Source organism: Taurulus bubalis, assembly GCF_910589615.1.
Source record: "Taurulus bubalis genome assembly, chromosome: 7".
In the NCBI taxonomy this organism is placed as follows: Eukaryota; Metazoa; Chordata; class Actinopteri; order Perciformes; family Cottidae; genus Taurulus; species Taurulus bubalis.
In genome coordinates, this window is record NC_136595.1 from 23,827,913 (window position 1) to 23,900,001 (window position 72,089).

Here is a 72,089-nt window from a genome sequence, read left to right on the forward strand (position 1 = left end):
CTACTATTTCTGTGAGTAGAAACATCGCAATGCTGCAGTTTCAAAAGTCACCACACAGCCGTTGTGTTGGAACAGTTTCTCCCTGCAGTCGCTCACTCAACGTTCATACATTCGGATAGTCAAACCGGAGAGGAGAGGAGCTGGAGGAGAAATAACCGATCCCCTCCCCCGTGTCCCTGCAGTCGAGCCCCTCATTGAGTCACTCCCCCACAAGAGTTTAATTAAGATCACAAGTTTGAGGATAGCCTGGATCTGATTTTAATGTGGTCTGTGTCAGGTAGGCTCACGATAGAGTCTTTCTTGGGTAGTCCCGAGTCCCCCAGACCTGTTCCTGCACCCCCTACTGCCAGCCCTGCACCAGCCCCAAAACCCTGCACAGAACCAGGCGGGGCCGCAGCAGGGAAGGCCCCCACAGACATCTGATGGGGCAGTACCACCCTATGGGGTAAAGCGCTCCGGGAGCCTGTGTGAACTGATGGGGTCTGAGGGGGTCCAATGGAAGAGGAGGAGACTCGTGTAGACTGGGGGGGACTAGGGGCGCCTGGTTGCGCCCCTTCGTGAGGCAGTGAGGGCTGAGAGGCTGACAGTGCCCGGGCGTCTTGGTTTAAACTGCCCATTTGCAAGGAGTGAGTACTCTTATGTGCGCTGGGCCAGTGTGCGGGGCTGGCCATGTGCTGCTGGCCGAGAGAAAGCTGGGAGCCTGAGGTGAAACCAGCCAGGGCACCGGATCCGTACTGGAATGACCGTCCTCCGAGTGCCAGCGGACTCTGGAAAGGAGGGCTGGAAAAGACGGGAGCGAAGGCACCAGATGCAAGGAGCTGAGACTGCAGCGGAGAGGCTGAGACGGGGCTGCCGGTCACACTCTCCAACACCTGGAACCTCCTCACCATCCTGGGGGACTGCAGGTTCCCCGCCACCATCGAGTTCCCTTGCAAGGGGGTACAAAAGTTCATGGCTACGGCCTGCTGCAGAGTGCCAATTGCCGAATTCTGGGGATGGGCGGAGGAGGCTGGAGAATGAAAGATCCCCCCGAGAGGAGGCGTCATGGACATGGCGCGCGGTCGCGGCACATCGACCTGCTGAACCATCTCCCGGTCGTATTTGACGATCTCCCGGATCATCTCGTTCTCGTGGTTGTTGAAAACCCCCGAGTTCAGATCATGCTGAACCTTGTGCGTCAGGATTGAGTTCTTCTTGCCTGCAATGAAAAGGAGACAAAAGGAAAACAGCCAAAGTTTTACAAGCAAAGTTTGCTCTCCTAGAATAAGCCTACCTTCTTTTATTACGAGACACAGAAATAACAGACACTGTTTACCGTCATCCTTTATTCTATTCCTGGCTACGGTGGATAGTGTAGCCTATATATGGAACTATCTGACATTTTCTCCAGACACAAAATCCGTCACTGACAAACACACACACACATTTATAGAGAGAAATACAGAGCCTTATATGTTGCACTGATTTCCAGATGTGAGGATATGGGGAAAGTGTTTCTGCAAGCCAGAGTTTTTGCAGAGTTACCTCAGTACTGACAGTGCGAGAGAGTCTGTTGCCGAAGCATTTGTTTATTTATGCCTCTATGTCTATGGATGTACTGGTGGAGGAAGTTTTCTCCCAAGTCTGCCCATCCTGAAAGAGGGATCCCTCCTCAGTTGCTCACCCTGAGGTGCCTTACATGTTTTTTCCCGTCAAAGGGTTCATCTGGTGAGTTTTTCCAAATCCGATGCGAGGGTCCAAGGACAGAGGAGGATGTTAGTTGTACAGACTGTGAGGCAAATTTGTCATGTTGGGCAACACAAATGAAATGGGATTGGATTGAAAATTAGCCAGGATGCCGCTAAATATCGACCGATGACTGAATTGCAGAATTCCACTTAGTCTGGAAAAAGCATGTTCCCGCTGTATAGCCGGGCGGAGTGATGGCAGATAGAGACGTCACAGCAGGGAAGTGTGAGCGAGAAACATCCCGTCTACTCTCACATGGTTCATCACAGGCTGTGGCGCAGAAAGAAAACCGAGTGTGCGTCACAAAGCGGCGAGGTTGAAACCCCCGGGTGTTCTCAACGCTGTCAGGTAAGGAAGATGTGTGCTAGAGACTGCTGCGTCTGAAACCTGCTGAGAGTTAAATTGACAAGTTCTCCCTCGCTGAAGTAATGACCAGCGAGGGTGATGGGGGGAAGTAAACAGAGACACATCTCCTCTTGATGAAAAGAGAGAAGGAGCCTATTTGGGAAATGAGTCCGTCTCACCAGTGAATCAATTTCTTTGACGCGATGAGGAGTTAAATAACGGCAAGTTGAGGCAAACACGCCCTCAATATGTCAGCCGCGTCCTTAAATCAGTTGAATCAGATTTGCCCCTCAGTGTTTGATGCATATCAATCTCTCCACATCGGAACCCCGGCTGAGGTTCAGATGACGACGTAGGAGAAGAAAAGAGTTTTTCCTTGACGGATGTTTTTTTGGGTTTGGCAACAACCACTTTCGTTAAATTCTTTTCACTGGATTTTTCGGATGGGATTGGCACTAAATGGAAATATGGAATATCCCGCAGCAGCCAGGATGATGCTGAAGGCTAGTCTCAACAAACGCTGCTGGGATCAAAGACTAGATTTCAGCCGCTTGCTGGCCATCGTGGCGGATGACCCGCCGTCTGCTGTACCATGAGGACAAAGTAGAAGGACATGGACATGTAGAAGTGTGTGTGTGCCTGTGGGCAACTTGAGAAGTGCATATAGCTCTTCAGCGTGACTGTCAAGAGAGCTGGGTGGTTAGTCAGCACAACAGCCTGAGTGATAGCCACGTGGCCAAGAGGTCACAGAGGAGGGCGATGAACTCGTCCCCCTCGCACACGGTCCGACGCCCGGCCAGAAGGAGAAGGACCGGAGGAGGCGGATCCAGACTGTGGCGAGTCCAGCGCCCTCCTGACATGCTGCACGGGCTCCATCTGCGGACCGAGCACACACAGATGAGGCTCGCTGACGACGTGATGTCCCCACTCAGGGTTTAGAGCGAGGAAGCAGAAGAAAAGCCCGGCTATAGGGCGGAGAGAGATCTTCCTCAAGGAGCACCTTCAGGTCTACGGCGGGGGTTTTGGTACACTTCGTCCTGAGCAAGCGAGAAACAGGTACAGGGGTGGCACCAACCCAGTCTTGGGTCCATCTTGGGGCGGTCTTGGATGGCAAAAAGATGCTATAAGCGGCATCCAAGCACAATAACTCGCTGATGGCACTTGACAAGCTGACAAGGGAACAGGGCAAGCAACCACCTGATGGAGAGGGAGGCACACAGGTGGTCTGAGCGTCTGGGTTTCAAGGCCTTTCTAGTCTTCCGACCAGTCAAAGCGCTTTAACACTAAGTTTTTTCTTATTGCCACTTTTGAAATCTATGTTGTAAATTAAGGAATAACATTTGGATCATCTAGACATCTTAATGGAAAGACTGTTGTCATTCAATGTTCAATATATTTACTCGCATTACATTAATGCTAGATTCCAGTGTTAAAATTACAATTACAATTTTGAGGGAGCAGTACACCAGCACGGGCATACAGGAATGGGCCCACCTGAGTGCAGACATGTACTATGAATATATTTCTATTCATACAGAAGATATTTTGCCTGGGACAACTACGAAACAGTAAAAGAAAATGCACCGTTGTAATGTTTTGAAGCAAGACATGGGAACTTAGCTTGGCCCTCGGGGAGCTGCAGAGTTTATTCATGGATTGTGTCTTTTTATTGGTTTGAATTTGGTGAACTTCAATCAAAGCGTATACGGTTCTACGGCCAATAGCGTCGCTCTTATAGAGCAGCTGTGTAGCTTTGTCCAATCTTATGTTCATCTTACTAAACATATCTTTCCCTGCCAATGTCCACCATTTACCCGAGTTAGTTGGGGCTCATTCCAGAGCAGCTATTCATTATACAGTAACACCACCACCCCCTGGAATCTGGGTCTGCTGTTAAGTCACGCTGTGTTTACAATGTGATGCATTAAGGGTATGAACACAATGGAAAAGGGAGACTGGCTCCTTTAATAAAACACAAGTCATTATAGTCTGTCAGGCTGAACTGATCCTAAATAAACACTCCTGGTCACAGATGCTCAACAAAAGAAATCTTATATGTGATGGAACCAAAAGATGTCATTGATGTTTTTGAAGCATTGGATTGTACTCTCTTTTAAAATGAGGATTTTACGGAGATGCATCCAACAGTCTCTCTTTACACTTGATCGCAACACAGCTTTTGTCATTATCTGCAAGTCTGTATTTCACATTTAATATTCTTAATATGGGTTCTGATAGTGTGAAGGATCCAGATGTCTGTTTTCAACACTGTTGACCAACAAAGGAACACATTATCATATTCCCAGGGAGAATATTTGGTCGGTGGTTTGGTCCTGAAGCAGACATGTTCGCCTCCCCAAATATGTGAGCCTGCTGACTGAATGCTGCTCATGTGTGGAATCTGGCTGCTATGGCAACAGCTGGCAGGTGGCAGATGCAGGGCTTTTTGTAAAACATGTGAAGTGGGTTCATGTGACAGGCGACGCAACATCGGCAGCACCGCTGACCTCGGGGGGGCATCATGGGAGGGGAAAGTTGTTTGCACGGTGAAGAAGAACAACATGTTTGTTATTCTTTAACAAAGGGATCCCAAGGCTTGGCTAAGACTAAACAAGGTCTGTGCATGTTTGTGTGCAAATTAAACCGAATTAGTAAATGAATCTAGAGAGAGAGAGGTACAAAACCACTCCCACTGCTCAGTGATTTTTACCACGATATTAATAAGTGTCACACTAATTTAATAACTGTTTTCAAAATGGCAAATATATCCAGTGGAAGCGACGGATTTACACTCAAGAAACTAGATAATGAAATGATTCACAGCCGTGAATAATCTTCACCACGTCGTCCTCATTCAGAGGATCACAGCTGTCAGATAGCGCAGAGTTTTGACAGAGACGTTGAGTTGAATGAATGAAAACGTTTTCCTTACGCTTCAATCCATTTTATGAATGACTCATTTGCTTATGAAGACGAGACCCCGTATACCTGCGGCTTTTATCAGTGAGTCGTAACCCCAATTATCTGTGACTAAATCCCCCATGTATTAGGTCTGGATGTAAAGATGATTTGGACAATTATTATGATTTATTAGCGTAAAATAAAAACATACAGTTAATATGCTCTCCTTAAAGCCACCAGACTCCAGTCAGACATCAGTCATTTCACCTCGCTGATCGACGAAACATGACAGAAACTAAATAAAAGTATTTCACTGAACGCTAAATCTGTTTTCAAGTGTGTTTGTTACGCCAAACGTGAAACAGAAGGGTTACTTGTCTCCTAGCAATGGGAAATAATGAGTCTATTGCTTTTTTTGGGGCTGTTTTTCCCATAAAAAAAATTATAAAAAATGTGTATATGCTCTAATTTTGGTGGTAAAAGGATATTTGAGTTTGAAAAGCCCTGTTCACTTCTGCCCAAATGAACCAAACAAAATATTTGGGATAGCAACAAACAACACGATCATGCTTTATGGTAATTAACTGTCAAACAATATAGCCTAAAGTTGCCTCTCCCGGTGCAGCATAACAGACCAGATGGCGGTCTTACCTATCCTGTCCAATCTGTCAATGGCCACCGTCTCAAAGGCCCTCCTCATCATGGGATACTCCTCCAGCACCTCGTTGAAATTGTCCACGGAGAGCGAGTACAGGCGGCAGTACGTGTCCGCTCGCACGCTGGCCGTCCGTCTGCCACGGGTCAGCAGGCAGATCTCTGGTGAGGGGAAAGAGACAGCGGAGGAGAGACGGTCAGATCACACACACACACACACACACACACACACACACATTCATGGGTGTCAGACGGGGTGACCGAGAAAAGAACAGTACCATATCTTGAATGTCTTTTTTATATTTAATAATGAGAGCTACATAAAACCGGAGGCAAATTCCATGTACCGTAAAAGTCGGCTTACAAGCCGCTACTACCTTCGATCAGCTCCCCGCTGTAGCCAGCTAGCGCTCCAGCTAGCGCTCCAGCTAGCGCTCCTGCTAGCGCTCAGCTAGCTCCCCGACAACCAGGTAGCGGAACAAGTCCCGGCTCGACACCCAATGCGAGCAGAGGGGACGTGGGCAGTAGCAGCAGCAGCAGCAGCGGAAGCTAGCACTGCTGCTAGCGCTGCTGCTAGCTTGCTACAGCGGGGACACCCACCGGAGGTAGGAGCGGCTTGTAACCCGACTTTTACGGTATGCGTAAACACACATGGCCAAATAAAGATGATTCTGATATAAAAGGAGAGATGTGTTGAGCACTCTGAAATACTTTGTGATGTGTGTGTTATCCACGCAGAGGTTGTGTGCAGCCAGTATGACCCACTGACGGGAGTTCTTCCTGCAGCCCTGTCAGAGCACAGTCGGCTGTGTGAAGGAAAGCCTGCTCTATATTTGGAGATGTGCAGCTAAGCTTCATTACATTCAGTTGTTCCCCTTCCCCGAGTATCTTTATCTCTTCTAGCTTTCCTCTTCTTCTATGGGCCGGGGCCCGACTGTTGTCTTGACAACCGTATGCCCTTTCCCCCCCTCCTGCCTGAAAGGTCGACCTCCTCTGACTCTCTGTGGGAAAAGAGAGGAAAAATAACGAAATGCGAGGAGACTCCATTGAGGACATGCACTGAGGCACTCTGCCGTGCTCCTAATCATCTCCAGCTGCAAATGGTATACTATATCCTGATAAAGCAGATAAGTGCATCTTCCAATATGTTTTGCCTTTTGAAGCTACAGTTGGTAACTTTTTATAAAAAAAATGTTTGTCATATTTTCTCAAACTGTCACTATATCGTACATGAGGCAGATAATCAGTGAAAGCTCTTTCCTAATGGCATTTGCAAGATTCTCCTCACCCGAAGGAAAACAACCAATCAGCCCTGAGGCGTCTCAAACCTCACGAGCTCCACGGGGAGTGATTGACAGCTGCGTTGGAGACTCCTTGGCTCTGATTGGTTGTTTTCCTTTGGGCGCGGTAGAATCTTGCAAACGCCATGTGGAGCACTTAAAGGAAGCAGAGAGTTGTTCACAGATTATCTGTCTCATGTACCTCCATCAGGATATAGTAAAATATGACAAAAAGTTATTTCTTATTATCGTTACCAAATGTAGCTTTAGGGCAAAGAAACAGTAAGGATCTAGGTCACAACTGCCAGATACTATTCGTGTGTCCTCCTTCGCATTTAAACACTCCACTGTCTCTTTAAAATAGATACCGTACATTCACACACACACACACACACACACACACACACACACACACACACACACACACACACACACACACATTCCTTCTCTGACCATGAGTCAGGACACATCTGCTTTTTATTCAGAGATTATTTAAGTGTGACCTTGAGTGTGACCATGTTTTCTGCCTATCTGATTAAGGATTTATAGTTGCTCTGTAGATGAATGATTAATAGCCTCCGCTTATAGACGCTCTGCTGCATGATCCTCGTGGCCCACTGCTGCAATGGAGGTAAAGCTGTGGGCTGATGTACTGTCTGAACTCCTTTTTAGACAGAACAGTGTGTAGTAATGTCATTATTGTCTATTGATACATGGGCTGAGTTGTCTTTCTTCCATAGGTTTCGTCCAGTCATGTTTGAGAAGTGAAGTTTTCAGCTTTATAGACGCTCTAGTTTAGTGAGAATTGTGGAAAAGCTCTCCTCAGAATCCACAGGAAGCCCCAGACGTCCTTTTTATAAATTGTCACTTGGGATCTTTCTGCTTATACAGTACATAACACCAGCATTTACATGCTCGCATCATTAGTGGGATGTGCCGGGAGAGAATAATATCCGAGTGAAACCTCCGGGGCTGCATCAAAAAGCTGTTCAAACCACTGGGTAATCATTTGTAGCCTGCAGATAGGGCAACTGTCAACCTCAAATATGATGAAAAATACAGAATATTAGCAGTATTCCATGCACTATTTTGGATCATGACTGCCTTAACTTTTTTCCGTTTTATTGCCTCATATGTTCACAGGGAAACTCCTTCCCCTGTTTCTGGGACCCATATAAACACATTTTTTTCCCTTATTCAAATCATCTAGATTCTGAAAATGTTCTCAAATCTAATGAACTAATAACTAAAGCTGTGGCAGTTCACACAACCACACAAACAAGTTCAGACTAATAATCACAGCAGTGACTGTGCAACTGTTAAAAAACTCAGTTTCCAATATTTTCAACAAATCCAATCTAGCTTCAAGCAGTTATTTACTGAATAAATGATGATGCTGCGGCTGGACAAGTGATGTGTGCATTGTTCACCCAGATAGACATTTTGAAAGAGAAAGGAGCCAAAGGCTAAGCTGCAGACTCAGCTGCATTTACCACCATAGAGCCAGTCTACACAGCTCTGTCTCTTTCTAAATGTAACAACACAATAATGGAGGTTTGCCAATGAGAAATGTGCACAAGCCGAGGAAAGTAAACGTACAAACAGACGTTGCAGAATGGAAATAAAATAACTAAGTTGGAGCAACGTCACATATTCGCCTGACGCTCCCGTCTACTTACTAATTGAGGGATTTGACCACAAACGCACACTGCGGTGGTGAAACCAAACTGTCCCTCCAATCCAAGCCCACTGCTATTTCCTCCTCCGTGGCAGAGACGACTCTGAAGAATCTATGCTTGACATTACAAATGCCCCCTGCCCTCTCCCCCGTCATCTGCACTATGTGCTGTGCTAATTAGCTGTTACTAATTGGATGTGTGATGTGTGCGTGTCCATGTGCCATGTGGGTAGCCTGCACATCAACATTACTGCCAGTGAACTCTGGCCTGCTGCAGAGGACACCAGGTGTTCAGAGATGTAGTCAAAACCATGAACCCACGAGACTTTAAAAAGGAAAGTGTGTGGGTGGGTTTTTGTGCACGCCTGTGTGGCGCTGCATGTTTCTACACAGCAGAGGAACAGCAGACTGGGGAAGTGGCTGAGAGGAGAGACTGAGCAAAAAGTCCAGGTAACATGTCATGGAGCAGAGTAGAACAAAATAATAGAACAGAGTAGAATAGAACAAAATCATAGAATAGAATAGAACAGAGTAGAATAAAACAAAAGAGCAGAACAGAGTAGAATAAAACAAAATCATAGAACAGAGTAGAATACAACAAAAGAGCAGAACAGAGTAGAATAGAACAAAATCATAGAATAGAACAGAGTAGAATAAAACAAAAGAGCAGAACAGAGTAGAATAAAACAAAATCATAGAATAGAATAGAACAGAGTAGAATAAAACAAAATCATAGAATAGAATAGAACAGAGTAGAATAAAACAAAATCATAGAATAGAATAGAACAGAGTAGAATAAAACAAAATCATAGAATAGAACAGAGTAGAATAAAACAAAAGAGCAGAACAGAGTAGAATAGAACAAAATCATAGAATAGAACAGAACAGAGTAGAATAGAACAAAAAAGTAGAACGGAGTAGAATAGAACAAAAGAGCAGAACAGAACAGAGTAGAATAGAACCAAATAATAGAACAGAACAGAATAGAACAAAATAATAGAACAGAACAGAGTAGAATAGAACCAAATAATAGAACAGAGTAGAATAGAACAATATAATAGAACGGAGTAGAGTAGAACAAAAGAATAGAACAGTAGAATAGAGCAAAAGAACAGAGTAGAATAGAACAATTGAACAGAGTATATAACAAAAGAGTAGAATAGAACAAAAGAGTAGAACAGTAGAATAGAACAAAACAATAGAACAGAGTAGAATAGAACAATTGAACAGAGTATCTAACAAAATAGTAGAATAGAACAAAAAAGTAGAATAGAACAAAAGAATATAACAAGAGTAGAATAGAACCGAGTAGAATAAAACAAAAGAATAGAACAAGAGTAGAATAGAACCGAGTAGAATAGAACAAAAGAATATAACAAGAGTAGAATAGAACCGAGTAGAATAGAACAAAAGAATAGAACAAGAGTAGAATAGAACCGAGTAGAATAGAACAGTAACTGATGTTCCCGAGCTGACGGAGACGGGGACGTACCTCCAAAGTAGGATCCGTCCATCAGCTTCATGCCGATGCTTCCTTTGGTCAGGACGCTGACCACGCCGTGCTGGATGAAGTACATCTTCTTGCCGATGGTTCCCTCTCTGATAATGTAGTCTGCAGGCTGGAAGACTTCAAATCTCAGTTTGGTCAGCATCGCCGTCACAAAGTTGGGATCAGCGTTGGCAAACAGCGGCATGGTGGCCACCAGCTTACGGCAGTTGAAGTTGACGATTTCCTAGATTTGAACAGGAAGCAGCAAGTGGGTCATGTGTCACGATAAGAGTCTCGATCTGTAGTCCACGCAGCAGTCACTAGTTACGCAACGTGACTTACAGGAACAATCAGTTGGGTAAAATATGTGATAGGATTTAACGTTATTTTTGTTCTGCATTAACATTTAAGGAAGAGCAACTTGTCAAACTAGAAATAGAAATGTAACGATTGATTTAGAAAGAACATTTGCCATTTTGTATGTTTGGATAAACGGAATTGACCTGAAATGGCCATTGTAGGTATTATTCAGAGAAAAACTTAAATGTTTGGTATTATAAAATGGTTAGATAATCAGATAATAAAAAATATTTTCAACAAATCCAATCTAGCTTCAAGCAGTTATTTACTGAATAAATGATGATGCTGCGGCTGGACAAGTGATGTGTGCATTGTTCACCCAGATAGACATTTTGAAAGAGAAAGGAGCCAAAGGCAAAGCTGCAGACTCAGCTGCATTTACCACCATAGAGCCAGTCTACACAGCTCTGTCTTGGATAAACGGAATTGACCTGAAATGGCCATTGAAAGTATTATTCAATACCAAACTTAAATGTTTGGTATTATAAAAGGGTTAGATAATCAAATAATGAAAACACTTTCCTGAGCAAACTTCTATTTTTCTCTTCGCTTTCTGTTGCCTGAATCGTACCTTGAGCTGCCCTTGAAGCCAGAGGACTTTGCAGTAAACAGTGTTCCCTGGCTGCAGGAAAAACAACTCTCAGGTGTGTGGGAACATAGAGTCCATGTGAAATGTACTTTAAACCCATTTGTTCCTCCCTTTTTAAAAAAAACTTTTATTCCATGAAAACTGTGTGTGCACTTCAGGTACCATAACGTAAGCTAGCTAGCTAGCAAGGCGCTGAATGAGAAAAAAACTAAAACAACCGAAGGCTTCATCTCCGCACTCTTGTCTTGTCAACACTGATGCACCGTGTTTTGTGTTGTGCAGATGTGCTTCATTTCAAGTTCTCAGAAAAAAAGAGGCTTGACATGCTGTGATTCTAACACAGTGGTAAAAGGAAAACGTAGAAACGATAGGCGTCGTGCGGAGAGGCGAGAAGGGGGGGGGGTCGACTATTTTATTTGATGACCATCTCAGAGTTGGCCTTGTAAGATTTGGTTTTCTAAATGTGGTTAGAAAACGGTCACTATAAACACAAGCACAGTTATAGTTAGTTTTCACGACAGTTATATCATTTCATTTATAGCTTAGAAAACATGTTTACGTGTGCAGTTACTCTATAAGAACAGCTGATAAGTAAGTCAATACAAACGAGGCCGGAAATCACGGCTTTTTTGTTCAGACAAGGGCGTGTGTGTGTGTGTGTGTGTGTGTGTGTTCATACCTCTCGCAGAGGCTCATTGAGCTCCTCCAGGATGCTCTCTTCGTCGAACATCTTGCCCTGGTATCGGTGCTCGTAGTAGTCGTGGATCTTCTGCCGGAAGTCTGCCGGTAGTTTGTGGAACGACATGTACTGCTCCACTTGTTTGTACTGGAGGAAGGAGAGAGGCGGAGATGAGGAGATGAGGAGACACGAGAAGCATGAATTGATTAAATCAGAATTCAGCAACTCTTTCGTTAATCGTGACGGGAAGAGGTTTGAGAAGTTTATCTGACCAGCGGCTGAGGGGAAGCCATTGTTTTCTCATTTATACTACACAATACTTTCCTCTCAGTTGTAGCGTCTGTGTGAACAGCTATTGAGATGTACAGCTCTCCAAACATGAAGATCCCGTGACCCATTTATACCTCATAGCTATGGGAGGAAGATGGGGATGAAGCTGTTAAGGAAACATGACAGCTTTGTTAAGCCCGTGAGGATTCATCACGCTCGACTGTGTTTAGAGAAGAAAGACGCTGCTACTGTACGTTTTAACCACAGCAAGTCTCTTTCTCGCTAAATGCTTCATTTCGAAGGGACAGATAATAATACAATCAAGCTTTCCAAAGGTGAAATATATGCATTACTGTTCTGTCTTTTCACAAGTAAAATTATGAAACAACTCTTCCATGACCTGTGAAGTTAAGAGAAGAAAAAAAAAAGGTAAATAATTAACTGGAACGAGTGGGTCATCTGTGTACTCGGGTTACTATTCTGAGAAAGGAAGATGTTTGTTGTTTATGTTAGAATTGATAAATATGTAACTATGTGGCGAGAAAAAAAACAGCGCTGGGCTGCCGCAGATTGTGTTTGCTCACCCGAGTGATTCACACCATCACATATTCGCCAGCGTTATGTTTATCGGCATCGAATGCAGACCGAACGTCCATTTCTCTCGACCCTTTACGACGCTCAGTAACGCATTTCATGCCTGGGTTCCCTTTGAAAATAGCAGGCTCTGGATCTGCTGTATAGCTTCTGCTGGGAGGTGGAAGTGCACGATGGCACTGTGTGCATTGAGAAATGAATCTCCTGCTTTTCCCATTCACTGGACACAAATGGAATGGCTTTTGCGGTTTGTTTTATTCATATCAGGAAGATGGCACACATTGTTGGTTTCACACATCATCACCTTCCTGTAAACACAACACACACCCTGAAGCTACACACACACGCACACACAAAAGCATCCTGAGGGTGAACATTGCCACAAGATGACGCTTGAAACGAGTACAGAGCGGTTTACTTCCTGTTATATGAGCAGCTAATGCGCCCCAGAAAGATACACACACAAATATATATAATTACAGCCTCAAGGTTATAAGCCTTCCGCAACCCAGACAAGTTGCAATTGTGTCCACAATGTCATCACTTCATCATGTTCTCATATTGGATATTTATGTGAAATTCTCATAATTAGCACATGAATTCCCTCACGACGTTCCTGAGATATCGCATTCACATGAAGTCACAGAGACCTTGACCTTTGACCACCAAAATTTAATCAGTTCCTCCTTTAGTCCAATTTGACGTTTAAGCAAATTCCTTACAGGATTGAAATATTGCATTCACAAAATGGGGACATTAGGTCACAGTGACTTCTGATCTTGTACCAGCAGAATCTAGTCAGTGCCTCCTTTGCCTCAATTTGAAGAAATTCCCTCCATGTGTCGGCGAGATATCGTATTGACATGAACGGACAACCCAAAAACATGATGCCAACATTCACTGGATGACAAAAAAAACATACAAACAGGAGAATTATGAATGCATCCGCTGTTTATGGACCCAAATATGTTTTAAACAGTGATCAATACTGTGTTGTTGGAGTTACAATGTTATATAAGATTTCTCTCTCTCTGTCTCTCTCCCTTTGTGTTAAGTAGTTTGAGTCATCCCTCTGAGGGATAAACTATCAATTGGATGAATATGAGGTTTCAAGCAGCGGGTCAAGGAAGAACCTCCACACCAGAATAAACAACATGACGCAGCTCAAAATCTTCATTACAGCTCAAATATGTTGCTTAGATAAGTATTTCTCAGCAGCACTTACTGCCAGTGAAAAATAAATTGATTGCACCCTGTCAAGCAAAGCCGTCGTTGTTTACAGCTCACCTGTGGATTTGCGGCTTCTACATTAATCAGCAGTCATAATTTGTTTTTCTTCCACCTTTTTGAAGTTATTGTTGTCGTGGCTGTCAATTTTCATTGTTTTAACCTCAGCTGAAAAATAAGAGGAAAGAAAAAAAGACGGAATATCACAAAAAAAAACTTTGCTTTCAATTATGAGAAAAACTCCGAAAAGGCTAAAAAAGACTGCTGAAAATATGGAGATTTTCAAAAACACGCTCCGTTGACATTGTACATGGGTGAGAAATGAAAAGAAAAGAAAGGAATGAATCAGTGGAGGAACAAACAGACGCCTCCAGACGGAACACAATCTGACGAGTAATGACATGAATTATATGCTTTAGTGGGCAAAATGGATGAAAAGGGAAGTGTTTACATCCCATTTACAGAGACTTGGACACACCCTTAGAAATAAGGGTTCCAAAAGGGTTCTACCTGAAGGGGTGAGCGTCTACCCAGAACCATTTGCTTCTGGAGAACCTTCCTTTTTCAAGAGTTCTTTGTAAGACCAAGGGTTCAATTAAGAACACTTTTTATCCAAAGAACACTTTTTGGAGGTTATTCAAGGAAAGTTGACAGCGCGGGTGTTACGAGATCCTCTCAGCCCAAACACCCAGTAACTGTGATTGTGAACCAGGATTGTTGTGGGTTGCACCACATCATGAGAACCACAGGGTGGGTTCTAGATCAAACCCTTGGAATATAAAAGGGTTCTCGGTAGAACCCCTGGGTGGGTTCTAAATGAAACCATTGGAATATAAAAGAGTTCTCGGTAGAAACCCTGGGTGGGTTCTTGATTAAGCCCTTGGAATATAAAAGAGCTCTTGGCAGAACCCTTGGGTGGGTTCTAGAGGAAACCATTGGAATATAAAAGGCTTCTCAGTAGAACTCCTGGGTAGGTTAGATGAAACATTTGGAATATAAAGGCTTCTAAGTAGAACCCCTGGGTGGGTTCTAAATGAAACCATTGGAATATAAAAGAGTTCTCGGTAGAACCTCTGGGTGGGTTCTTGATTAAGCCCTTGGAATATGAAAGAGTTCTTGGTAGAACCCTTGGGTGGGTTCTAGAGGAAACCATTGGAATATAAAAGAGTTCTTGGTAGAACCCTTGGGTTGGTTCTAGAGGAAACCATTGGAATATAAAAGAGTTCTTGGTAGAACCTTTGGGTGGGTTCTAGATGAAACCATTGGAATATAAAAGGGTTCTCAGTAGAACCCCTGGGTGGGTTATTTATGAAACCATTGGAATACAAACAAGTTCCTTTTTGAAACCTCTTAGTGGGCTCTAGATGAAACCGTTTGAATATAAAATGGAACTTTCTGGATGGGTTTGTGTAAGCAGCTTCAGAAGGGTTCACGATGGAACCCTTACAACATTAAAAAGGATCTCTTTAGAACCTCTTATAGTGTTCTCTGTAGAACCTCCCATAGAGTGTTCTGGTAGAACCTTTCAGATGGGTTTAGGTATGAACCTTCATGTTGAGTTCTAGGTAGAACCATTTGAAAGGTATTAAAGGTTCTAACTGGAACCAAAAATGGTTCTCCGACTGAGACTAGCTGAGTAACCCTATATGGTTCTTGTTGGCACATTATTTCTAAGTGTCCACAATCAGGAGGCCTGTGTTGCTCAACACTGAACAAAGACACTAAATTCAGTTTTTCTTTTAATTCGTCACTCATGTGTATCTCAGTGCTGGTTGGACAAAATAAACCTTCAAAAAGACGTAAGTATTAACCGAGGTGAGTAAACAGCCCAGTAGAGATCTTCCGCTGTCCGTGTGTACATAAGAGATCCACTACTTTAATCCTCCAGAGTGCTAATGTGATCCGGCCTGTGTGTGTTGACCAGACAATCACACTTTATGAGGAGGCCCAGCGGGGGCGCTGACGATGACCTTGGTCGTAACGGTCAATGACACAAGCACGGGATGGGATGTGAAATGACATCGTTTTAAGCTGCACGGTGACATATGGGTTAGAGGAGAAAATGAAGGCTTGACCCTGGTCGCACGGCAAATCATAATATCCTTTATACAGAACGTACTGGTTGTCACGGTAAAACATCATTAAATGTGTTTGTCCATACAGGATATAGGATAGGATCCATAGGATTTTCTCTCCATAATACAAAGTAGAGTCATTTATTTACAGAAGAGAAAACTTGGGGTTATGTAAGAATGTCAACGCCGGTGGAAGAGAGCGACATTTTTTATTACTCAGAACCATTTGAAAAGCCCGTCAATGGAAACTGTTTGGAAAAGACCAGGCGCTTTCAAAAGGAATTCTAGGAAGGTGATTGGATGAACCAACAAACGCACGACTAAAATTGGATTTGGATTTTCGCATGATCTTGTGATATCCTGAAAATCCATCTGCTGTGTTAGAAAAGTCTCTTTCAGGCACTTTCCCCCAATGACTGACCCAGTGTGATGTATATACTACACAAATAAATACTACAACCACACGCATACAGCACAGCATGGCCAACACACTACTAAATGAAAATCCAGGTGGATCACTTACTTAAATAAACCACATTATACAAATTACATCAGCAAAAACAATTAACTGCATCCTTTTCCTTCTTATGTAAACCAATTTTAATCTCAATCTCGTTCGGTCTTGATTAATTGCCTCGCGCCGTGTGTTCATTAATTAAGAGCCTCAGCATCACTAAATGACAACCTGAGGTTGTAAACATCAGCCATCTTTGCAGATTTCTAACACATCTGGAATGTAAACACGTAATCCCGACAAACAATCTGAATTTTCTCATCAAATTGTTAAGGAGGACATAAAAGGGGATACCCCAAAAATCTTTCCTATCTAACCCAATGAAACAAAATCCTCCCAATTCGCCGTGTGCCAGTAACAATAAAGATGCAGTCGAGTTTCCAGCTCATTCAATCCAACATGGGAAACTCCTATTAAGGGTTTCCTGCCTCTGGATTCAGTGTGGCAGTCGAAACTGAAATGACTTCTCTCTCCCTCTCTTTTTCTCTCTCGCTCCCCCACTTCTTTATTAAAAGTATCTGACTTTCTAATTCTCCCAGCATTAGATTATTAGAGTAAATCTGCTCATTTGTTTTTTGTATAACACTTTTACTAAAATGTTATGTTTAAATATGCAAAAGAGGTAAAAATAAAATGATAATTTGGGGGAATTTAGGAGAAATCTATACAGCTAATAGACAAAGTCGTAAAACAGATGCCTAAATGTGTGTTTTGGATCTTTGCTGTTGATCAGTGGATGAAAAACTATGTTTTTTTTAGACTGGGGTGTCTCATCCGACACAATTTTGAGTAACCCTTTCAGTTAAGCTCTATATTATCGAACAATTTCTCTTGAGTTGGAAATATCAAGAAAATATATTTTGGAAATCCACCACATGGTCATGTTCCAAAGGGGGACAATGAGGGATATGAACAAATCCCTGTGTTTGTCGCCAGACAATTAATATTTACCCTCCAAGATGGCAAGTTTTCAGAACCTCAACTATTTTCCGCATTCCACTCATTTTCAACCCAATGTCACAGATATTATCCTCCTATATTACATTAATAATGCAGTGTCCATTGTATATATATTTTTTAATCAAACTTTGTGGCCGGGGATACAAATAAGACTGGACTTAGAGCCGTCTGCAGTCGGCTACTAGTACAAAACTAACAAATGCATTACACTTCTGAAATCCAATCTGTTCCTCCCGGTCTGCCGACTTAGCTGGGGGGGCAACGCGGAGGCTTTTTATGGGACATAAAGCCCCTCGTTGGTGGGTTGCGAGCGTGATGCATGGCTGTCACTGTAAGCTGCCACAAGAGGGAAGGGAGGAATTGAATTGGCCCTCCCGTTAATGGGCCATGTCACTGAGCGTCAAGGCTCGGGATGTGACACGTCCTAAATCTGTGTGCGTGTGTGTGTGTGTGTGTGTGTGTGTGTGTGCGTATGTGTGTGTGTGTGTGTGTGTGTGTGTGTGTGTACATAAAACCCTGGTTGACTTCAGTAGTATCCTTTAGCTCACAGCCTGAAGAGCGGAGACAGAGACAAATGCACACACACTTTTAGGCTCACACAACTATGCATGCATATACTCACTACATTACGAATGTGTGTTGACAGCGACATGGAGGTTTATGCCACAAAATAGTTTAGTTTTTTCATACTGTATATTAAATATTGCAGAAATGATTTACATCACAAGGTGGCAACCTCTGGTTCTGAAAAGTGAAGGCAATGCTGAAGCACCTTAGAATTGCATTCTTCCTAATGGCCATTAGGGGGCGACTCTTCTGGTTGCTAAAAGAACTCTATGAGATTAATTACCTCAGTAAACATTGTTAACATGAGTTTATGGTCTCAATCTGTAGTTTCAAGTATTTTACAATACAGCATGATGTTCATTTAGTAAATGGTTACATTTTGGATAAAATAGACCAATTTTCACCTGGATTCTTTTTATTTATACAAACAATGACCAAATTATAAAGTAAATATATTTTCATAATTCTTAAAATCTTAAAATTGCAGGTGAGGTTGAGCATGAAATTACACACTTGACCCTGGAGATAGTGCCTTACAAAAAAAAATTACCCTTTCAAGGTCCACTTACACGCTATTTCTGGAGCTTTCAACCGTGTCCAACTCCCTGACAACTATGAGATGTTGTTGAAAGCTCCAGAAAAAGCACACATTAAATAAAATCTGATATTTTTTAAGTGTAAGAGACGCAGGCAGTAAAGTTCAGGCCTCGGTGGCCGGGTTACAAAGTGAGCAAGTTCAAGTCACCGTCTAAATGTGTCAAGACCCAGTGGATCAGTGCTCATCACCGGGGGCTTCGGGGGTCACACCTCTCTCCACTCACCAATATTCGGGCACGCTTGCTCATGATGGGGAAGAAATGATAGGGGAGGAGGAGCGGGAGTAGAGTTACATAATGGCTAATGCCCTCCGTCCATGTGCAGTGTCCGCTGGCAGATGGTGTATTGCCCAACAGTCAAGGGCGAATGGACATATGAAGCAGGGGAGTGCTGGAGACGGGAGGAGAAACACGGGATGAGGACACCAGGCACCTCAACGGGAAGGAGGGGGACAAGGGAACGCTAAGCTGCTGCCACTGCCTCATGTCTTCTCTCGTGAGGGGGGACAGATCTACGACTTCACACGTCAGCCACTGTGGCCAGGGGTACTTTTGCAGTTTATGAAAACATTTAAATTAAAATACAAACATGCATATTTGCATTTAGGTGGAAAAAAACAACCTTGCACACAATAATCCTTCAAAGACTAGCAGCTACAATACATTGACTGCTACGTGTCTCTCATCAGCCTGAGTCAGGTGTAACAACTTCATATGAAGAGTGCATGAAAACTAGTTTGCAAGATAGCAGAGATGGTTACCTAGAAGTCTTGTTAAAATAATGCTATATGGTGTAAAATGTTAGCTGAGAGAGAAAACATTGACTGCTGCGTGTCTCTCATCAGCCTGAATCAGGTGTAACAACTTCATATGAAGAGTGTTCATGCACTAGTTCGCAAGCTAGCAGAGATGGTTAGCTAAAAGTTTGGTTAAAATAAAGATATATGGTGTAAACAATTAGCTGAGAGAGAACATTTAACTAAAGGTAATAGGCAAACTGTTCATATGACTAATGGACCAACAGGTGAAATACCAAAAAGCAATGCAACAAAGGTTTAAATAGCGGAAATAATGGATGAGAACTCACTAGCTAAAAGTAATGAATAAACAGGCTAATTAAGTAATGAATGCATAACTGAAATGATTAGCTAAAAGCATATTGGAAAAATAGCTGAAATGATTCGCTAAAAGTAATGAATAAATAGTTGAATTGACTAAAAACACTGGATAAATGGTTGAAAAGTGCAGCTTCATTCAGAGTTGTAATAAACAGTGGACAATTCAACTGTATGATAAACAAGTTGACAGTCAGAATCACTGCTTTACAGCCTCTTCCAAACACCCAGCTAACCAAACAACATGTGTCCATACTGATAAAGCAGAACAAAATACCAGCATGCTTTTGTCTAACTCTTGATCCCGCGGTAAACGGTTCAAATCCACATCTCTCTTTGGTCAGCGAGCTCCGTTCATGCAGACGGGAGACGAAGCTTAGTGCCGGAGCTATTACGACATTTCTGTCCCATCTCTGTTTACTCTGCCATGTCAATAAAAGGCCATGCAGTTGCTCGCATTTACTTTATCTTAGACAAAGAATCAGAGTTTCTACCCATAGCTCCGTCTCCAGTCTGTTATCTGCAGTGCAGCATGGGGAAGTTCATTGGTTAATGATGAACTAACAAGTCATGGGGGACTGGAGAGGGGCCGCATGTTGGATGTCTGGTCCAGCCTGGCAGGGAGCTGCCACTCTGTTCATTAGTTCAATGCAGTGCATCATGGAGGAAGAGGAACATGAGCCTGATGGCAGGAACTGATTGCTGCAGACGTCACGCCACTGACAGAGTACAGCGACATGCAACTAACACAAAGCAGAGACTCCTGCTAAGACTCTGCGGCTCATTTCTCTCAATTCTTCTTTTTTGAGTCTGCGAGCTCGCTGCAGGGGGACGTCCTTTAGGCTTATGGCATTAATGTCAAATAGACCAACTGGAAACCAATTACTATTTTCTTGTACAGCAACCTTTTTTTCAGGTTCATCCAACTAAGTTATGTATCAAATGTGGTGATTTAGCGATAGGATACGGCGCCACCACTCAGACTTGCTTCCAATTTTGCTCAGCAAATAATCCCCCTTTGACCCAATACGTTTTCCAAAAGGACTGCAAATAAGGTAAATTATGAAGTTTTGATCCCCGGAGGTTTTATATTTGTAAAACTTTCTTTGAGCCAAGAAAAGGCGGGGCCATTGTGTAGAAAAACTATTGGGCATATTCAGTTTTTGGGGATGTGCCCACTAATTAACAGCCAGACACAACCAATGATATAACCTTATTTGCTAAGATAATAAGGAGATGAGATAATAATAATTACAGCAAAACCATAAAGGCAAATACTAATAAACAAACTAATGAAGAATGAAACACAATGAAGATATAAAAATAGAAAACATGATCAAAAGAAACTTTAGAAAATGAAATAAGAATAAATAATGCATTGGGAAATAACACAAGGTTAAAAGAGTTTGCAAGATCAAAAGACAATTACATAACCGACGTCTCTGAGAGTGTATTTTGAGAAGTGGATCTGAAAAGATGGCACTGAAGTAGGGAGGCTGGGTTCTTCGGGCACGGCCGTCTACAGATGTGAGGCCGCTGACTGAAAAGGCACAATCACTGTCGGAGGGTCTCAGGATAACATCCCATACAACATGTGAGAATAAAGTAGGATCTAAATTACAAAAAAACCTGTTTTTAAAAACAAAGATAATTGTGATCTCAAGGTTCAGGATCAGTGGACAGTTTTGGTACTCCATCAAGCTGTCAGAGCTTCGTTACCATGGAGCCCACACTGTCACTAACTGCACTCCCTAATGTCATGTTTTTAACGTAGAAATGTAACGTCTCAATCCAAACTCACAGAGGTATCACAATTATACATTTTAAACATGACTAGCTCCAAATCCGAATACGATGCTACTCTACAATGCTACGCTACGATGCTACGCTACGATGTTACCCTACGATGTTATGCTACGATGCTACGCTACAATGTTACGCTACGATGCTACTCTACAATGTTACGCTACGATGCTACTCTACAGTGCTACGCTACGATGTTATGCTACGGTGCTACACTACGATGTTACGCTACGATGCTATGCTGCGATGTTACACTACGATGTTACGCTACGATGCTGCTCTACGATGTTACGCTACGATGTTACGCTACGATGCTACGCTACGATGCTACTCTACGATGCTACGCTACGATGTTATGCTGCAATGTTATGCTGCAATGTTATGCTACAATGTTATGCTACGATGTTATGATACGATGTTACGCTACAGTGCTACTCTACGATGTTACGCTACGATGTTACGCTACGATGTTACGCTACGATGTTACGCTACGATGTTATGCTACGATGCTGCTCTACGATGCTGCGCTACGATGTTACGCTACGATGTTACGCTACGATGTTACGCTACGATGTTATGTTAATTACGCTTCATCATTGGTCAACATCACTAACACAACATCGACCTGTTGTGTGTTTATGCAGTGCATTATGTGCATTATGCTCAGTGGTTTTGGATGGAGTATCCCAGATCCATTGATAATGTTTCCCCGCTGCATTTACCATGCTCATATTTCTGACACATACATACAGTAGCTTCATTACTTTTTAAATACCACCACAGCTCAGAGTGTTGGTCTGCTATAAACTCAACATCACGGCTGCTCACTGCTATCATGACCTCGAAAGTAACGCGAGATGATTATCTATTCAACATGATGCACGACCAAGCTTCAAGAAGTAAAATAAACAGCTACGTGTTGAGGCCCAAACGGCGTATGACTCAATAAGAGGCGTAAACCCGATCGCCCCTTTGTTCTAAACACTGACCAGAGGCTTCACCTGAACAACAAAGCGTGACCATTCACCCTGAAGTGTGCGTTCGTGTCTGCATGCATGTGTACGTGTGACAGATAGCGTAAGACTGACACCGTGGCTATTTCAAGTGCTGGCCTGCAGACACCGAGCTCTTTGATCGGCCGCCGCTGAGAGACGAGACCTCCGACGGGCCGAGACCCGGCGAGCTGCAGCCGAGGATATCCAAGGCTGTTCCCATCAAAGTGTGTTGGAATCAAATGAGGAAGCCCTCTGCGTTCATATCCAATGTGTGTTTACATCGTTGTAGAGGACAAGCACTCTAGATTACATATCTCCACGCTGGACTATTCACTCAGATGTGTTTTAGTTTAAAGGGTTGTATCAATCAAATGACAAAGATCTAAACATGGTATCGGGCCATGCAGCTAGATTAAGATTTTAAAGATTCCGTTTTCTGAGATATGCGTTTTCTTAGATATCTGTGATACAGTGGTGGAGCTACAATTTAAAAATCATCAGCAGCATCATCTCTTTCTAGAGAAAGTGTTTGAGTAACTCTGGATAATCCACCGAACACACAGTTTTCACTGGGATTATTTCAATATGCACAGGACAAGGTATTTAACAATGTTTAGAGCACAGTCTGTGGATTACTCGCCGTAACAAGGACATTGTTTCTGAACAGAGGTGTGGCTGGATTTATCTAAAGAGTAGTTGGGGAAATACGCTTATTTGTTCTCTTTCTGAGAGTCAGATGAGATCTCAGGTCTGATAAAGGACCAGTGACATATTGTCTTCCAGCTACTCCGGAAGAAAGTCCAGCACAATGTATCATTTGTTAATTCATAAGCTATATAACGTATTTGTTTAATCTTTGCACAGAGCCAGGTTACAGTATCTGTTTCTGCCTGCTTCTAGCTTTTATGCTAAACTAAGCTACTTGCCTCCTGGCTCTAGCATCAACAGAAATGAGAGGGAGATCTTCTCATTTAACACAAAGCAATAAAGAAAGGAAGCAAATGAGCATGATTCCCAGATTTCCTACGAGGAAATACAATTTGGGCTAGATTTTGGCAATAGCTGAGGACAAAAGACCCAGAGTCCCTTTAGAAAACTTCTCATTTTACTGCAGCAGGGTCTGACAGTCCTCAGTCCTGGTTCTGGTTCTTCCCTCCGACAGAATAATCTGATTTTATATATTTTAACGATATGGAAATAGCCAATCTTCTCCCTGGTGGTCCCTTTAACTTACGTAGGTCATATAGACCGATCAGTATTCAATAGAGACTTTGAGAATTTCCATATTGCAGGTTGTTCCTGAGACGGAAAAACCTGGATAAAACCACAACTATCTGCATGTCTAGATGCTATCTGGGATAAGTAGTTGCTTTTCCTTTGGTTGAACTGACTTTAAACCTGCCTCAATCCATCAACATGAGCTGTGAAGCAGCAACCATCCAGTGAAACAACCCAGCACACCAAAAAATAAGCAGATCCTTTACCTTCTCCTGGTATTGCCTTCTGGATGAGTCCAGAGACTGGATGAGTGCGGTTGCGTGGCCGATGAACATGGCGTAGCAGGTGGCTCCCACGATCATACTGAGCATGGTCAGCCAGATGTCCGACATGCTCTCTGGCGCTTGTCTTCCGTAGCCGATGCACAGCATGTGACTCATGGCCTTAAAGAGGGCGAAGGAGTAGAGCTCGGTCCATGAGTCGTTCTGTCGGGAGAGATGGAGGAGAAAACAAGTGAGGACAACTAAATACAAGGACGCTTTAGGAGGATAAAGTGGAACAAAGCTGGGTTATTGTGTCCTCCTCGATTAGCTACTTCTTTTTATGTTGGTACTTTTTCATGCTGCAATGATTCCGACCTCATGACCTGAGCAATCTCCACTAGACAGAACTCCAGTGCGACAGAAGTGGTGATAGAGAGAGTCATTCCTGTGTATGGCTCATTTTCGGGAAATTGTTTCAGGTTTGGTGAAGATCATCATCATCATCATCATCATCATCATCAGTGAGCAGCCTCGCCTTGTCTCGGCCAAAGCAGAAGAAGAGGAGAAAAAAACAAAAATAAGCAAGTGTAATGAGGAGCCTGTGAATCTGCCTACTCCAGTCTGCCGCTGATTGGTGCTCACACACTCAGTCAACCCTAATTCTCCCGTGTTAGATTCATTATGAAGCCCTCAACCGGCGTCGCTGAACCTCACATCCTCCCCTCAAACAGCTGTGGTCCACACACACACACACACACACACACACACACACACACACACCGAGGTTCACCGCTGTACGTGTGCTTCTTCTTCTTTTGTTCCTCTCTGAGACGAGTGGAGTCTTCAGTCACTGATTGACTGCTTGGATTTGTATCTGTTTTTTTTTTTTTTTTTTCAGGAACATTTGCATTTTATTTCAAATTTGGTTCGGTTTCTTTTGGGAGGTGAAACAGGACGTACTGGCCAGAGGCTGCCGTCAAATACAAATGTGTGTGGAGAGAGGTGAGAGGAGGAACAGCAAAGAAAGAAAATTTGATTGTGCCGCTCAATGTTTCATATCACTAACACAGAGTGGACAGAGCACCACAGAATAACAACTTCACCATCTCTATCTATCCAGGGATCTATCCTGAATGTACTGTACAATACACTGTATAACGGGAAATAAAACGTTAAGAATAGACTGCTGCTGAGTAGACATGAAATGAAGAGATGGCGATTAGCTTGTCTGTCAGTGATCTATTCTTATCTACTGTCACGTGCTGCTGTGGCAACATTACTGTAAATACACTGAACTGGAGTCCTGCGAGTGGATTTTTAATCTTCCTGGTACAGATCACAGACTGTATATTAGAAGTAGTTTTACTGGGCTGCGGTTTTGAAGTCTTGAGTTCGGCATTTGTCTTTTTGAACCAGAAGGGACACCAGAGGGTGGGGCTAAGTCAAACCTAACACTGGAAAAGACATTTCTAGGCCACCAAAACGTTAAAATGTACTTTCATGAACTGAAAACACACTGTGAAAGGGTTAAAGCTATTAAAATTATTAAAAAAAACATGTACAACTCCAAGACCAAATAACACGACCAATCAATCACAAGGTAGCCCCGCCCTAAAGCATGTTCCACTTTATGGTCTCTCTGCAGACGCTTTTCTGCTTGCTCTCGCCTCTGTTTGCATTTTTCTGCTAATACCTTCTGATATTCTTGTTTTTCTTCTGTGAAAATATTTGAGCAGCAGCTCCTGTTCACTTGAAAATCACTGGGACTTTATTTCCCTATAGATTTGGCTGGCTATTGCCCTAATTCCGCTGGTTTAAAGATACATTGCTATAGGCTACTTAGCAGCTAAGCTAAAGCTAAGGAGCAGCAAGATGCCATCCATCTTTTTATTTTTTATTTATCTTTTTGACAGTTTTAATGTTTTCTTAACTGTTTTAAATCCTGTTTTCTCTGCATTATGTTTTTATGCTTTTAATGGTTTTATGTGAAGCACTTTGAATCGCCTTGTTGTTGAAATGTGCTCTACAAATAAACTTGCCTTGCCTAAGTGGGACTATAATTTACTAAATGAACATCATTCTGGAAACTAGCGACTGAGACCATAAACTCATGTCTAGAATATTTACTGAGATGATAAATATTGTGAGAAGTAGAGTCATTTTCTCAAAGACTTCTTTTTGCAACCAGAGGAGTCGCCCCCAGCTGGCCATTAGAATGAATGCACGTTTAAAGGCCGTCCACATTGGCTTCACTTGTCAGACCTGGATGTTGCACCTGGTACAGATACAAGGTGTAACAGTTCAACTCAAGGTGCATGCTCCCAGTCCGTCTGTGTGGTCTTCGTGGAGTATTCACTGGTTTCCTGGCAGCTAGCTGTTAGCATCTGCTTCCAGTCTTCATGCTAAGCATACTGTATACAAGACTGGTGTCAATCCTCTTGTTTTCCGTCCCTATCGACGAGCAAAACCAAACGCAAAACGAGTGTATATTTATTAACGCAGGAACACGGAGACGACACAACCTGACCAGCTGGAACAGGTCAGTACGTGTTTGAGTTGGAAATAATATCTGATTAAAACAGACAGTGTACAGCTGTCTCTTCCTATTGAAAATGACATCCCTCATGGTAACACAATGAACTCATTCTACAGTGATACCACCCTGTGAGAGGGGGGCAGAGGAAGCAAATGAAATCAGCTCTGGTGTGCATTTTATTCGCCATCGATCTTTATTGAGCAGTGTGGATGAGGGATAATTTTACATAATACATTTAGGCAGAAACACATCTATGATGATCTATGATACATGACGGGGTAAGTCGGGAAGAGTGAGTGTATGTGCTAACACGTCCTGAATCTGTGTGCGTGTGTGTGTGTGTGTGTGTGTGTGTGTGTGTGTGTGTGTGAGAGCTTCTCTTCGACATGGGTGCAGTCCCTCCCCGACGGTTTGAAAACAGACACTGCTTTAAAAGGACTGACATTTAGATCACACTGACATTTAGGATTTTAATATGTAAACTGCCACAAAAGACCTTGTTAGCAATGCTAGTATTCATTATTCAGAACCAGCGCGTTGGTGTTTGTATTCATTATTTAAAACCAAATGAGTGTACGGGAAGCTGCAAGATGGTTTAGTGTCTGAAGGAAGTATACTTAATGAGGAACGCTGACGTTAAAAGAAAAGAGTATTTCTCTTGACTGGAGTACTCGTGCATGAAGTTAAGTTGGATTGTGTGTTAATGTGGAGTTAATGGACTAATGAGTACATTTTCATGGCTTTGTAAGGTGGCTGTGTTGAATTCACACAAGTTTGAATTCATAAATTGAACTGGAACATTTCCGGTTGATGGGCGTCTCTCTCAGCTGACTTCTTTAATTGAATTCATCAGATGTGAGATGGATTCTGGAATGTAATTGATTTGCGAGAGAAATTGGACTCAGTGGGTCATAGATAGCGTTGCTGCTCAATAAGCTGTTGTTGTTGGGTTTGAGTTCATGAGCTTTAATAGTTTAATATCTTTGACGTGCTTGAGGAACAACTTCCAACCAATAAATAGATGAGATCAAATGAGCATGGCTATATTTCATGCCTGTGCAATCAAATTATTCATCATTTTACCGTTATATAAAAAGGTTACGTCAGCTAAAGAGAAGGGAGTCTGTATTATTTGGGAGAACATGAGGGGCTAGTTTTTAGCTTTCCAGATTGTTTTGAGCTCTTATTAAATATTAAGCTTCTTTTAATGTTGTTAACTTCTCCCCCGGATAAATCACAAGCAAGTCTCAAGTCTTTGCTTCTTTTGCAAGTCTTTTTTTTCTCCAAAAGTCATCACATTTGTGACTCAAGTCCATGTCATGTGACCCCACACCTCTGTTCCCCCTCTGCAAACCCAAAATACAAAGATTCAATGAGATGTGTTACTCTGTATATTGTCATCTTACTTGTTATATTGGCCTTACTACATAAAAAGTGAAAAATGTTCAGCTGTTTTTATAGCTGACTACATTTTGCCAGCTTGACATCTGTTCGTTCCTTCTTTTTTTTTTTTTAAAGAGTTCCTAGCTTCATCCTCCTCCCTGAGGTATTCAACCTTGGCAGAGCTGCAATACAGAGCACCGCAGCTTTCATTCTTTTGCTTACAGCAAATCAGAAAATTCAGCCATGCAAGCGGAACCTTTTTGAGGATAAGGTGTGCCGGGGGAGACAAGTTGCAGGAGCACCACTGGAACTAATCTAAGTTCACGAGGAGGGACGCGTTTGCAGGTTCGGTCTTTATAGGTCCTCTGAAGCAGGGGCCCCTTACAGGGATGAGCATCATCCAAGGAGCCCCTCTTCATCATTACACCGATGAAGCATCTGCTTACTAGCATTTATACGAGATGCCATTGGAACTATTTGTTTTCTAAAGCTTGAACACCTTAAGGAACTCTTTCATAGTGATAAACATCATATCAATACCGCTTGTATATATTTTTTGCAGTGTTTTTTTCTTCCAAGTGATTGATCTTGAAAGTGTTCAGAAAATCAACAGTAGCAAGACTGGTGTCGCGCCAATAAATCTGGATGTAAAATCACTCATCCTACTTAAAGATAATGAATTCATTACTTTGAGTTAGTCGTATCAGACGTTATATTGGCCCAAAGCCAACGTGGATAAGAGTAATGAACACAATATGCTTCTTTTATGGGCTCAAGTGGCCCCCATCTGTGGATAAGCACTTTTTAATGATACAGCCCAATTTTATGATTCATAGCAATTTATTCCGCGGAGTGCCCCACTTTGAGAACCCCTTCTCTAAAGGACCCACCTTCGCTTTTGGCCGTGCCCTTCACGGGATCCAGCCTCTGGATTGAGACACAGCTGTAGATTTCAGACTGCTGTTGGTGTGCAACCATGTGCATCCAGAGAATGTGTCTCGTTGATGATGCAAGCTGTGGCCATATGACTCCGGCCCAAACGATCTGTGCTGCTATGATCACGACGAACCGTAAATAAGAGGAAAAAAAAATAAATCTATACTGCTTTTAGACTTGACAACGTTGGAAAAAGCCAGACTGACGGGCCGACATTGCTTTTTTTGAGCCACTCTAGCCTGTCGGTCGTTCCACCCTTTGGTCCAGATGGAAATCTAAACAACTATTGATGGTTTTCCAATAAATATTTAAAGACACATTTTTTTTTGAAACCTGCAAAAATCAGCCTAATCGACTAAGAAGGTGAACGTGGTAAACATTGTACATGCATCCGCATGTTAGCATTGTCATTGTGAGCATGCTTTCCCTACGCCCAGCCCATATATTATACATATAAAGATGGACGACATGTCCCCACTTCCTCCTGCAATGGAAAAGTGAAGCCAAAATATTGCAATTACCGGAGCTCCCATCTTGCTTTTTGCAACCAGAGTGTGTGCAGTATTTGTATTGACTGAAGAACTTTAGTTTGGATCAATTCCCATCAGCTATAGGTAGAGGTGACAGGGTTTACTACCTATAGTGCAGCCAACCACCAGGATATTACATCTTCACGATATAGACAACTATAGACAACAAATTGATGATTTTTTATCCTGTATTTCAATAAAAAACCTAAACTCACATCACTGCTTAGCTGAATATGACGTAGAGATAGGGCCGGTTTCACTGAGACAACTTGCCCCACAAACAGCTCCAATGACTGAGCAGCAACCTTCTGTTGTTGTTGTTACACACGGCTTTAACGTAACCAGTCGCTTATTCAAGAAAGTCAACCGTCTCCAAACTTTACCTGATTTCACTTCAAATGCATGCTAACAGAACACACATACATGACTCAACCTGTTCCATGTCTCAAACAACCTGCGACTACCTTTACAAAAAGGATCCATCCAATTTCCACATGCCACTCACTTGTATTGCCTCTCTCTTCTCAATCGCTCCCAGTACAGCAACGCTCACCTTAAATGTTCGTCTCTGATAAATGTATTTAAAAAAATTAATGTTGTTGTGTTGTGAGATCTGTTAAACTTTATCGTGCATGAACCAAATCAGTACTAAAGAAGCTGTTGGATCATAAACAAGCAGTCGCTCAACTCGCACACACCGACACCTCCACACAGTAACTGTCCATTATTCTGATGCCAGCTGACAGGCCTGTGCCAGTTAGATCACTTCAGTAATTGAAGGAATGGGGGATGTCCTTATTAACTGTCACAGCAGGAGGATTCCTTGACATGTATCTCTGCATGTGTGCGGGTACACGGTGCACATGCAGAGGTAGTAACTCTCTTGCAATTCAAGCAACCCTTCCTCTACAGTAAAATATCCCTCAGCAGCCGAAAATATTACATACAGACACAGAGCCCAGACTAGGAGAGAAAGAGAGAGGCTTTATTCTAATGCCACTGATCCATGAGCCAATCGGGATGAGGCAGATGGGACAAACCCACCTGCCATCAACCTAACACAGAGCCACTTTAAAAAACAGGCCATGATGACCTGGTATCGTGTGATCACTGCGTCGCATGGAGCCTGCTCGTTGGGCTGCTAAACAACGCCATTGTCTGGTGGCTGCACATCTTTTACAAGTCACAGATTTTGTTTTTGATGTTTTGAGGCGGAGTTGAATGCATTGCAGGAAGGAAAACAGTTGGAAGGAGGCTGTTTTATCATGTCACGTACACACAAAGACGGGGAGACGTATTTATGTGAAAGCAGGTGTGCTAGTGCACATGAGAGAGCTCTGAGCAAGTGAATGACGCATGTGTTGTTCCTCTCTGACTGTATTACAGCCTAAGTGCCTGGATGGGTCCAGTAAATGTGCAGCGCGGGCAGAAGGGAAGCGCAAGGATGAGTATCATTTAACGCTGCGTCTCTCATTCAAAGGCCCTCTGAGGAGGAGCCTCTGATGACCTTGATTACTCTGAGACGGAGAGCAGCACGGCGGGCGGGCCGCGCCCACACGGACGCTCGCTGGCATTGTGGCAAATCGCTCGGAAAAATGGCACACGGACTTAAGCGGCGCGCATCTCTCTGAGGCGTCGACGGGGAAGCTGCGTGAACGCGCGGCGATCTGGAAGAGAGGGAGGAAAGTAGAGAGGCCTGACAGCTTCCAGAATAATCTTCTCTTCATTCCCTTTGGGGATAATTAACATAATACACAACAATGTTGTGATGCGATATAGAAGCTCGGCTGTTCTCTGAGATTGGAAAAGAAATCGACACAAAATGCATATTTGAGTTGGAATTACATTTTTAGTCAGAAGTGACACACAGTTGGACTCCGTGTGTGTGTGTGTGTGTGTGTGTGTGTGTGTGTGTGTGTGTGTGTGTTTGGTGGGTTAGAGTGAGAAAAAAGGATGGCCGGAGATGAAACAAGAGATGGAGCGATAGAGAAGCAAGTGATGTCCCCTTGGGTCAATGGGTGTGAGATCCATCTGTTCCTGGAGATCACACACACACACACACACACACACACACACACACACACACACACACACACACAAGTACATAAGGTTTTCGAGGGCTGAAAGTCACAAACCTCTGTGCCAAAACTAGAAGGTTGAACATAAGAAGCATTTCGTAGAGAGCCTTCGACAGACTGCTCCAGAAACAGCCGTGCACGACATACGCACGAGGAAGGAATTATTCAGTACGACTTTACTTACCCTCGACACTACAGTTATGTGATGTTCAATCCAAGAAATAGAATAAAGTACCTCGCAAGCTGGTCAACGTCAAAGTCAGTCAACCAGGCCTGAGTTTGGTTCCGTCACAGTGGAGGGCTAGTGTATAGTTTAAGGCAGACGATGTTAGAGTCAATCCACTGACTGTGGACATATTGGACGTAGTGAAGCCTAAAATTCAGCATTTTGCCGTCGCCATCTTGTTTTTTGGCAAGTGGAGCAAAGTAAAACCTTTTTTAGTCAAATAAAATGGTTACAATACACTTTTCATGGACTGGAAACATTGTTAAAGGGTTCAGGTTTTAAGAAGAAACCACTGACTAGACAAAGCCGTGGTAGCAACCTGTCAATCAAAAGGTAGCCACACCCTAAAGCATACCCTGCTTTATGGTCGATTTGACTCTAAATGGGATCATAATGTACTAAATGAACATCATGCTGCTTTGAAGCAGACTTTAAACAAGCGATTGAGACCATAAACTCATGTTTACAATGTTTACTGGGGTAATAAATCAAAAGAGAAGTAGAGTCATTCTCTCAGTCGCCCCCTGCTGGCCATTAGACAGAATGCAAGTTTGAGGCACTTCAGGTTTAGCTCTACTTTTTTCAGAAACGGTTGCTGCCAGTGTCAAACGAGAAATAGTGTAATTCCCCTTAAGTATTTCTCCTCAGCCTTCACCAATCACTTAACTCTTTCCCGCTCCAGTCAAACTGTCCTCTCGAACTCCCACTTATCCTGGAAGTGCAATTCTCTAAAGTTACTCCCAAAGCATTTCTTCAGTACATAGTACACCCTATATATATATATATATATATATATATAATGTAAGTTCGTCACAGCCCTTCATTAAATCCATCATCTGACCTACATGCAATCAAAGCCTGAATATTCTTCATCCGGAATATTATAAATATCTTAATTTGTTGGTCTCTCCCGGTTTCACTACTAACGGATCTACCACATGGATCCCAGGCAATGTGTTAAGTAGTATATAAGTTAAAAGAAGAAGGAACAAAAGGTGTGAAAAAGGCATGTATTGAGCAAAGGGCAACCAGGCAGATGTGTTTCTAACAGCTCACATCCCCTGACTTCTCCAGGCCTCTGGCTCTGTCAGTCAGCAACTCTCAGCCAGTTATCTCTAACAGGGAGGGACGCGTCAGAAAGGATGGAAGGGATTAAGCCCCAAATGATGAATACCCAGGTATATATATAACAGGTGAAGTATGATGTAACGGTACAGCCATAACAAAAACATCTTCGCTTTAATAGTGTTGTAACAAGCACATAAAAACAGTTTTGTGGTCAACTCTAGCTTTCAGTATTTGTCGAGGCAGTATTAGAGAGGTCTTGATTCACCTGCATGGTGGTTTGGAAGATGTAGTTTGTCGTACTTTTGTATTTTATTGATTGATTGTGGATGTTTTTTCTAGTTCTAAAGCTTGAGATTGGATTTAAAGAGACTCTTATGGTTCAAGAGGTCGGATCAAGTGACGCTGATTAAAGGTTTAGAGTTCCGAAAACAACATGCTTTTAATAATGATGTTCATTAATGATCTGGTCTCATTCTTTATCATGCAGCTTGAGTGCTTTTTTGTGTGTTTTTTCGTTCACGTCGGCATTAATTTGGCCCGTCTTTCAGCAGATGGCTAGAAGCTACCTGCCAGTTAGGATGAGGGAAGGACATCTAAGAGGAGACGTGAATAAGAAAGAGAGAGAGAAGACATTGGCTAAAGAACAAACCACATGAAGTGCTGTCTGAACGGAGTGAAAACAGGCTCTGTTTTTATCCCTCACTCCTGCTTTCTGTACACACTGGCATGTCTCCTGGGTTTAACTAGAGAGGGTTTAATTGAGGCCGGTCCTGTGTGTGTCTGTGTGTGTGTGTGTGTGTGTGTGTGTGTGTGCATGTGTGCAGACTCAACCTTAAATAAATCCCATTTCCCCATCTGCCTGCAAATAACACACTTCTGTGCCTTATGTTGAACGCTTTGGTTTTGCAGCGATTGCTCTTGTGTGACTTGTGCGCCAAAAACATATACGCCACATTTTTGCTTACCACCATCTTGTTGAGGGAGACCCAGCAGTCAGACGGAAAGTCCTGCAGCATGGGAACGAGGAACTGGAGACAGCCATCCCAGTGACACAGCAGCAGCATCATCCCAATCAGGTTGAATATTCGCATCACAGCACTGGCCAGGTCATAGGTCATGTGGAAGATCTGTCAGGAGGAGAAGAGACGGGCGGAGAGAGGGTTATCAAAAGTGGAGCGGAGGGAAAGACAGAGATAGATGTGTGAGGGGAAGGAAAACATGTTTCCACAGATCGAGGTAAAATCGAGGTTTGGCTAACATCCTACTCTTAAAGCAGTATTCATTGATTTATTGGTCCTTTTACTCATGTAGGTCATACAGAGGCATCACTGAGACTGTTTCCTAACCAGATACAAGTTCCTCTCGTAACTTTGAGTAAAACAACAGCCTGGACCTTTTAATGTGTCTGTACTTATTGTATATAACCAGAAGTAAAACCTATTGAGACGATGTCACTACTAATCAGGAACAAAAGGTGGACGTGCTGCATATCATTCCTCCTCAATCTTAGTCAAATATTAGTGTCATGCTGAGGGTCCACATTATAACCAGCTGGGTAAATTGGACAAGACGAAGAGTGATGATCGATGAAACCTCGACAGACGCTGATGAGGCTTTGATCAGCTGCCTGGGGTCGGCCTCTCCCTGCTGTTTTTTTTTTTTTTTTAGATTCCCTCCCCTCAGGTGAGGAGGCTGGTTTGTGTGGAGCTGGCGTTGTGGTCGCAGCGTTGTTAAACACCACTCAGTGTGGCTCTCCCTGGCCACCGGCCAGGCCTTGTTACCGCTTTGTGTGTCTGCGCGTGCGGGTAGGTTTACATCAATGTGTGGGCTCCGCTGTTAAAAACCTTGCTTAGCTGGGCCAACGGGAAGCCTCGCGAAATAAATCGTAAGCAAAAGCATCCCCCTCCCTCAACCCCCCCCCCCCCCCCAACTAGGGGACAGAGAATGAGGGATGTAGGCCAGTTGGTGGATGCATGTCTGCAACGTATATAATACATATTCATGCATGATGGAAAGCTTTGCTTTATGGGCCACTTTGCTGATTTCTGACATCCAAAACAAAGGCTCATTTCTCACTTGAGACCAGAGAATGGACTCATCCCGTCACCTCGCTGCCCTAAACCCTCACTCAGCTCACTTGAATCTCAAAACCAGCATCCTCTACAAAAACTCTCCTCGGGGTGCAGATGTCTCTTGTTAGTCACAGTGGCAACACAAGAAAGAAAACCTTTTCTAACAGATTTCCTCCATCCACACAGACCAAACAAACAGATATAACTCCACAAAACTCCGTGTTTGGCCTTGTTCCCCAAATCCCATTAATTTCTTCCATTTTAAATGCTCATAACACTTTAGTATTGTGCATATTAGCTGTCTGTGCACACACCTCCTCCTTGTCCTCCACCTCCATCTAGAAGATCTATCAGCATCAAGGTGTTGTTTCTACTTGGTGGATATGCAAATATCCATCAAATATATGTAAAATGTCTTCTTCTTTTTTCCCCACTCGTCTGCATATTTTAAGTTTCCCCTTCCCCTTTGTGAATTAGCTGCAGATACCAAATGCCAAAGACCCAACTTTCACTACTTTTTCCTCTCCTATAATGGCTAATAGCCTTCGCTAATTTGTCTGCAGGTGAAAGGGGAGCTGTGGGGGCCCTGCCCTGTGATTGGGAAGCATTCCCATTATGATTAATGAGGCTCCAGGACTAATGTTCCCCCCTGACACCCGAACAGCACCTGGCCATGTGTCACTGTCACGCCACAAACTGGGTCGAGGCGCGTTACTGTGACCACGAACTCGCGGCCTGAGGAACGCAGATAAAAGTCCCGTCTGGGGCACATCGGTCGGCCCGGACGATTCAGATGACAACGTTTAGAGAAAACTGTTGTATGCCGATGAATATTACTCCCACTGGCAATCTCGCTGCCACCCATTCACCGTCATTGTCTGCAGCTCATGAAAAAGGCATCGTCTCGAGTGCGTGGCAGCAAGTGGAGAGCCTTGATACAAGCTTCCTGCCTCAGGAAATTGCTCTGGGTATTCCAGACAACGCTTATCTCTGCTTCCACACACACACACACACACACACACACACACACACACACACAAGGTCTATTCAAAGATCACGTCAAAAATACACAACCATCTCTCTTTCTTCTTCTTTTTCTTTGATTACGAGCACTGTGGTGGACTCAGTTGGAGCAAAAACGGTGAAATCATCACAACTCTGGGATGATCTTTTGGGAAAACCCCGCCACACAGCAGCAAGCTGAGCCGAGCCGAGCCGAGCCGAGGGGGGAAACCCAGCCAGCCACGTTTTGGATGGAGCAGAGCTCGGCTGGACTAAGCTGCTGGAGGCTGAGGCGAAGGCAAAGCAGCATTCAGTTGTGACTGTTTGAGTCAGTAATTAGGTTTCTCCCGCAGCTCAAATCAACTCTGTAATCACAAGAGAAGTGCTTATTTATTTTTCGGGCGTGAGCGAGCCCACACTTTGGATTCATGGATGCTTGGTTAATCCAAATATGGATTTTCCCTTTATATGCAAAAGCGCATAGTAGGCAGGCCTTAATTGTGTTTATATATGAGAAATGGCCACTTCCTGATGTGTAATGTGCGGTTGAAATGTCACATTAAAATAATAATGGAGATTAGAAAAAGAATACGAAAAGGTAGCTTTTGCTATGGGAACAAAGAAAAGGCAATTAGTGTCTCCGGTCGTTGTGTTGCTTCCTCGGAAAATCCCTCTTCGCTTTCTCACTAATAAGCACAAATTAATATTTTATGAATTCTTAACTACATCAGCACACTAGCTGCCATCCAGCTATCAGGCTTATTGCTTTACAACCTGGTGAAACCTCAGTTTCTGTGTCAGGGAGTAATCATAGAGCTTTGTTTTCATGTACAAACAGAATTACTTGCATGCCGACATAAACCCACTGCACTGGAATCCAATATTGTGTTATTAATTAGAGCGCAGTCAGACTGTTTTTATGTTGTTGTTTTTTTAAATCAGCAAAAAATTCAAAGTGGCAGAAAAAGACTTCATAACATCCAAACTGCAGCTTCCTTCTATACAGGACCATCGGTGATGATCAATACCTCTCTGGTGCCTTTGATCTGAGGCAGATTAAACTTAAAATTCATAAAAAACTTGATGATCCTGCGTCTGTCTGCGAGGTGATGAAGGATGTTTCACGATGTAAGCATAACTGCTGAAGAGAAGTTAGGAACGCTGCCTGCCAGGCTAACAGACATCATCTGTTTGGTCGATGCCAAAACTTATATTTAGTTTTATTAATCCGATAACGATGTTTAGCCGGACACTTTTTAAATGCTTTAAACACATTTAACAACGATCTTCATACGGTTCCCTGAAAACTGTTATTTTTTTCTTCTTCTTTTTAACAAAGTGGCACATTTCACAGTTGACTAAATCAATCGATATTATTGGTTGATACTGGCTGATGAGGTAGATACCGGTATTGGCTCATGTATGATATGCAAAATGTTATACAAATAGACTTAGCAGTACATAAATGTTTTAAAAAGTAGATTTATTTTGTATATTTCTGTATATATATATAAAATGGTATTAATAACATTTGACATAGCATCACTAATATTGACTGTTTATAGAATATCCATGTATCGTCCCACATCCTTCAGGTTACAGATGGGCACTTTAGCAGTTTGCTGAGATTAGCGTGACCACGACCATTTCCTAAATATAGCTCCTAATCAACATCAGTGGTGCCATGTTGTGTTCTCCCCTCGTGTCCGTGTTTCTTTCCCGAGGCCACTACCACATGCTTATGCCATTTTTATTAGCATAGTGTTGCAGGCCCGTATGCTCACTGTATATTTAAAAGGAGGAGATGTCATGAATGTTGAATCTCTGCCTACCTCCTCCCATTGGTGGATGTACCGGATGAGCCTGGACAGCCTCAGCAGCCGCAGCAGACTGAGGATCTTGGTGAAGCGGACGATGCGGAGCGCCCGGGCCGTCTTGTACATCTCCGAGTCCATCCCTCTCTCCACGATGAGGAAGATATAATCCACAGGTATGGACGAGACGAAGTCCACCACGAACCAGCTCTGCAGGTACTTCTTCTTAATCTTCTTGGGGTCGAGGATGATCTCGGTGTTGTCCTCGAACACGATGCCGGTCCGGAAGTTCAGCACCAGGTCCATGAGGAAGAAGGTGTCGGACACCACGTTGAAGATGATCCAGGGCGTGGTGGTCTCGTCCTTGAAGAAGGTGATGCCCACGGGGATGATGATCAGGTTGCCCACCATGAACATCAGCATGGTGAAGTCCCAGTAGAACCTAAAGCAGGGGGGGAGATGGTTAAAGACGGAGAAACAGTCCAACGTCTTTTCTCACTGAGTGTGCTGAATCGTCTCCTCTGGCGATGTAACCCAAACCATCGGACTCAGGACAAGGTCAAACCAAGGACGAGCAGAGAGACAGGAATATAACAGGAAATACAAGCCGGGTGCAGTTTATTTCAACTCAAAGACCAGCAGACATCTATAACAGTAATGCTACTGATGCCACTGTGTCCCATGTTCAAATAACCGCTCCTCAATGATCAATCCACAAAACCCACCTGTGTTTTTTTTTATTTTAATCAGTGCATTACGAGAGCGAAGAGTTTGACTTTGGAGCCGAGGCGATGAGTCCATCAGCTGAAAATGTATTCGCAACTATTTGGACGATCGGTCACTCTTTAGGCAATTTCTCAAATGGCCAAATATACTCCAGCGTTTCCAATGGGAGGATTTGCTGCTCTTCTTTATCTTCTGTGATCTTAACCCGACTATGTTTGACCTGCTGGTCAGACACATCATCACGTTCAGAGCAGTCACTGTGGGCTTTAGGATAGTGATTTTCTTTTTAGAGACCAATTGATCAATTCAGAAAATCATTGGCAGATTAGAATGTGCTTTTGTCAGGAACCCTGAGTTAACACTTCTGTCTGATCAGCTGAAAGAAGGTGAGAGCCTGCTAAGCGAAGGGAGGAACCGACTGAAGAGTGTTGCTGAGTCATGAATGTTCCCTCACACAATTCCAGACAAAAACCACTGATTCAGCATTTTATGAAATCACAGTTTGATTGCAAAACCTGAGTCAGAGCCAGGTGACGGCTCAGATAGTTGGCTTTATCTTCAGACGTCTGCCGTTTTACAGTTAAAGGGAACTGGAGGAGCTGTCCTTGGTGCTGAAACAGGTGCGCATTCCAACGCAGGGAATTTCCCATCAAGTTTATCTTCAAGACGTAACTCATTAAAGACAGACTTTTGCTTTTTACAATGATATATCGCAGATACGTTACTATGTTAGTCTTCATCTGTCCCTTAAATTGGGGAATATGCACAGCTGAGATAGGCAAATGTCTCATATTGAGAACATTTTCATCTATCAATAATTCATTATCACGATGGATCAAATCCTCCCCCTAAGTTTTAAGGTTTAAAATGTTACGCTCAATAGAAATACAGTATAGACATAAATATTAGTTGGATATTGTTTTGTTTATTTCACCTTGGCTGACATCAAACCTGAATATTCTCTGATTTCTTTCAGTCTTTTCTCATATAAGGTTTGATGTGGATAATGAGTACCAGGCAGTAATTAAACAGCTCATAGACTGCCATGCCAGTCACTCTAAAGAGCACTGCTAATGGACCTAACTCCATTTGACCCATACCTGAAGTCGCTGTATGGGTGGATAATCCAATTACCCGCTGACTTTACGCGCTCTTGCTCTTTCTCCACTGCCTTCTGGCTGCCAAACATGCGCAGGGAGAACTTGTTCACTCCGGGCTGAAGCATGGAACTAAACTGCCGCTGCATGTATGTCAGATTCCCCCTGGAGTCTCCATCATCCGGCACTATCAGAGAGCCATCCTCAGCTTTGGGGAATGTGACAGAATTCCTTGAGTGCTGACTGGGAGTCTGTCCTTTACCAGCCGGGGCGTTGGAGAAGGAAACTCTGGAGTCCTTCTTCTCCATGGCGGTCTTGACCTCGGTCCCCGGCCCCTGTGCCAGGGACCCCGCTGAAGTGATGGAGCCGTCCATGCTTGCAGCCTGCACCTGCCTGTCCTCAGCAGCCACTACTCCATCCGCCTGCTTCTCCTGCCTTGAGATGAGAGAGGAGAGGCTCCCTGAGCTGGTCGGGTCCCTTCTACAATCTCCGTTTTTGTTGCATATCATACCGGTGGCTCCCTCTGCTATGCCTGCGTCCCGTCCAGCAGCAGCAGCAGCAGCATCCCTCCGGCACAACAGAGCAGAGGCTGCGCTGCCACTGGCGCCGACAGGTGCGGAGTCCTCGTCTCGCAGGAGCCACAGCTCGTGGCTGTTGGAGTTTTTGCGCGCAATGGACGCGGCTCCGCCTCCGGGCGTGGGTTTCTTCATCTTGGTCCCTCCGCCGCTCCCATGGTCCTCGCGTCCAGTGGTGACTTGACGGGGTCGGGGCTGCTGGAATCTGGACTCCTCCTCGCCGTCCTCCGCCTCGTCCATCACAGCCAGAAGGAAGACAAGACGGACAGACGGGCGGACACTCCCCGCACCTTCAACCTGGCGCGACTGGGCGGCGGCGGGGGAAGAAGTGCGAGGAGTTCAAAGCAGCAACAGCCTTCTGCTTTACGCACACACGCGCGCGCGCGCACACACACACACACACACACACACACACACACACACACTAACTGCAGCCATAGCAACGCCAACGGTGCGCTGTCGTGTGTGTCTGTGCGTCCGTGTGTGTGTGTGTGTGTGTGTGTGTGTGTGTGTGTGTGTGTGTGTGTGTGCAAGAGAGAGTCTTTGGGCCGCAACTACATTATAATGAAGAAACAATTTAAAACAAATTAAAAAAAGAACCTGACACTGGAATTATACACTTTATTTATATAATAAGTAAACACAGATGTTTATTATATACATTCATAAACTCACCTGATAGGAGCGAGGACAAGCGGGACAAAGGTGACACGTGAAGGTCACAAGAAACCAGTAAGTTCTCCATCCTCCGTCATCCGCAGTGGCTCTCAGGTAGAACAATCAGCCAATAACCTCTCCTGCCAGGGTCAGGTGATCCTCAGGCTTTCCCCGCCAGAGAGGGTTCGTATCGACAGCGTCTGCCTGTTGCTTGAGCTGGATCGGCCGACAATGCGTTCTGGAGACCTCCATTGTCGGTTAAAGGGCTCCGCCTGGTGGAGAGATACACACACTGCACTCAAGCCTACTGAGAAATACGCCTTTTTCTATAGCCGTTACAAAGCGTGATGCTTTTGGGAGAACCCCCAACTATTGGCCCTAACTCCACAAATCCCAAATATGCAATATTATTTTACTTTATCTGTATAACTTACCATTCTGCTGCAGATCAACACATCCCAATGGGGCAAACATTTGGCTTTCATAAACCCAGTGGCGGGCCGTCAGGGCCTTTTAAGCCTAAACAGAATCAAAGTTATAGCTATTTTTTATTTTTATAATTAAAAGTTATAGCTAATTTATAATGTAATTGTTTTTCACAAATACACTACATGTATTGTAATTATTTTTCCCTATTAGCTTATTTTCTGCAGTCTATTTTCTCGTCTGAAGGCCTAGGTCCGAAATGCACGGCCCGCCACTGCATGAACCAAGATAAATCTACTTCTAAACCCTCCTTTACACTGCGAGGACACTCACAATTTAACAGGACATATCCACAGTTCTATTGATAAAAACATGCTTTCTATTGGCTGTTATTGACAGTCAAAAATCATGCAACAGTCTATGAATGAAGCTGATATACACTGATACTCAACCTCAGACAATTCAGATCATAGACAATAAGGTCAGGCTTTAGATTTCTCCTTATCTTATTGTAGTAACTATGCTTTTGTGATAGTTATCCATTGATACACTGACATGTTTGCAGGACAGTAAATCCCACAAACAAATAATGATTATTATCCCCTTCTACACAGAGCGTCTTGACCCGCTATTCTATGTCACCTTTCAAATCGAGAAGAAGTCGAGAAAGTAATCAAACATGTCAAATCAAATACCTTTATTCAGTTTGTGCAGGTTGTACAACAGATGGTGTTTCATGAAGGTGTTCCATAGTACAACAATGTACACAATTCTGGCTAGATCTTTTTTTTTATCTGTGTAACTCTGCAATGGTAACATCCAATCACAACACTAATCAGGTAAAATGGAACAGTGCGTAGTATTTAAGTTGCATTTCACAGAAGTAACAGACAGCTCTTGCACTTGGTCCATAACAATATATTTTTATTCTGGATGTGACATTGGCAACAAAACAAAAAACCTTGGCGACTAAAACTTTGATTTAAAATGTGATCGGGAAAAAAAGTAGTAAGTCATTTCTCACGGCAAAACTTTGCAGTCATTAAATCGTCATCATTTCTGCATTACACTCGTGTTTAGGCAAAGTATAAAACTATGGAAAGGGGGTATTTGCAATGGTGTTATGAGAATGGCAGTGAAGTATGATGATGGAAACAGTTTCAGATCCTCTGAACACAACTCACTACATCACAAAGTAGCCATTCTTCGATCAGAGAACATAAAAGCAAAGACGGGACAGCTGTGAGGTCAGAGTGGGAAGCATCGGCATCAACAGAAAATAACCACAGAGAGGCATTCCCTCACATGAACCGCTTATGATTTTACAACAAACACACACACACACACTTTCCTATAACGGCATTTTAACTCATGCAATATTTGCCCCGGGGGCCTCAAGCTGAAATTACTTCACACTATGTTCTGTGGCTGCACAATATGGAGAAGAATATAGAAGAAAAACGAAACAAGAAGAAATCCGACCTAAGCACAAAAGGGTACTTTTAAAATGGCAGGGTGCACAGTAGGATGTGCCACGCAGCTGAATCCTGGACTGCCACCTGGATGTCCCATCTAGAATAATAAAACAAATACAAAAAGATTACATGAATGATGAATTATAGCCGTTTCAAAAACCTATATTCGGTTTATCCCCTATAAACTGTGTAGATAACACAGGCAGTTACATTTCAAGGAGAACGTCATAGCTTCACTCACCTCTTTCATCTTTTTAATTGGAATTCCTTTGCCTCACATTATTGTCTTTGTCATTTTCAGTAGAATTGCTCTTCCTGAAAAAAAAAAAAAAAAACCCACAAAGAAGCATGAGTTCTGTGCAAACAATAATTATAAAAGAAAAAAGACAAAATCTTTAGGTGACCACGAGGATACTGAGCTGCTGACTGTACTTACAGAGGAGCAGCTCCTGAGTCGTCATCTGTCAACGATCAATGGAGGAAGAGCAAAACAAAAAACACAAGTCAGTTAAGAGTCCGGTACTCGTGTGGGCAAAACGTGCCCCTCCCCCTCCCCGACAGACGACGGCAGCAAATGTTAGAACACGACATCCTCTGCAACACGACTCCAATGAGGTTAACTGAACAGAACATGAGCTGAAGCATGCCCTCCTCTTCTGACGATGAATGAAACCACTAAATCCTGAGATTTACTTACACACAATCCTAGTCTGTGAAAGACACATTGCCCCTGGCAGACTGCTGTACGTTTCTTTAGGAGAACTGTGATAACGTTTGAACATTTCCGCACATAGTCCAGAGTCCCTTAGCTTCACAGAGGCTCATGCAACACAAGCAAAAAGGACAGCAAAGAGACACTGCAGTCGCTGTATTCAAGATCAAAAACCAAAAGGCCTCTGAACTGAACTGGCAGACCAATGTACACCTGGCAGGTATAGAGGCCGTGTTCACACCAGAGCAAAGAGCACTTGTTGACAGAGTGAGGCTCTCCCTCTGTGGCCAAATGGTGAACGAGACAAATGCAAATGATGTGCTGACCTTATGACCTATCAGATATCATGCATAGAAGTACAAGATGCAGAGGGCATGCAGACAGAATGCCAAAACGTCTCACTTTTCAACCTGTTCAAGTTCATGTCAAACCATCCCACTAGCTTACGGGTCTCATTCGACTCTTTCATTGGCTCAAACACGTGGCTTAAAAACAGGGACCGATATAAAGTGGCGGGGAAACTTTTAAAGCTTGCTCCGGTTGCAGGGCCAGTGAAAGAGTGACCAAATCTTTGAGCGCATTCCTCTCAGAAGTGGCGACTATGAAAGCCGTTCATTCAGACTCCCATAGCTTTTTCCACGCGGTCACCTCAGCTCAACCACTTCAGTCCGACATGCAGCGTTGTCCACTTACCAAAATGCAAAATCAGCAGCGAACAGAGAAGTAAAAATGTAAATAATAAAAAACAAAAAAGTTGCTGTCACAGATTGTTTATACAAAAGTGGGAAGCTAACTCCTGATCTATATATAAATAACAAAAACAATAAGGGTTCATATTGAATGCATGCAACCATAGCCTATACATCCCACCTAAATTAAGTTATTTACATGACCGAGGAAAGTTCCATCAATATGTGTGAGCATGAGCCACTCTCTCTCTCTCAAAGCCAGAAAGGCGAAGTTTGTAACTTGATGGCCGCTTGGAGTGCTGACCGCAGGACGGTGTCTTCACTAACAAAGATTGTTTATGAGGGAAGAGAGAAGCTTCACTCCAACACCACTGCACAACAGCAAGTGTTTTTGTAGTCCCAACAACTCCAACAGGGTGACACATTCGCCACCTAGCGGCTTGTGTGACGTCAATGTCACATGATCTAGTCAAGCTTTCATCATATTAAAAGATACGGTGTAAAGGGCTATCTGTAATGTGAAAATGTTGCCTAAATAGCAAACGTTTCCTGTAGCACTGCTGGTCCTGTTGGCATTTCAAATCTAATGCATCATTTTTCTGCACCATGAACAGTGAATGGGAGATTGATTTTGTCGACCGACAGAATGTTTGTTTTCTTCTTCTTTATTCCCAAACCGGGCTTATTCTATTGTGGCTCCCCGTTCTTACACAGAGCGCGTACCCTTATACTCAGATCGTTCCCCTGGATAATCTCACTTTTAACAGCTATTCTCAACCACATGGCCTCAGAGCCCCATCTAGTGGGCCACGGAGGTACTGACAAATGGTTAGATAAAAAAGGAGAAAACATTCTCAGTGATGAAGTTCAACAAAACCAGATCCAGATCCTCGCTCACTGATGACCACCCGTCTGTCCTTCGCATATCCAGCTCAGACATTCAACCAGACTTCAATGCACTTGTTCAAGCCCAAGACAGACTGGATTATTCTCACTGAGTAAGAAAATTTGAACTGGAAATCATCAAAAGCACGTATTGCTTTTGTATAAAGTTAATCAATTGCTGGTCTTTAACATAGATCTTATGTATTTTTGTGAAGATTCAAAGTATAGGAAAAAAATAAAATGACATTTTGGACATTTTCATAGCTTTGTTGTAACATATTCTTACCAGTAACAGCTCAAACTCACATAATGTACTGTTTTTTTCCCCATGAAGTAATAAAAATTAATAGAGCAGAATTAAGTTCAGCCCTCCACAACGGTCCCAATTTCTCATGTGGCCCCTTGGGAAAATGAATTGCCCACTCCTGTATACTGCATGTAGTGGGGGAGGTATCGTGGCGTACGTACCGTCGGTGATCTCATCGGGCTTTCTCCTCTTCTCATAGATGAAGATGATGGTCACCAGGATGATGACCTCGGCCACGATGCCGAGGAAGGGCCAGAGAGCAGCCAACCGGCTGCGGACACGCAGGTGGATCCTGTCGCTGGCTGTGCCGAGTTCGTTGGTTCCGGAGCAGATGTAGTCGCCGACGTCCTCTTCGATGCTCAGGTCAACAATGGTCAGAGTGGTCTTGTTAGGGGTGCTCTTGATCTCATATTTGTCGCTAGTGCCGTTGATGATGGGCTGTGGGTTGTTAGTGAGGGAGTTAGTGTCAATGGGCAATGTCACCTGGTTTAGAACTGTGGATCAAAAACATAAATATATCATTTTAAGATGTCCAGAATTACAAGCCTGAGAGACGCGTACCCTTTGGGCGCCATCTTCCTCTTTAAACCAGGTCCAGTCGGTGGGCAGTGGATAGCCATGGCTCACACAGACCAGCACCCCTTTGTCCTTCTCATTGCCGTGCTCAGAGTGCTTGGAGGCAGCAACATGGGGAGGAGCTACAGCGAGAGGAGAAACATTCAAATTAGAATGTGAAAGTTTATATAAATAAATTAACTCACTGTAATCATTTATCCTGCCGCAAAAGGCACCTCTAAATAATAATGTATTCATGAGTATTCCCTTATCTGCTGCGTGTGCAGATAACACCCAGTTTTCAGCTAAATTTAGCAAATAATCATTTTTCTTTACGGTTAATGTATGGTCTTAAATATTAGCAGTGCTCATCATTAATGGAAACACAGGACAGCACATGACGCTTCCAGGAAATTGGCCGCATTTGACATTGCAACTTAAGAATATACTATATTTTATAGAAAAGCATTACCTAATCTGTAACTATAAAAACATAACTTTGCCATCAAGTTAAAACCCCAATGTAAACATGACCAATCAACTTCGATATGTGATATTAATAACATTACATACTTTTGACTTCAATTGTCTTCTTCATCTCTGGATCGGTGAGGAACACACACTCATACATTCCCCCAGAATTGTGGGTGATCTTGTCCAAACTGAGGAAAGAAAAAGAAAGATGGATTTAAGAACAAAGACTTTAAATACAGCAGGAGGCGACTTGTGAGCAATTCTGCTGAAGCCACTTTAATGACAGCGATTAGTTTTCCCACTTAGACAAGTAGAAAAATCACAACAGAACCCTGTTTATGTTCAAGGGCTGGCGGGGGTAAAAAAAAAAAAGCTGCTTTGTCCATGCAACAAATATTAAAAATTTCCCCTGGTAATCACAATCCCACTTTTGTTTGATGCTGCCGTCCCGTAGAATTCTGCCCGCTCGCCCTAATGGGGAATTAAGGTCAGGGCAAGTGAGCACACTGCTACGGGCGCTTATCCCGGCTGCCAAGACTACCGGCAAAGCTGCACGAATGCACAGCCCATCTCTCTGCTAATCAAGAGCAGTGAACGCCTGAATGGCGCCCCGAGCCTCGCTGCTAATGGGAGGCAGCCAGCGAGAATGTGGCGAGAGGGGGAGGGATGACCGACGAGCAAGATGCAAAGTGCGAGGGAGATGGATACTGACTGTAGTAACAGAGCCAGAAAGGGACAGCATAAGAATCGAAAAAACAGGCAAGACATGCAAGTCCAGCATAGCACGCTTGAAGGCTGAGAAATGGCTAAATGTCTTCTAAACATCCAGAGGACATCTTCAAAGTATTTATGACAGCTAGGCGTGCCAGTTTCTTGATTGGGTATTCACTTAGTAGAGCTAACTGCACTGTTGTCTTGAACATACACAGGGAATTATTCTGCTTTACGAGCTAGCGGGGAAACGGCATACAAAAACAAACATGATTCAAGGCAAACCATCAGAAGATGAGTGAATTAATTGTGACATCGTAATTGGAGGGCAGATCTGCCCGTCTGGCACTTGGATGTGGCTACTTACTGGAGGATTGTGTTTGCGGCGGCATTCGTGGACTTGGAGTTTTCAATGAGCTTGCCATTGTGCACCCAGTGGGAGCCCTTGATAAGGAGGGTGGACTCCGTCAGGTTGCAGCTGAGGACTGCAGAGGTCTGGTTGCTGACCTCGTTAGGTTCAGCAACGATTGTTAGGGCTTCAGAGAAACAGAGGGAAATATTAATTATTTATCATCCTTTTCTAAATATAATCTTCTATCATATTGGGCATTAAAGAACATTTTCACAGATTAAAACATCAGTTCTGCCCTACAAAGGCAAAGCCCAGTAACTACGTGTTTGGTTAAAACTGTGGTTCAACGTGTATTGTCGGTTTTACTATGTATAAAAAAATATGCCTTAGAAGTGTGTCTTTTCCATGAAAATCAATTAAGATTTGCAGTTACTGCAAAACTGACACAAAAAGGCAGAACAACTACATCTGCAATATTGCTTGTAATTACAGCAAACTTTGTAGGGCAGAATGGTCGTCTTAATTCCCTTATACTTCATAACCGACCTGAAGGTATTGCCATGAAATGCATCACTATCACTGCATTATTTTAATCATTTTTTAAGTTTAACTTTTTGCTATTAACTCAAGAGTTGTCTTTACAGAAATGAATGACACGATGGATGCCCTCAGTGCAAAGAAGGACAAGGTGGGCAGGGTGCAACAATTCAACCCTGAGACCACAGCACCGTAATTGTTTCTCAGCCAGGGTGTAAATATAGACTGTAAATCTACATTTACAAATATAGATTGGGATTTTGTTGAGACAACTGTTGAGTGTTAAATGGTCAAGTGGAAATCAAAGCAGAATTAGCTACTAAGTCCTTTGCATTATCCTCCCACTTGCCAAGTTTGAGAAGGAAACAAATCCGTTCTCAGGACTTGAACAAAGAAAACAGCATGACACAAGTACACATTCTGAACAAATGTACAGAACTCTAAGAAAGGTGGATAGAGCTCCCCAACATGGGGAGATCTATCACACCAACAGTAGGGGGGAGGAGGAGGGAGAGATAATCTAGTAGATACGGTCTACAACAAGGTCATGGGGGAAAGACCTTTTAAAAACATGCAGAAGAAGCAACAAGAGGAGAATTAAATAGTATTGGTAGTATCACTGCCAATCTCATAATAACACAAGTGGGTATTTTTGCTTCAACTGGGTGAAGAAACTTACCAATTCTTTAAAAAGTGAAAAAATAATACTGGACCACAAGGCAGAAAGATCCCCCATGGCTGAGAATGTATTTTTAATAATTAGTTTCCATCTTCTGTGCCTACAGTTCAGTAGGTTATAAACCACAGGAATGGTCTACAAGCAACAACAAGGGGCAATGTCAATGTTAGTATTAATGAATGAAAATGCTAGGAAAGAATATGTACGAAGACGCTGTACTAATCCAAAAAAATCTGACACCCCTTTTCGTTTTTCTTAAATAAATATTCATATTTTTATCTTGATGGAATGGGGTATTGGATATGAAATCCAATACCCCATTCCATCAAGATCATAATGGAAAGCTTTAATCTGTTATCCGTGACAACTTCTGGCGGCCATATCCTATCATTTATTTATTTTCCCTTTGTCGAATCAAAGAAGATTTTTTCTTCTGGAGGATTTTGCAAATTTCAAACCTTATGCCCAGTATTATATGCAATAAAGCCTATCATAAAAACCTAAGCCTTGAAAAAAACAAAAAAGGCATCAGATTGAAGACACGTTCTGTGACCGGTAATACAGGATGAGGGAGTGGCCCGGCCACGCTTTATGAACAGGTTCGGATTCTACTACGGGACAATCTTGGAGCTTTTGAAGAGGGGAGAGGGAGAGCGAATATACTGGGTGAGGCAGGATGGAGAGGGTGTTGGACTGGGAAGCATGGGAGTAACAGGAGCTGAATGTCCAGGACTTGGCTAATGAGGAGATAACAGCCAAGCTACTTTGACCGCAGTCTCCTCATGCTTCCTCTGCCACTCACTTTCGATCACAATAATGTTTGCCTGCGAGCGGATCCACTTGATTTTTGGCGTCTTCTTCAGTTCATTGCGGTCAGGGTCATTGGAAGCGCGGCACTCGTACGTGCCAGAGTCGTTGAGGCTGAGGCCCGTGAGGCGAATGGTGCTTGTGGAGTGCGCTACGTATATGGTATTTATTTGCACACGGCCATCCCGCGCCCCGTCAAAGAGCTGGGTGAAGGTCTCGTTGGGCTCTTCGCCCTCTACAAACCACCACTGCACCTCGGGGATGGGGTTCCCTATCACTTCACAATGCAGCTCTGCGCTGTCACTGATCAGCTTCATCCGAGACAGGGGACACTTGATGAAGCCCGCTGAGCGCCGGTTACAGTAAGCCCAGCAAATAGATATATTTAACGTGGTGAGTTTAAATTAAAGCAAGCCAGGGGATTTCATGGATTGATGATAAGCAAGGCCGCGATGGAAGAAAGGCAAGCAAACGGGGAAAAAAAGAAAGAAAAAGAAACAAAGTTAATAAAACACAAATGAAATGAAAATATGAAAGTATGCACACAGTATGCACAAGCAGAGAAGCATTTTCATCCAATTACTTTGGGAAATGTTTGATCATTCCTGGTACTCTAACCCATCGAGATGGAAAAAAAGAAATTTGCATAAAAAGAAATTTGGGACGAACCGAGCTGATTCAGATTATATGAACAACATATAAACAACATCAAGCCATCCACTTAAATTATATTTTTTTTTACGTACATTATTATTTTAGTTTAAACTGTTTTACAAAGGTGTTGTCTCAATGGTATGATCATTTGAGGCTGTAATTTGTGTTTCATCAAAGTGGTTAAATATAATTTTAAAAAAGGTAAAAATTACACTTGAAGGCGTTTCTAACTTTTTGCCAATTCATTTACATCAATGGCAGTAGACTCCCATTAGGTTTGGGTGACCATCTCTGTGATAAGCTGAATAGGTTATTGGTGGACTTTTATGTACATTTAATTTACCAAATGAAGTTCCTTTAAATGGGTGTTTCTTTTGTTTAACGGCTTCAAAAGCAATTACTTAATAATAAAGGTTGGGACTGGGGGCAAAAATGCTTGATCAGAACAACCCTAAAAGAAAGTTATAGCAGCAACGACAAAAAAAAGACGACAACAACAAAACATTTAAAGCATCCAATAGCATTCCCATGAAATCAAAACAATGAATGAAGACGGACATGAAAAGAAAAGCAGATGAAGTTGAAATGAAAAACATTTCACAATGAAATCAAGTTAAAAATCCAGGAAAGGCTTAGGACATGCACGCATTTTGGGCTGGTGTCTTTTCTCCGCTGTGCCTCGTGTAAGGCTGCAACAACGAATCGATAAAAATCGATTAGCAAAAGTGTTGGCAACGAATTTCATTATTGATTCGTTGTGTCGCGCAATTATTACGGCAGACATAAAGTCGCGGAGAAAAAAAAGAGAGCGGAGCAGAGCAACTGGCCGCCAGCGTGACTGAGATTGGAGTGAGACTGAGAAACGCTTAAGTTGTGATCTTAGCAAAAATAGAACATCTTGGATGTGACGTGTCGAGTCTTGGCCAACCATCGTTAAGATGTCTACAGCGGCTTCATTTCCCTCAAACTTGTTGTTAATGGAAGCTAGTCAGCTTGCTATCACGTTAGCTAACGTGTTTGGGTTGTGTATTGTCGTTAAAGTTACGTTATGTTCCGTTACAGTTCAGTCTTGCTTGTAAAAAAACGCAACATGGTGAAACATGCCGTAACCCCCCGGTCTGGTTCAGTTCACGCTGTCACTCGTTAACGTTAAATCGGCACACTGGCGGATCTGGCTGCAGGTTGTTTTTTTTACTCAAAGTAGACTGAATCAAATCACGTAGTTGGGCTTAGCCAACAACGTCATTTCGTGGTCGTAAGAGGCCCAGAATGAAATAGTTTAAGGAAGAGGACTCTATATGCAGCGCAGCTTGATGCAGAGCTGAGATGAGGTGGAGCTGGGCCTGGAGGTTTCAGTCAAAACAGACGTGAGAGGAGCAGTACAGCTTCCCACTGTCCCACTGTTTCATATATATTGATAAAGCAGGACATGCTAAAGCAGCCTCTGCTCCAAGGAGATCAATTACAGTAAAAAGGCAGATGTAAAGCATAAATGTGTATGTTTTTAGTGTTAGTCCATTTTAATCTAATTTGTTTAGTTAACAGCTCGGGGATGTTCAAGGAGAAACCTGTTTGTGCTTTCTGAACATGTTTTACACTGTCACTTCTGTTTTTGAACAAAGGGTTGGAAATTAATGTTTTTTTTGCTTTTTTTATCCGATTCGTCAAAAAAAATAATCAACCGATTAATCGATTATTAAAATAATCGTTAGTTGCAGCCCTAGCTTCATGTCACGCAGCTGTAATTAGGGCGTTAGCCTAGGCTAACACACAGCCTTCAGGACATTCTGCCGATGATTTTTTGCAGGCAATGCACATGACATCAATGCAAGTGGGATTCAGAATGGCCAATCCCCACTGAAAGGCAAACTTTCAGCATTTTCCATTGATGCATTTACCTTAGAATTACCGTATGGGAGACTTATTTACAGGCTACACAATAATGCTCACAAATCACTGACTGTTATGTTTAAGTCATATAGAATCACTTTCTGATGGATTACTTATTTTACATATTAGTTTCCTTCCCAGTATCACAGCTCTCCACATTCATAGCAGTCGGGGGGGACTTGTTTGGCCACTCAGTGGTGGTCAAGGGGAGGGGGGAATACAATTGGTGGATCCAGAGAAAAACAACATTCTCACGCTACAGGCTAAGGCACAGCTAGCTTGTTCCCCTCCCCTCAGAAAAATCCTAAAATAACAACAAGCAGAGAAAGAAATAGGGCTGGGCACAGGGTACCTAACACCAACATGAAAACAGCACACATGAAAAATTAGTTAATCCACGACATCTAACCAGAAACTTGCATATTAGGTTTTTTACACGCACACCCTTTTCCTACATTCCCTTGATTAAGATGCATTGAACTTTGTGTTGGAGAAGTTCAAGTTTCAAAACACGTCCAATCAAAACTGTCAGCAGATATCAATAAAAGACCAAACCAAACAGGCAGACGTGTGAATTTGTCATCAAGAGCCTCAGCCACTACATGCTTCACCTTTCTAGCTTAGTGACTTCCACCACTACTATCAAAGGTCACCTTCGTGGCATATGTTGAATGAAAGTTCAAAATTAAATATAGTCAAGGCCCTAGTCCTAACTGTAAATAGATGTAAACCACATGAATCCTGACATTTACTGCCTTTCGCCCTCTGCTCTTTAACATGAGAACCAGTTACGTGTGAAAAAGTTCCCTAGTTGATTATATATTTACATATGCTCAACAAACATGCAAGATCCCTGAACGAAGAATACAAATAGTTTTAAACAAACAGGAAGAAAACATATATATATATGTAAGGTGATACAGAGGTAGAATGAGATTTGTTATGCAATAAAAATGCCCACGCTATGGGGATACATGCTTTATCTTCATAGAGTTTATGTTTTCATTCAACCAGCTGGTTGAAAATGAACAACTCAAGAAGAACTTTACTGAGCCTTTTGAAAAGACAAAAGGCTAAAGGCAAAGACTAAAACATGTAATCCTCAGGCCACTTTTAATACCCAAGTTAAAACGTATTGACATTTTCTCTCTCTCTCTCTCTAAGAGCCATTTAGAGTGCACTAACCAAGCAGCCCACTTGTCTCATGTAGTAATTCAGCTGCGGTGGAACACAGATTTGTCACCATTACAAGGATGTCAACGCCCACACCCAAAAAAACAATAACTTGTCACATGCAGTGCAGCTGTAGGCTTTTAACATGAAAGGTTCACTTGGGTTGAGAGCAGGTTTAGCAGCTGGGAATTAAAAAAGCTGGTCAATAACAAAAATGAGTCTATATTAAACACCATTTACCAAATTATTTCGACTAAAAGCCCAGTACTCGAATAGATGTGTGCCCTTTTCACATAACATACCCATACCTATCTGCCTTGTGACCCACTTTAAGTCAAAGTTAAGCTTGAGAAGAAGCTGAAACTCGGGGGGAAAGCTAATTGTACTCCTGATCTACTCAGAGCTGTCGTTACTAAAGCAGGAAACATTCAGTGCCCTGAAGGCTCATTTTATGCGTTTGACACATGGCATGAAAAATCTGGTTACTGGTACAAAATCTTTGCAAAGTACATGGTATTCCAACATATCAGTGCATGTACTCGCTCATCTATCTTAAAGCCTTGAGATCACAAAACAGGAGGGAAATTACTCAGTTTGGACATTTTTAAGTGTACTTAGATGAGTGTGAGTAACTCCTTTAATGCTAAAACTCAACTTGGCAAAGGAAGCTCAAAGCAATTTCAACATTATTATATTTTTAGTGGGTTAAAATGTAGTAAAGTAAAAGGCGATATCATGAAAACACACAAGACGTTAAAATTTTAGTACAATTACAACCGAATCAGTCCCCTTGGTATAAATATTGTTTCATGCATTGACTTCCATTGTACTGTATTGCTAACAGAGCAAAAACTAAAAAACAATTATGCAGCCCTATGAATATTGCTCCCACCTAATTCCTAGGGAGCCTGGCTGTTGACGTGTCTCGATATTTTCCATAATAACTGCAGTCTCACTGCTGACACACGTCACGTGACACAGCCACCAAATAACAGGTTGTGATCACTGTAACCACCTAAAGAGAGCTGTGTGTGTGAATAACAAGCAGCCTCTCGCCCATAACGTTAATCAATGGAGGACCAGGTTGACAAACCAATACTCATCACGTGGATCCGGCCTACCGGCTCACCGAGTCAAAAGATAAATTGTGACCCCCCCTCTCTAACCAGAACAAGCCACCAACTGTGGTGGTAGTGTGGGAGGCTGTCAATTCTCACGTCACAGGCTCGTGCTCCGGTTCCTACAACACCGTGAGGAGGAGACGCTTACCAAAAGGATGTAGGTTTATTTCCCCCTGAAGGGTGTAACGGTGAAAAACGCCAGTTAACGACACGTTAAATTACCAACGGCTGGCATTCCCTTTGGAGCGTTACGCAACTAATTACGAGGTCCGTGGACCGTCCACCATATTTTAAATTAACATTGGACCTCATGTGACCATTAACACGAGGAAAATACAAAAGATAAAAACAATACGCTTTTTTTTTTTAAGTGTAGGCACGAAACGTCCGTTTTATCGTCCGAAAGGATTCTGCGAGTGCAAATTAGCCAAACGTTTCGCCAGCGACAGCAACGAAATGCCGCTTGTGTGACGGTGTCCTACTTAACGTTGGAATAACGGCTGATACAAACAAAGATGTCGGACAAACACAACTGCCAGGACGTTAACAGAGCAAGTATCGGCACGAGCATTTTAGCCTTAAATGTTCGTGTTCAGGGCAAAGTCGAGCTAGCCATTACATCTTCAAACCAACATGGCTGACACAATTCTTACCTGTGGAAGCGTTGGCTCGCCAACAGCCCAACAGCAGGGCACTGACAGCCCACAGAAACTTCATGGTGGATACTTGTTTTTATCGCTAACTAAATCGTCGAGTAAACGCAACGCTAGCTACGACGGGGATGAATCTTCTTCTTCCTCTTTGCCGCTGAGAAGAAGGAGGATCGTGTCGGTCGTCCTCTGGTTGCACAGCACAGCAGCACGCACACGCCCTGGACAGCACGTACGCGTGACGCGTTGCTTAGGGGCGTGGCCACGTCAAATGAGTCGCAGACGTCTCGAAAATGTAACGTTTTAAAATAATAAAAAAAACACTGATCATATTCGTATGCAATGTGGCAAAACACAGGCTCAATTTTATATTTTTAAATGGAAAACAAGCAGTGATTGGAGGTGATTTCTTTTTTGCCATACCCACAAAGAAGTGTTTTATGGAAGTTATATTTTTGATTTCTATGTAATGAAGTCATAACATAATAATGTCACTGTTAAGTAGCTCTTTTCTTTTAGAAAGAAAAACATTTCATATCGCACATTCACAGGCTAAAAATGCACATCAGCCAACTAAAACAAGTGTTAAAATTAAAGTTACCCAGTTGTCAGTGTGCGAGAGCAAAGACTGAAAGGAAATGTCTGCAATATTCAAAGACTGAATTGAGGCTAAATGTCAGCGCTAAAGGTCAAGATTGTAGTGTATTGGTTTCATCAAATGGAAGAAAAATGGTATGTAAATGTTATACTTGTGTTTAACCACAAGTTAAAAATGAAAAGAAAAATATAAAATCCTCAAATCCAGATGTGGTGTGCCACTGCTTCTTAAAGTGCTGCCAACCTATTGAAAATATATTTTAATGTTTTCACTTTGTCAGAGGTTATTTTGCGTAGGTTCACAAAATCTAAATCCATTTTAAATTCAGGTCGCAACCCTGAAACGAAAGACCACCCAACCATTCAGTTTTAAACTTGTAGATCCACACTTTGAGTCTGTAGTAACTAAATATTAAAACAGCTGACAATATCTCAAGGTACATAGTTAAAAGGCACAAACGTTCACAATTGAAGAATATTAATCTATTTCACATTGTAAAGTCAAACTCATAACTATAAATCAAGTGTATCCACTTTTCATGGAGAGACCAATGTTCTGTTCATATCCCCTCAGATTAAAAGGCCTTTGAACCTAAACCCCAGAGGAAAACAGGTACAATGTAGAGGAAATATGTGTGCAAGGCTAAACAATGAGGGGAAGCAGAATGTATTTGCTTATTGATAACATTTAATAGGAAAGTTTCCCATTGAACTATTTAATAGAGACCCTGTTTACTATAGACGTGCCTTTGGACCAAGGGCTTACTTTGAACTCTCAGAACCGTATCATGCATTGAAATCACTTCCAGCGGTGCTCGTCGATGAGGTTATTGTTGATGCTATTGTTCTCTGGTTGGTGCTTGGTGGTTCTAAGAGTCTGCAAGATGCCACTAAAGGGACAAATAATTCAGACTGGGGAACACAAAACAGCACAGCTCATATTTTTGCCTGTTTGCCAATAAAACCAGAAGTATTTGATATAAATGTTTTTTTTAACAGGACTCCAATCTAGTGGCTAACCGCAGCATCAAACACTAAGTGCAGCAAACAGATGTCTTTCAGTACATTTTATGACTGCTGATGGTCACGATTCGACCTTAAAAGAGTGTTATACGCACGCACACACATATACACACCGAGAATGCTTTACATGAATTTTGAGTGGTAGCACCCAAAAACAGCTTTATTTTCATATCACTTTTTTTTGTGGACACAATCATACTGCAAATCAATAGTCAACTGGCAACTTCAGAAAATATTTAATTTACCTTTACGTTAAAATCCCCAAAAATGCTCTGACAAGTTAATGAGTGTTTTAGGCTTGCAGATAACAAAATATGTATGCGTGTAATTTAGTGATGATATCCGTATCAATATCCAAACGGCACAGAATAACTGCAATTTACCGCATCATTTCAAGTGCAAACATTTGTATGTGTGGTGTCCGGTAATCTGTAGGTTAATCATATTACAAACTATTGGAATTTGTTTTGGGTAAAAAAAAAGAAAAAGAAAGTAGTATCATTCTAAAGCAAGAAGAAACAACTTAAGTGCACACTTTTAACAGTGCACTTTGGATCGTATTATTGGTGAGATATGAATACTACTTATAAAAAGGAATAAATGTACAGTTCTTTTTGCTTCATTAGCAAAAGTGGGTCAATTCACACAGTCTGGATAAAAATTTAAAAAAAGAAAGAACCACAACTGTCTTGTTGTCCCGAGTCTTTTACCTTTGGATTCTTTTATTCTCTCTTCCTGTGTGAGGTGATTCAGGCAGATCGAGCCCCTTGAAGTTTCCATGCTTCTCTACATCCTCCCTGACAGAAGCTGCACTCCAGGCCTCCGCCCTTCCTTTGTTCGGATCCCTGTCGAAGATGGGAGCAACAGGACGGGCAGAAAGACGTGGACCTGGCGTATCAGTTGCCCCCGAATCAGACTCGAGTGCTCCTGGCGAGATGCACTCAGGCCTCTGCCCTACAGCAGGGAGAGACTGGAGGTCACCGCTCCGAAGAACAGCAGCCTAGGAGCTATAAACAGCTCGCAGGGCCACGAGGACCAACGGCCCTCTATGAGTTATCAGTGGAGTTCTCATTGCTGGCCGAACTTGAGGACTGAGGGGTCGAGGAAGATGAGGAGGCCGAGGAAGAGGAAGAGGAAGAGGAGGAGGTAAAGTTCATCCCTGATAGTTCTGGAGGGTTCGTTGCCGTGTTCTGTCCACACAAGCTTTTCCTGCACACTGGACAAGTGTCATGCTGGAGAGAAAGAGAAAGAGAGACAGAGAGAGTGGTAAAAATAAGGGTGCCTTTGTTTTGTACTTTAAGTAGGGAGAGCATTAGGATGTTGAATACCTGTTCCAGCCAGGGGACTATGCAATCATTGTGGAACATGTGATTGCACGGGAGCTGCCTCACATTTTCTCCGACACTGTAATCTTCTTTACACACTGGACATTCCAGTCCTGAAGCTGAAAGTCAAAGCGGGTTACAAATATGAAAAAATATTAAGTACGATCTGTTAAGCCGGTTTGGATGAGAGGGTTATAACTTTACATTAGATTACATTACGAACCATCAATGTTATTTAGAAATGCATAGTTATTAATAGACACAGTAAAGTTTCAAATGAGACGGGATACTGAATATGATCTGATCTATGATCCAAATATGAAAAAGATGCGGTCTATCAATTCTCAGATGATGATTTCAATAAGACTAAAGCTGCATCTTGTGGTTGATTATCAAATAAGTGCACCGTTTGAGTTATCTGTGTCGCCAGCACATGTTTTAATACAGAATTATGCATTTGAGCGTTCATGAACTATAAACTCGTCTCTGGTGAGATGCTTCAAAAGAAACATTCTTTTGAAATTAAAGCCCAATGAAGCCAGCTAGTCTGGCAAAATGATAATTGCATGAAATTTAAACTGTAATATAATGACAGCATGCAACCATCCATTTTTAAAGAAAACTATACTGCTGTCCAAATTTGAAAAAGTTACAACTAAGATATCGGAAGAAAAAAGAAAACCAGTTCTAAAATATTCCGTTACACTTTCTTATGTTTTAACTTACCAACGTGCTCCTCTGTGATTTGTACTGTAGGAAGAGTTTTTATTTTATCCCTATCGGCAGGCGGAGGTCCCGTGTTCTCAAACTGGTTTAATAGCTAAATACGAGAGAGAGAAAAAGTTTAGATGCATATTACTGCATATTTTATGACATCTAAAATGTTTAAAGGATTTAAATGAAAAAGCACAGCAATCGCTTTAAAAACATTTAAAAAGGTTACTGAAAAATACCTGAGTTATAATTGCATCTAGTCCATTAGCACCCCAGGCATAATCCATAGGATTTGAGTGAAGAACACCCCTTTAAGAAAATAGTCAAACATTAGAGCAACCAAGACAGATGAAGATTAGTTTACTGGTTAAATACAAGTGTGTTTCAGACACTCACCAGGGTCCAACACCAATATTTGGCATTGCAGTGGGTGCAATTATTCCATTCACTAGTTGCTGGATGATTCTATAAAAGAAAAAGACACAGCTATGATACAGATTTATTGATAGTGAAATGAGAAACAAGTAAATGAACTGCGCCGCTACTGAAGGGTAACCTGTATTGTTCAACCTGGATCCTATTTGCCATGTTTTTGTGTCCAAGTACACAATTGGTCCAGTTCTGATCGTGAACATCACCGACATGCTTCGATTGTTATTATAAGTGTATGACAATGTATGGAAAGGACCGTACAGAGAAATAAGAAGGCTTTCTTACTGCTGGCTTTCTGTTTGTTATTGTGTCATGCGACTTGTTGCCTAAAGATAACGGCGGAAACGTGAGTGACGGACGGACTGGATCAAGAGAAAGGTAAGAAGCACTCTGTAGGGTCCCTTCCATAATGTTGGCAGACACGTACTATAACAATCCGTCAATGAATGTCTACTAAAAGTGTGTGTTTTTGCCACTGAAATGCTCAGTATCTCACTTCTTCTGATCAATTTAAGGAATTGTTGTACCAATTAGTCACTAAAACATGAAAAAATAGGGTCCAGGTTGAAAAATATCTTTTAATGAACTAATTAAGTCCTCAAGCTTGATTTAGGACTCAAGTCCCACAAGTGACAGTCTGCACTACTTACCCCTCTAGAGTCGGAACTCCCTCATGCCTCCCTGCTTGTCGCCTTGAACCATGACGACTCCTCGGTTGCCTGGCACCATATCGTTGCCGCGATGCCGTTTCCCTTTCTCGCCTGTTTTCAGCATCCCTGTTATCCTCTGTTCCCAGTCCAGCACCGAAGTCGAAGCGGTCGTCAAAGACACCCAGGGCAAACTGGCCGTAGCCAGAAGGGAAAGTAAACATATGCTGGTCCGGATTCTGAAAAATGGATGAAAGCACACAAGTCATCCCACAGTACTCATGTAAAACTACATATCAGGCTAACAATGTTACCTTTCTTTGGGCAAAGTTAAAAACAGCCCAATCACTTCATAATAATATCACTTTAAACTGTGGTCTGTGGCAACCCAGAGGTGACTTCCATCATGTGCAGTACTAAATCAGCAAAAGAAATGCAAATGGTAACTATTTTTGTAAATTCTGACGATAGTATGCAACGGTGTAGTGGGACAGAGAGAGAGAAAGAGAGAGAGAGAGAGGTTGTGTGTGATAGAGATTAGAGAAAAGAATCGGTTAGAAACCTCAAATGGTTGCTGGTTCTGGGGCCCGCTGGTGATGGTAGACGCGGAGCCATTGTCGGCACTAAACAGACAACAATTAGTTGACAAAGTTATGTCTCGACATAGTTTCCATCCTTCCCAATCATGACATTTTTTTTTCTTTGTCCCATTTCTTCCCTTTATGGATGGTGGCAGTCTACAACAATCGTAAAAAAAAAAAAAAATGCTGCCTTGTTTAGGAAATGTATACACACACCTTCTCTCCTCCAGCAGCTCCTCAATAAAGCCTGAGTCACATGTCGGACATGTATACTCCTGGAAACAAACATAAAAGGGAGTAAAACCAGAACATTAGACTCATCACAACATGCTCAACGATCTATTTTACAAACAGCTGCATCACTTTTCATGTAAAACTGTGACTTAAAAAAAACACAGTATGCAGCAGGCAAATAAAGCACCACATTTCTTCTAGCACAGCGGTCCCCAACCACCGGCCCGGTACCAGTCTGCGGGCCGCACAGAAAGAATGAATGAAAAAAATGTCAGAATACATCTGTCTGTGCGTAAACTCAGACGGAACCCCTTGACACATGTCAAAGAGGTTACGTGATACGTTACCCCAAAAATGAAACTTAAAAGTCTGTTTCAACTTCTGGATTCAAATTAAGGCAGAATATCCTGAGATCGCCAAAAGAGCAGTGAAAACCATGCTTCCATTATAACGGCCTGTCTTTGTGAAGCAGGTTTAAAGTTAAGGAGTAGACATAAAGTACCCACGTCGGGTGTCGTAGCAGAGAAACAAGCTCAGGGCTCCCACTAATGCGATGTAATCGTGCGTTGTATTTTTATGCACTTTATAATAGTCTTTATGCCGGTCGTATCATTTTATTACGTCATATGCATCATGTCATATTTATCGCCCAAACCGTGAATCCCGGTAAAACATTGTCTTACATGTAACCGGCTCGTGGCTCAAAAAAGGTTGGGGACCGCTATTCTAGCACACACTGCAGACTGGAATGTGTACCTGCCACAGCCAACGGTTATCTTGTATTTGGCAGGTGACATATTCCCTGATGACTTTCCACCATCTATTGGGACACTATTTAAAGTTGCCTGAACAGCTGTCACTATTAGACAAGGGAACTGCATCAGCTGAACACAGAGGACAGCTGAGAAGACCAACTGGGTCTCTTTCCTCCCCATGCAGGACATCTACAGATAGAGATGGTGTGCAAAAAGCCTCCAGAGCATGAAGTCCACCAGAATAAGATGCAGCTTCTTCCTTCAGGCTATCAGACTGCATAACGCATTACAGCAGTCCCAACATCCAACACAGACAAACCTTGTTAACATACATCATTTGTATACCTTCTGTGTGGATACATATACGTGTTTGTGTATATTTTCTGTTTAGATGGCTCTAAACTCTGATTCTGACAGAAACACTGTGTCAATCCGCTGCATTTGCTATGGTTTAAATGACAAAATAAACCGAAACCTATGGCTGATCTTTTCTACATTGTGAGGGGCACATTTCAGCTCTATGGCGGATCATTCTAGCCCGTGACAGACAGGCATGCCACTTGTGTGCTTTAGTGAATGGTAACACACACAAAAAAAGGACGCAGTGGCATTGTTGCTGCTGGATCGTTCACATACGTGATTCACAATCTAGCTCACAAAGTCAGATTGGTCTTGACAGCGTTTCTCTAATAAAACAAATACCCGAAGTGGACGCGATCAGTGTGACAGTTACCAGTTATTGCTAGATAATATAAGCTAGCTAACGTTACCAGTTAGGCCAACACACCACGTAAAAACCGACATAAATTAACGTAGAAACCAGCCAATGTTGTTCTAACATTACATAATAGCAGAGCTCGTGTGTGTAACGACTACGCAGTTCGTGAATGTGCGCGGATGGATCCACTGCTTAAGATAACAAGCTAGCTAACACCGGATAGAGCGAGCGAGATAAACGGGCTAACGCCGTTAGCATGCGATCAGTTTGGCCCCGCCGCCATTTAAATTTAAATTAAAGTAACGACAACGCCACCGTATTTTTCACGTGTCCGGCTGTCTCCGTCTTTGCTTTCTGTCCAGGGTACTTACGGGAAGCCGAGGACTAATCTCTGCGGAGCATCTGTGGCAGAAGAACCGGCTGGGCCATGGAGGAGCTTCCGCCATCTTTAACCACTAAACAGGTAGAGAGGAGGAAGGACTACGGAGCACCGGAAGGGTCAAAAACCTCCGAGAAAACACGACGACCATGTGATTGAAACATGTACTACGCAGCAAAAACCACTATCAAAATGTACTACATGAATAAAGAAATTTGAAGACATTTTTTTGGGGGGATGGATTATACTCTATATATATAGTATTATAGACTAAGATTAATGTGAAATATCACAAACAAAATACAATTAATTGTTTTACAATTGGTGTAAATATAAGCAATTAAAAAACGGATATTTTACTGTGAAGAGTTGAATTAATATTTTATAAGAATTTGACAAAGACCAACAATCATGTGTGTTACAGAACATTGCCACATGGTGGCGCTTTTGTGCATCACTTGTTGTTGAAGAGTGTCTTTCACAGTGTAGTCAGGGACTGAGGAGACAATGCACTTCTTGATAAATTCCCTTTATACTCTATTAGATTATTATTATAATGTGTTGGAGAAAACCGGGTTACGATGTCCTGAATTCATACTACTGCTAAAGACCCCAGTGTGTATCACCACACTGAGCTTGTGTTTTATCGCTGCAGGTTCAGGGCCCCCGGGCTCTCCCTCTTCACATATAAACCAGAGATGTGCTTTTGCAATCTGACACTGCGTTGGATTTATTTTGACACATTTTACTTTTCCATTGGATTCCCGTCAACCATCTCTTGAGCCCAACAGACATACTTTAAGCGTCTAAAAGTAGCATCTGTTTTTGAGCCATCCATCTCGTCTGAGGTGGATTTGTGAGTTGTCCTTGATTATTTGACAGTAGTTGTTGGAACCATTTTATCACGTGTCAAATCTGAGACATAAAACAGCAAATAAATAGCCATTCACATGGGAAAAACATTCTCTTATTTTTTGTGCGAACTCAGCCAAGTTCTTGCTGGCGGCTATCTGGCGGCCCTGAGATAGCAGTGGAGGACTCAGAGATCACTGGGTTTCATAAGAGCTGGAAGGAACCGTGACTGATGTTATTTTATTTTCAGGTCTGTGTTCATTTCCGAGGTTGTAAATTAAAATGTCCTCAATATATTTTTTGTTCACAGATATCCTTAATGCGATTACCGTAACTGCAGTTTGACCACTATAAACATATCACACAAATCTGGAGTATCTTTGGTGCTTGGCAAAACATGTTGAGAGTAAGTAGGAGTTCCCATGCGACCTCCCATCAGCCAATCACATTTCTCAAACCGCCTGGCCTGATTTTTCTTTACAAATGTCCAATTTTATGCTCTTTAGAAGAGCAGCCCAGAATGCAAGCAGCTCCTATCTGTGCTCATTATGCAGAACAATCCTGTTTGCCACATGTTCTAATGAAATAACCGTGAAACAACTGCAAACTTTCAGTGACCCAATGGTTTCATTTCCCAGCTTAGCATGCATAACATAGATACAATTAGTTATAATAAGATTGGATGTTTCCTCAGTGCAAAGCTCGCAATGTAACCTAGTTAGGTCCTGATGTCCTCTCTCGGCCGGCATTGTGTCTGATCTGGCCATGTGGGAGCAGGAAAGACGCGACTGTCCCATGGGCTGAGATTAGAGAGGGTCTGATAGCACTGAGGTTTGCTATGTCTGCCTGGCTGAGGTAAGCTATTGTCTCTTTGCACCCAGTGCGTCACCGCCATCCCAGTCGAAAGCTCATTGTAGCAACGCAATCTGGGGAGTGAGTGACTTTGGGTCAGAGACAGGTCGTGTGAGCAGCAGAAAACTACTCTGTGACCTTCCACATCAGGTAGTTTAACGTCACTGCTAATCTGGATTTGGAATACAATAATTATTTAGTAGACTTATTTAGTTTTATTATAGATATTTTTTTAAATTAAGTATGACTTAGATGTTTTCTTGCTGTGTTGCGGATTGGAACATATGCTGTAAAACACCGCAAGGGGTGGAAGTCACTAATTTGATTTCTTCCTGCCGCCGTAATTAAGGAACTTGTTAGACTGCACGTGCATGTATGTGCACAAGGACAGTGTGTTGTTTTCTCTGCCTACTTCATACTTTTTAAAATTTCTATTACACTCTCAGAGGTAAAACAAAACAAAAAGTGTTGCAGCCAAGGCAGCAGACAGATATGCTGCAAGGGACACTGCTGCTTTTGTCACTTCACAGAGTTTTTCCAGACACTCCAGCCGGGATTGCCCCACACTGTCCCTCTGGGCCCCCGAATCACACTCCGGCGCGCACACAAACACACGCACAGACACACACACTCACACACACACACTCACACACTCAGCAATAACAGCCGCCTGCTGGAACTTCCTGGGCCTTTTAGTCATGCATCACTTGTTTTCAGTCCCACCCACCGAAGACTCTCTCTCCCGCCAGACACACTGTGCATCTCACACACGCACACACACACACACACACACACACACACACACACACACACACACGATAAGGTCTCTGGTCAAAAAGCTAAAAGGCTGTAAAGGTCAACATTAGTGAACAAAGCGGCCTTTAAAATAAACCTGACATGTCCTCAACATGTGTAGACACGTGTTTGAATCACAGCAGGGATCCCACAGTGTTTTTTCTTTGTAGCTCTGCTTGTGTTCCAGAACAAAATCTTGTTGTGCTACGTCGGTTCTTCAGTGTTTGCGATTACATCACTGGGGGCAGCTAACACAATATAGATGTTGCTAGACGAAACACATGTGTACAATTAGCAACTTAGGTTCAACAGCCTTTGCCGTAGTGAAGTGTTTGTGGTCACTCACTGTCGATGCTTGAGCGGAGTTGGACTTTATCTTCTTTTATTGACCGATTGTTTCATACAATTACATCTGTCCCACTTATGCACAGTGCGATCAGTTTAAAATACTGTCGTTTTAACAGTTTAAATACTTTATCATTGCCAACTTGTTGATTTGCGGTGCTAAACACTTTTTAACCAAACTAACACCGTGGTTGGGACCGAATACCTTAAAACCTACTGTCATGACGTTCCCATCAGCCTCTGCTGTGTGACTGTTGTTAATTAGCGAGTGTTAGCATGCTAACGCAATAAACTAAGATGTGGTAAACAGTATACTTGTTAGCATTGTCCTTGTAATTCTGTTAGCATGCTAACATTAGCATTTCGCTCACAGATACGCCAGCATGGCTGTGGACTTACATAGTTTTGTGACAAAGTGAAAAACCTTTTCATTACCGGCAACGTTGGTCCACGTTAACTTCCTGTCAGCTCTTGCTTTAACAAACACCGCAACAGGAAATACAAAAGAGGCCCATTTAGAATGTTTATGTTGCCAAGTTTGAAAAGGTCTATACAAATGTAATTTCGGAAAATGTTGGAATGCCGCAAGACTCGTAGTCTCACGAACCAGCATTACACAATGCAGTACGCAGTCAAAGAAACCACAAGGACATTGAGCACAAGACACGAACAGAGGGTTATCTGTTCTACCCAGCCGATCCGACATAGCTACACCAAACCGCAAACCTCCACAGGATACAAGAAAAATTCCCAATTAAAAAAAAAAAAGCCTACAACATTTCTTCATCAAATGCCACGGCAGGTAGATGTGAAATGAGGACAAAAAAAAACTACCAGGTGTGTGTAATAGAAGAAGACAAGAGAATAGTATCTTCTTGAATGTCTGGAGTGTTGGCAGGTACTCTGTCTATGTTTCAATGTGCGTCTGTTTGTGTGGGTGAGAATATGGCGTGTGTGTGTGTGTGTGTTGGTTTCCAGAGTGTCCTGTTCGAATATTTTGCGTGCATCAGTGGTGGAATGTAGCTGCAGTAAAAGTACAAGTTCAAGGTACTTGGACTGAACTTGAGTATCTTTTTTATGCAACTTTATACTCTCTTTGTACGCTCAGAGTCTTGGGAAGGCCCCCGCTGGAATCTGAGCTGAAGGAGTTTTTACTCAACAAACATGCATGATTTCATCCGATTTTGCGTAAAAATCCGACCCAGTGGAGCATTAAGAATAACTATACAGAAGTAGCTAATCTTCTCAATGATAGTGACACCAGTTTTACGTTGAGACTATTCCACAACTAGTGAAAAGCTCCTCACAGAAACTTTAAGGCATCTTTTGAATGCAGGACTTTTACTTCGTGGAGTATTTTCACTGTGTGGTATTAGTAGTTTTACTGAAATAAAGGACCTGGATACTTCTTCCACTGGCGTGCACACTATGTGTTTACATACTTTGCTCACGCAGTTGTATGACTCCACACAGTCCACACCAGGCAACACTGGAGCTAATAGCACAATGCATGGGTGCAGTTACTCCTCTAATCTAAAACTGACCATCCGTGTGTTTACAAGATGAGCAGCTCTGTAGTCTGGAGGGGAGAATAGATACCATATGGGCCTTCTGTGTTTATTAGTGGTACAGTGTCCTGCTTCAACAAGCAGGGGATCTCCTAACAGGCAGTGTTGGGGTAGTTACTCAGAAAAAGTAACTAGTTACACGTTACTAGTTACTTCTGAAAATTGTAACTAGATGACTTTACTAGTTACTGCATTTGAAAAGTAACTTCACTTCTAGTTACTTTACTTTCCATTTTTTTAAGCAAATGTCCAAATTAACTGCAAAGATACATGGACAAACATCATGGCCCTTCCATCACTTTATTTTCAATTTTCAATAATAATTTATTATTATTAATTAATATAATTTCCAATAATAATAATCGCGCGAGTCACACGACACTTCCTGCATGAACAATCTACCGTAAACGTCGGGTTACGAGCCGCTACTACCTTCGGTCAGAGTCTCCGTTAGCTCCCCGCTGTAGCCGGCTGGGGCTCCTGCTAATGCTCCGTCACTTCCCCGCTAACTTCCGCTGGCTCTCCGTTAGCTCTCCGTTAACTTCCGCTAGCTCCCCGAAAACCACCGAAGGTAGCAGGACCAGGCTCGACACCCGACTTGGGCAGAGGGGTCGCGGGCAGTAGCAGCAGCAGCGCTAGCTAGCAGCTTGTTGCTATTGTTCATGCAGGAAGTGTCGTGTGACTCGCGCGGCACTAAAAGAGAACTTTTCGGACTGGTAAAAATGTCTTGGGTAACGCAGGAAAGCGCGTTACTGAGATCTAGTAAAGTCGTGTAGTTACCAATATTTTGAGTGTAATGCGTTACTTTACTTCGTTACCTATAATAGTAATATCGTTACTGTAATCCGTTACTTTGTAACTCGTTACCCCCAACACTGCTAACAGGTAATGGAATTAGCTGTGTACTAGTGGCTACTCAGGCTGCCCTTCAACGAAAAGAAGCTGGCGATTAAAAGCAAGCAAGATCGGGTAAAATCCAAAGCGAGGAAACTTTCCCACTCTCATCTTTGCTGAGCTTGCATGGCATCCGCTCAACGGCAAATTTGATGTTCGACCAAGTTTCCATGATAAACAACCAAATTTCCATTATGAACAACAAGCAGGAATCTGGGCCAAGGCCTATATATAGGCCGCAATTATCACACTTAATTGGCTACTTTTGTTGTTGTTATGTGGCTTCATATTTCAACATGAAGACAAAGCAGAGTTCATTCAATGACCTTGTCAGTGCCAAGGCAGTGGAGGCAACACTCTCATAGCACATGTATCTCCATCCAAACGTGTTCCCGGACACTTAAAAACACACAGTACCTAAATGTTGATTAGAAAACCACAATAAATCAAATTAATCACGCAGATCAATCGATTTACATTCAACATGTATTTTTCTGTAAAGCCTTGCAGCCTACTTTGCTACATTCCCAGTGCATGTTGCTCCTGTCAGGACATATGGCACAAACAGACCACACACAGCGCCAGATGAGAAGCCGTCCCAGAGGTCACGACGAGGAAGTGAGACAATTCTCCAAGAATAATTGGGGACAATTAGCATTTGCACAACTTCCTAACTCCGCTGATTTGTTTTTGGTGAGCTGATCCCGACCAGATCACTGACACACACACTGCTCATTTCCACTAAACCCGTGTGGAGTTCTATCCGTTGCTCGAAGGGCGATGGAACACGTGGTTGCAAGGTTTCTCTGAACAAGGGAACCACTAGTTTTGAGTTTTAAGAGCAGTGTCCTTTGCTTGGCTTATATTTCCAACTTGGGGGAAATTAAAGCGTGAACTAATGACATCACATTAGCCTCGTCATAACAGATAGAGGGTGAACAAATGTATTTATTAATTTCAACCTGATGTAAAATGTCAATAAATTAGCGTTATTCCAAGATGACAGTTTGGCTAATTTATTAAGCCTCAATAAAATATGCATGACAATGCTTTTTATGAGATCATAAAAACCGTAAAGGTCATTTCCGAGAAGCCCATAGAGCGGCATCTGTAGCAGTATAAACTATAAGACGGGAGTGTGGGCTGTTGTGTCAGTGTAATGATCAATTATCAAAAGTTAAATTCCATGCACATGTGGAAAATTGTGTGACTTGCCGTGTAATAGAGCGAGTCTGGGAAATCATGTTTGAGGCCGATCTATTCTGATGGAGTGATGGATCTGATGGATCTGATATCTATTAGTTTCAGCTGTGGGACCGAGCTGTTTACAATCCAGTGGCGTGGTCCAGAGAGTGGGTGGTCTCCGGGAAAAAAAACACTCCGCAGCGCCTGGTCCCATCACAACATCATTTTTTCGATCTAAATCTTGGCCCGGTGACTCACTGGAAGTAGTACGGCAACTTGCCGGAAATGATACCATGTGGACGTCGTTGAGAGAGAAGCTTGACATTTCAGAGGGGGAGGATTACGCATACGTGTTTGTGGGGATGTAAACAACTCAGACAGAGGTGATGTAACGTGTGTGACTGATCCCCATGCTCATAACAGGTGAGATGCACCCATAATCAGACACTCAAATACAGACGAACACACACACTGACACACACACACACGGGAATTGTGGCCGACCCCCTTATTGGCCGCACCGCAAACCAGAGCATGTGGAGAAAAAGGATGAAATATGGGCAGAGAATTCCTGCGGTCTCATGTTAAGTGTAATCAGGATAGCTCTGAAATGCCTCATAGGTTTACTCTGTGATTATGTCATTACCACCGCCGGTGTGACCCAGACGCGTCACATCCGACACCAGTCAGAGGGCCGCGTGGTAATGACACACAGGTGTGTATAACACAGTCATAATGACAACAGCAACTGGGATTGGCCTTGTATCTGACTGGATGGTGCGTCCACATGTATCAAAAGTGAATTTTTTTCAGTCGTGTATTTTCCCGTATAAGAGAGACCACAGATATTTTTAACGCAGTGCGGCAAAAGCTTTATTTTAGTGGGTGTTCGCTGCAAATTCCTGTGGGGTTGCCACTTTTTTAAACTATGGCGAGAAACACAGGTTTGCTGGGCCGGTTGTGTGGGTCACAGAAGAATTCACACTCATAAAGGTATGGGAGTAATGGGCCTATATGGTCCACATCCGCCTCACATAATGAGGTGTAGATTAGGCAGTTAAAATGTCTGTGTATTAATCCTAAAGATGAGAAATAAAACCTGGCGCGAGAGGACCCTCATTGGACAGAAGTCAGTCTAAATCTGATTTATGTTTGTTCATTGAATTGATCATATTTCATTTTAGCAGAAAACATTCACAAATAAGTTTCTGAACAAGCCAGTTGTGTGCGTTTTATGCACGGGCACAGCAACAGCCCCTCGGTGGCATTTGTTATTTGCCCCGTTCGAACTAACAAAACATCTAATTCCATTCCCAGTGTAATAAAAGGGTACTTGGATGGGAATATAAACATCTCCCTAAAGTCGAACCAGATGCTGCTGCATGGCGGAGCGCAGAATTCAGGGGAAGACAGAAAAACAAGGGAGGTGCTCTTTACAGGGACGTGAGTCAGTACCCGGGCCTCAGCACTCCGAAATATTCATTCTGTCCCCCTGACCCACCCGCCTAACCAGGAGCAGGAGGATATCCCAGAGGACACAAGCATCCCAGCCTGGATTTGATTCTCAGCCGCCTCTCACATGAGGCCTCCCGTCGGAGAGAGAGGCCACTGCACGCACATGAGAGGAGGTCTAACCACGGCACGCATGAACTGAGCGCCTGACCCCCACCCCAAACTTCAGCATGAGAGGAACGCTGCCCATGCTCCCTGTAGGGTGCAGGCATGATCTCATTTGGCTGAAACTGGCTCTCATTAAGACGGTGACACAGTTTGTAAAAATCAAAATGTCCTTAAGGAGTCTCCCTCCCTCTTCGTCTCTTATTCTCTCTGTCTCCCTCTCTGTCTCTCGCTCCCGGGACAGTCATAAAATGTTACTCACACAATGCGAAATTCCATAAAATAAGTTGTGCGGCAACGCTTTTTGTGTTGAGGTGGAGCAGGTTGTAGAGCTAGAAGTGCGTTTTTAAAGGTAAAAAGGAGAGAGAGGACACGTTGTGACAATTATTAAACTTTATGTTGTTTTTGAAATGGCAGTACAAAAATACAAAAATACATTGATGCATGTGTCAAATTTCACAGTAGGTGCACAGGTAGGTGCACATGAGACTGTTATTTACATGAGGGCCGTTGAGATGTTCCAGAATGAGAGTAGTGTGTTAAGACATCTGCTTTGAGTCGAAAGGTGTAATTGGATCATTTGGGCCATCTGTGACGACCGGCAGGTGAACAGGTTGACTCGTATAATCAGGTATATGCTCAATTGGCCTTAATCGCAGCCCATTCTCAGACAGATTGGATTTCCCCTTCAGTCAGACGATGCTGATTACATTTGTCTGTCCAGTAAGTTCTTGGAAAGGTTCAAATTAAATCAAAGCAGCAAAACAGCAACGGAATGAACAAGCGAGGATTTACGAAACCAAAGGAGGTCATCTGAGACTCTGACAAACGCAGCCAGACTGTTCATTTGAGTCATCAGCAAGTGGCAGAGAGTTTGGGATCAGCATCCAGAGTAAACATATAGTGGGGGAGGGGCTGTACAGGTTTGTTTAGGCTGAGCCCATCCTCAACTAAAGACAAAAGCCTAAGTACACACAGCACAACTGTAGCTGTCCTGTTCTTGTTCGCGTTGAACTGAAACCACGTTGGCAGAATATAAAGTGGAATCAGCTTTCCAAGCGATACTTTCCATCAGCTTGTGGGGGGCGGGGACTGTTGGGAATGCAAAACAGCTGTAAAATGCCGCTATTGTACACACACACAATAAACAAAAAAAAGAAAACACAATAAATACATTGTATGCATCAGCTTTCCCAAGGATATATGGATTTGTTACGAGGGTAAAAACATAAATAGAGTTTGATACCTTCTCCAATAAATAGCAGTGGTATTCTATTTACAATATGCACACTTCTCCCAAAGAGCCAATGAGAAAGTTTTGCCTCGAGACACACACACATGTTCATCTGCCTCTATTTCTCAAAATAACACGAGATTAATGCAAATTGCTCGCGGGGGTTTTGCCGCTCTTTTTTGAGGCAGTTACACTATTGCATGTCTTCCAACAGAGGTCTACCTAATAGGATTGTCATTATGTGTACAACGGGAGAGGGGGGAGTGATTGTCAGAATAAAAATAAGTCATTATGGGAAGCTAGTGGTGTGACACGTGGACATGATTGTTGATCCGAAAAAGGATCCCCCTAGACCGCGTTTTCCTCGCTGCCTTCGAAATATTGAGGTTTCCTCGGAGGACCTGCGAACAGAGAGAGAGAGTCAGTGTGTGCTCACATTACATTTTTGTGCTTGCGTGACATTTTTTCTTTGTGGCCTCACTGTTGCAGTGGCTGAAGTGGCGGACTCCTATGGAGTGGCCGAGGAAGCAGGTGGCCCGGCGGAGGTGGCAGGCGCTCGGGTAGGTGATGTTGTCGTTGCCGCAGATCGGCTGCTCGGACGGCGTGGGGATCGGGCACGGGGTGGTGCGGCACATGACGCAGTGA

General features: G+C 42.8%; 4 protein-coding genes across 5 annotated transcripts in view; all 4 read right to left on the reverse strand.

Annotated features, from left to right (window-relative positions):
- Window positions 1–227: 227 nt before the first annotated feature.
- hcn2b (hyperpolarization activated cyclic nucleotide-gated potassium channel 2b) lies at window positions 228–40,183 on the reverse strand (the record flags this gene model as incomplete). Its single annotated transcript, XM_079220673.1, has 8 exons — window positions 228–1,198; window positions 5,626–5,790; window positions 10,079–10,319; window positions 11,704–11,850; window positions 23,904–24,122; window positions 33,623–33,784; window positions 37,564–37,987; window positions 39,372–40,183. The coding sequence occupies 8 exons, from the start codon at window positions 40,181–40,183 to the stop codon at window positions 228–230; spliced, it is 3,141 nt and encodes a 1,046-aa protein (XP_079076799.1).
- A 1,525-nt stretch (window positions 40,184–41,708) lies between these two features.
- bsg (basigin) lies at window positions 41,709–54,839 on the reverse strand (the record flags this gene model as incomplete). 2 transcript variants are annotated; one of them, XM_079220676.1, is made up of 9 exons in its annotated part: window positions 41,709–42,598; window positions 42,743–42,816; window positions 42,938–42,962; window positions 45,256–45,532; window positions 45,656–45,792; window positions 46,223–46,311; window positions 47,202–47,370; window positions 49,205–49,555; window positions 54,701–54,764. In XM_079220676.1, 8 exons carry the CDS (start codon window positions 54,762–54,764, stop codon window positions 42,756–42,758), a joined length of 1,173 nt encoding a protein of 390 aa, XP_079076802.1. In that variant the 3' UTR covers window positions 41,709–42,598; window positions 42,743–42,755. The 2 variants fall into 2 exon arrangements, with proteins under 2 accessions (XP_079076802.1, XP_079076803.1); XM_079220677.1 differs by lacking the exon at window positions 49,205–49,555 and having other exon boundaries at window positions 54,701–54,839.
- A 1,622-nt stretch (window positions 54,840–56,461) lies between these two features.
- Window positions 56,462–62,169, reverse strand: LOC306738767 (E3 ubiquitin-protein ligase RNF126-like; the record flags this gene model as incomplete). The annotated part of the gene is made up of 9 exons (XM_079220678.1): window positions 56,462–57,549; window positions 57,646–57,761; window positions 58,369–58,462; window positions 58,596–58,665; window positions 58,753–58,821; window positions 59,439–59,674; window positions 59,998–60,058; window positions 60,233–60,291; window positions 62,095–62,169. The coding sequence occupies 9 exons, from the start codon at window positions 62,167–62,169 to the stop codon at window positions 57,364–57,366; spliced, it is 966 nt and encodes a 321-aa protein (XP_079076804.1). The 3' UTR covers window positions 56,462–57,363.
- An 8,426-nt stretch (window positions 62,170–70,595) lies between these two features.
- The window catches only part of fstl3 (follistatin-like 3 (secreted glycoprotein)), a gene marked incomplete at its 5' end in the record, with an annotated part of 4,206 nt that continues 2,712 nt past the window's right edge, over window positions 70,596–72,089 (reverse strand). The window contains 2 exons of the mRNA XM_079220679.1: window positions 70,596–71,845; window positions 71,926–72,089. The exon at window positions 71,926–72,089 is cut by the window's right edge and continues 64 nt beyond it. Of these exons, the coding sequence (XP_079076805.1) occupies window positions 71,793–71,845; window positions 71,926–72,089 (217 nt within the window). The 3' untranslated portion in view covers window positions 70,596–71,792. The remainder of the gene's footprint in view (window positions 71,846–71,925) is intronic.